At 44.9% G+C, this 69,554-nt stretch overlaps 4 protein-coding genes and 1 long non-coding RNA gene across 7 annotated transcripts in view; 1 reads left to right on the top strand and 4 right to left on the bottom strand.

Moving 5' to 3' along the window:
- KRT27 (keratin 27) overlaps positions 1-2,045 on the bottom strand; it is a 5,048-nt gene extending 3,003 nt beyond the window's left edge. Inside the window, exons 1-2 of the mRNA XM_062215870.1 lie at positions 1,644-2,045; positions 972-1,054 (exon numbers count right to left, since the gene is read on the bottom strand). Of these exons, the coding sequence (XP_062071854.1) occupies positions 972-1,054; positions 1,644-2,045 (485 nt within the window). The remainder of the gene's footprint in view (positions 1-971; positions 1,055-1,643) is intronic.
- Positions 2,046-11,421: 9,376 nt separating this feature from the next.
- Positions 11,422-19,445, bottom strand: LOC133776681 (keratin, type I cytoskeletal 28). Its single transcript, XM_062215845.1, has 8 exons — positions 19,011-19,445; positions 18,443-18,525; positions 17,809-17,965; positions 16,192-16,353; positions 15,989-16,114; positions 13,190-13,407; positions 11,860-11,915; positions 11,422-11,577 (listed from the first exon to the last, which is right to left on the bottom strand). The coding sequence occupies exons 1-8, from the start codon at positions 19,443-19,445 to the stop codon at positions 11,435-11,437; spliced, it is 1,380 nt and encodes a 459-aa protein (XP_062071829.1). The 3' UTR covers positions 11,422-11,434.
- Positions 19,446-26,939: 7,494 nt separating this feature from the next.
- On the bottom strand, positions 26,940-31,147 carry KRT10 (keratin 10). Of its 2 annotated transcripts, XM_062175756.1 has the most exons (8): positions 30,566-31,147; positions 29,730-29,812; positions 29,218-29,374; positions 28,968-29,129; positions 28,747-28,872; positions 28,297-28,514; positions 27,607-27,968; positions 26,940-27,311 (listed from the first exon to the last, which is right to left on the bottom strand). In XM_062175756.1, exons 1-8 carry the CDS (start codon positions 31,145-31,147, stop codon positions 27,205-27,207), a joined length of 1,797 nt encoding a protein of 598 aa, XP_062031740.1. In that variant the 3' UTR covers positions 26,940-27,204. The 2 variants fall into 2 exon arrangements, 1 of the variants encoding a protein (XP_062031740.1); XR_009864315.1 differs by lacking the exons at positions 28,297-28,514; positions 28,747-28,872; positions 28,968-29,129; ... (1 more) ...; positions 29,730-29,812; positions 30,566-31,147 and having other exon boundaries at positions 27,223-27,311; positions 27,627-27,717.
- Positions 27,949-50,543, top strand: LOC133747348 (uncharacterized). 2 transcript variants are annotated; one of them, XR_009864317.1, is made up of 3 exons: positions 27,949-28,079; positions 32,593-32,671; positions 50,235-50,543. It is a non-coding gene; the product is annotated as an uncharacterized LOC133747348 (long non-coding RNA). The 2 variants fall into 2 exon arrangements; XR_009864316.1 differs by lacking the exon at positions 50,235-50,543 and adding an exon at positions 41,316-41,606.
- Positions 50,544-63,826: 13,283 nt separating this feature from the next.
- Positions 63,827-68,628, bottom strand: KRT12 (keratin 12). Its single transcript, XM_062215972.1, has 8 exons — positions 68,086-68,628; positions 67,649-67,731; positions 67,144-67,300; positions 65,718-65,879; positions 65,489-65,614; positions 65,134-65,354; positions 64,403-64,473; positions 63,827-63,924 (listed from the first exon to the last, which is right to left on the bottom strand). Exons 1-8 carry the CDS (start codon positions 68,626-68,628, stop codon positions 63,827-63,829), a joined length of 1,461 nt encoding a protein of 486 aa, XP_062071956.1.
- Positions 68,629-69,554: the final 926 nt, after the last annotated feature.

The following is a 69,554-nucleotide window of genomic DNA, read 5'->3' as shown; positions in this document are numbered from 1 at the left end:
AAAAGAAAAAAATAATTATTTATTTCTTTGAAGGGGAGGTGTAGGGGAAATCTTCCACTCGTGGCTTCAATCCCACAATGCCTGCAGCAGTCAGGGTTAGACCAGGCCAATGCCAGGAGCTGGGAACTCTATCTCAGTTTCCCGTATGGGTGGAGGGACCCAACTACTTGAGTCATTGCCTGCTGCCTCCCAGGGTGCTCATTAGCAGGAAGCTGGAATTGGGAGCAGAGCCGATCTCAAACCCTGGCACTCTAATGAGATGCAGGCATCCCAGGCAGTGTGTCAACAACCAAGCACCATCCACCCTGCAAACTAAGCTCTGAGATAAAACTGTTCAGACCTCAGCTCCATCACCCACAGAATGCAATAAGCGCACTTCTTTGAAGCAAGAGAATGGAAACACTGAAAATGCTCTTTCATACAAGTTCAACATTCACTTGTGTTAGCCCTCAAATTTCCCAAGCAAAATATGTATTATTCTAAATATTCAAGTGGTTTAGAACAATTAATGAATAAACAAATGCAAAGAATGGAGCCCACCTCAAGCAGAGGATGGAAGATAAAAGAGGGGTTGGTGGCTGAGGCACCGATGGGCAAGCCGCCCCTTGAGATGCCTGCCTCCCATATTGGCTGGCCTGGTTCGAGTCCCAGCTACTCTGCTTCTGATCCAGCTTCCTGTAGTGCATCCTGGGAGGCAGCAGAAGACGGCTTGAGTATTTGAACCCAAGTACTTGCCACTCATGAAGGAGATGCAGGTGAGTTAATGGCATCTGGCTTTGGCCTGGGCCAGCCTGGCTGCTGTGGGCATTTGGAATGACAAACCAGTGGACGGAAGATGGCTCTCTCTCTCTCTCTCTCTCTCTCTCTCTCTCTCTCACCCTGCCTTTCAAAGAAACAAACAGATCTTTGAAAAAATAAAAAAGAGAAGAGGGCACTGCGTCGACAGCTTTGTCTGCGCCCGGTCCACTCACTTCAGCCGGAAGTCGTCGGCAGTGAGTCTCGCGTTGTCGTTTTGGAGGATCACACTGGCGTTGCTCGCAGTGGCAGAAATGATCTGGTAAGTGGAGAGTTAGGCAAGAGCGAGGAAACGTTTATTTCCTTGAACTAAAGATACCCAGCAAATGACGGTAATACTCCCAGCATTTGTCTCTAGTGACAAGACGACTTCTTTGAAAAATAGCAAGTGTCAAGGCCTCTTCTAATCCCCACCCCAGTCGTAAAAACTCTTTCTATGGGAAAACTTATAAATACATAGTTGGGCACATGGATGGGTTTGGATATTTTCATATTAGTAAAAGCATATATGCGCCCTAACACCACATGATGGGGTGGTCCATAGCCAAAGATGAACATTTTAATAGACATTCTTTTTACTTTCAAAAATGAACTACTGAAATTTAGAAGCTGAGAGCCAGGCCCTGTAGTTTGTGATAGCTTTTCCGAGGAGATTTCATAAAGGAATTCGAAGATATGCTGACTTGGGAGCAAAGATTTTTTGTTTCGGATATCCCCCATTTCTGAAATCCATTTCCATATGACATAGTTTCCAGGAACTTTGGGGAGACCCTCCCATGTTCCTGTGCATGCCTGTGGCTACATCCCCGCACTCATGGCGCCCACACTCAGAGCATCGCGCTTCTCACCTGGTTCCCGAGGTCCTCGATGATTGAGAAGTACCTGCTGTAGTCGTGATCCAGGCCACGGCACGAGCCAGGCCCGTACTGCTCATACCAGGCCTTGATCTTCTGCTCCAGCTCGGCGTTGGCCTCCTCCAGGGCGCGCACGTTGTCCAGGTAGGAGGCCAGGCGGTCGTTGAGGTTCTGCATGGTCACCTTCCCGTTGCCCGAGAGGAGGCCGTTTTCACTGCCCATGTAAGCCACGCAAGAAGCGCTTCCCCCACCCAGTCCTCCGCCATAGCCTCCCGCGGAGAAGCCGCTTCCAATGCCGGGCACACCGCACGCAGTTCCCGCGCCGGTCAGCCTCGCTGAGCCGGCGGCCCCGCAGGAGCCGAGGCGTCTGGATGCTGCAGAGAAGCGCAGGGACATGGCGTGCAGACTGGGGAGCAGGTGCGTGGCGCATGCACTGGCCGGCACCGCTCGCCCTTATATACACAGCGTGAGGGTGTTCCTCCGTGAACTTGGCTACTCATAGCAAAATGATGTTTGCCAGCTCATTCCGAATTAGCCATAATTGGATGATTTTAGTTTTAATGAACGTCTTCAACTTACTGGGTCCATTTTTGTAGGTAGTTACCTTGGGGTTATTTGTTATCTGTGGAACGGGACAGGTGGGGCAGTATCAAGATTATTATAGGGATGCATTTCTCACGTAGTAGGAGTAACCCTTCCTGTCTTCCAGCTTTCAGGAGTATACAATTCCTGTAGGGATAAAAAGGTGTACTAGACCAATCTCTCTTTCCCTTGCCCCAACCAACCATCGCGTGTGTTCTGCAGCCAGTGGACCTAAATCCTAGTCTTCACCATCTATAAGACCCATTGAAAATAAGTTCAAGGCCATGGGCCCAGGGTGCCCGGTACCCGTGGAAGGAGGCCAGGTCCTAAGTGAGAGCAGAAGCGTTGCGTGGAATCTTCTCTGGCGACAGGGAGGCTCCTCTGATCCTTGTCCGTGAAGACAACCGCTTCACGCTGACTGGTTTCCCTCGCCCACCACGTGCAGTGAGGGGGTCTGTTAAGCTCCCTGGGGCTCGACTTCCTCATCGGTAAAGAGGAGGGACTTGACGAGCCCCCCCCCCCCCCCCCGCCCCTGCCTGTGTCTAGGTTCCCCACATCACCGCGTTTCTGCCTCTCACAGTCAGCTTCTAGAATCTTCTCAGCATTCACTTCCTGCACTCTTCATCTCCTAGTCATTCGGGAAGGGGGGGGCCCAGCACGTTCCTGGAGTTCAGGTCTCTGCTCAGCCTGCAGCTCCCAGCCAGGCACTGTCTCTTGTATCTGTTCTCTGTACCTTCTTCGTTAGGTGTGGCTCTGACCACCTGAGTCTGGGTCTCAGACAACGGCTGTCTGAGAATTCTGGGTCGCTGGTGGCTGCCCCTTTTTATCCAGCCGTAGCTTCTGCTCCCTGCCTTTGGTCTTTGTTTATTGTGCCTGGCCTTGACATTCTTCCTGCCGTGGGTCTTACCTGGCTGAGCTGCATTCTTCTGTCCCCTTCCTCCCTGTTCTCGCATCTCTGTCATTGTTTATGTTCTTTCGGCCTGGCTTGTTTTCTCCTTAAAATTTAAAATTATAAGAAATCATTTGAGATCTTGAGTTTGCTGAGAATGATGGGCCTCACACTCAATTGAATAGGTTCAAATTGAAGTTGCCAAGAATATAAATTGTTGTGAATTTTCAGGAAAAGAAAGCCTGAAAAAGCTGTCAATTAAGAAATGACATTACTAAAGTATTACGATTTATTGTATAACTTAAAATTATGACACTAAAATCATTTTTTGTAGTTCTAAAGATATGTATATCATAATTACTTCTTTTTCTTTAAAAAAAAGATTTATTTATTTATTTGAAAGGCAGAGTTACAGAGGCAGAGAGAGAGAGAGAGAGAGAGAGAGGTCTTACATCGATGGTTCAATCCCCAAATGGCCGCAACAGCCAGAGTTGGGCCGATTCAAAGCCAGGAGCCTGAAGCTTCTTCAGGGTCTCCTATATGGGTTCAGGAGCCCAAGGACTTGGGCCATCTTCTACTGCTTTCCCAGGCAATACCAGAGAGTTGGATTGGAAGTGGAGCAGCCGGTACTCAAACCAGTGCCCATATGGGATGCAGGCAGTGCAGGTATGGCTTTGCCCACTATGCCATGATACCAGCCTCATGATTATTTCGATTACATGATATAAATAATATGAAATTTGAAAGTTATCTTTTTTTTTGACAGGCAGAGTGGATAGTGAGAGAGAGAGACAGAGAGAAAGGTCTTCCTTTTTGCCGTTGGTTCACCCTACAATGGCCGCTGCGGCTGGCGCATCGCACTGATCCAAAGCCAGGAGCCAAGTGCTTCTCCTGGTCTCCCATGCGGGTGCAGGGCCCAAGCACTTGGGCCATCCTCCACTGCACTTCCGGGCCACAGCAGAGAGCTGGACTGGAAGAGGGGCAACCGGGATAGAATCTGGCGCCCCAACCAGGACTAGAACCTGGTGTGCCGGCGCCGCAAGGTGGAGGATTAGCCTGTTAAGCCACGGCGCCGGCCGAAAGTTATCTTTTTCTATCTGTATTCTTTCCTGACTGTTGGAAAGGGACCCCACATTTTCCTTTTGCACTGGAGACCAAAAATTATGTAACCAGCCTTGCAGGTTGGGTCCTTCCCTGGGGACACTGAAGAATCCTAGAGATAAGACCTCTGGATACATACATTTGAGCATTCCTCAGAAGTAATCACCCAGAGTGAAATGCAGACAACCAGACAGTCTCTCTATATATATAAATATATATTTATAAATAATATATATATATATTTAGCTTTGCTCTTGAACATATTTCAAAGATCATCATACACTGAAAATGTCTGCAATAGGAAAGACAGAGACTCAATGAAACAAGCAACAAATAGCACCCAGGGAAATAGAAACAGCAAGGGAAGTTGAAGAAAAGTTAAAAAAAAAAAAAACCTACCTGGGGCTGGCATTGTGGCACAAGGGGTTAAGCCTCACCTGTGACAGTAGCATCCCATCTGAATTTTTGTTCAAGTCCCAGCTACTCTACTTCTGATCCGGCTCCTTGCTAATGCTCTTGGGAAAGCAGCAGAAGATGGCCAAAGTACTTGAACCCTTGATACCCACGTAGGAGACCCAGAGGAAGCAGTCTGGCCCAGCTCTTGCTGCTGCAACCATTTGGGGAGTGAACCAGTGGTGGGACTCTCTCTCTAACGCTGCTTTTCAAATACATACATACACACATAAATCTTTTAAAAAAAGATTTTATTTATTTATTTGAGAGGTAGCATTACAGACAGAGAGGAAGAGACAGAGAGAGGTCTTCCATTTGCTGGTTCACTCCCCACATGGCAGCAACAGCCAGGGGTGGGCCAATCTGAAGCCAGGAGCCAGGAGCTTCTTCCGGGTCTCTCCACATGGGTGCAGGGGCCCAAGCACTTGGGCCGTCTTCTACTGCTTTCCCAGGTCATAGCAGAGAGCTGGATCAGAAGAGGAGTAGCCAGAACACAAGTCAGCACCCATATGGGATGCTGGCTCTGCAGGCAGAGGCTTAGCCTACTGTGCCACAGCCTAAATAAACTATCTGTAACTATTACCCTTAGAAGGAATCAAAGTACTACATGTTTGAAATGTGGTTAGAATATTATTAAGATTGAACAGCAAATACAAGAGAGAGCTCTTGGAATTAAAAATTATCTTCTAAAAGAAAATTCAGCAGAAGATTTGGAAGATAAATTTTTAAAAATCTCTTCCAAAGTAGAACAAACTTAACAAAGAGAGATAAAAAGAAAATTTTGGAAACTTAGAGGTTTGATTCAAGAACAACAGTATGATGAGGAAATTATTTTGTTTTATAAAATATCACTTGAAACTAAAGGACCAGGCTGCTAAATTCCAAGACACCACCAAGAACTAGGCAAAATGCATGGCGTTGAACCACAGTGAGTCATGTCCAAGGCTATTTCAGAGGCTCATGGAGACAATAAGAAATAGCTACGCAGTGCGGGGGGTCCACCAGGTCTGGGAAGGAGGCCCCCAACATTCAGACCACAAATGAGGTCCCATCTGCAGTTCTGTGCTTTGAGGGTGGGGTGGAAGTTTCTGGACAGGAAAGGTCCTTGGCAATTTAATTCCCTTGTACACGTTGTCAGGAAGCCACGAACAGGAAAAACAAACACCAAGAAGGCACACGAGGTGCCCGTCCCGGGGGGCAGGCGTGTAGCCCAGATTGATGGGAGACTGGATGGCTTAACTGTGTAAGAAAGAGGCACGAGAGACTGATACACGGAAACCAGGCTCACAAAAAACTAGAAAAATATTGCTTGCACACACACTTGGTTCTTGTGGTGAATGTCCTGAACACCGATTCCGACTTTTCCACCTCACCAGCAGCAGACTCCCCTCCGGAGGGGACAGGCTCTGAGAGTGCGTCCCTTTAGGGAGGCTCTCAAGTCCAGCTTCGACACTCGGTCAGCTCTGCGTCCTACTCCTGAGGGTGGCCCTCAGCCAGAAACTCTCTCTGACTTGAGCGTGTTTGCGGGACTGCTCCAGCGCCTGGGCTTGCCCACCACTCGCAGTGCAGTGTGTGTGTGTGTGTGTGTGTGTGTCTGTGTTTTGAAATTTCTTTTTCTTATGACTTCCTTTATTTTCTTTAGGCTTAGCAATGTAATTAAGAGGACACGTGATTTGCCCAGCATTAGGATATTTAGTTATTTCTGTTTAAAGATTTACTTCTATATTTAAAAGACAGAAAGGCACAGAGAGAGGGAGAGAGAGAGAGAGAGGGAGAGTGAGCGAGCATTCTTTCATCTGCTGACTCATTTCCCAAATGACCTCGGCAGCCAGGGCTGGGCCAGGAGCCTGGAAGTCTATCCAGGTCACCCACTTGGGTAGCAGAGGCCCAAGCACTTGGGCCGTCTTCTGCTGCTCTCCCAGGTGTATTAACAGAGCTGGATCGGAAGTGGAGCTGCTGGTGTTGAAATCAGTGCTCCGGTATAAGATGCCAGCAGAGGCCTAACCTGATGCACTACATCTCTTCCCCATACGTTAGGATATTTTGTAGCAGAAGCACATTTTAAAGTGTCCGGTCTTGTTTACCTTCTGGATATGGAGGTATCAGAGTGCCTTTTTATTTTTAATTTTTTTTTTTAAGATTTATTTATTTGGGGCTGACGCTGTGGCGTAGCGGGTAAAGCCGCCACCTGCAGTGCTGGGATCCCATATGGGCGCCAGTTCGAGTCCCAGCTGCTCCACTTCCAATCCGGCTCTCTGCTATGGCCTGGGAAAGCAGTGGAAGATGGCCCAAGTCCTTGGGCCCCTGCACCCGCATGGAAGACCTGGAAGAAGCTCCTGGCTCCTGGCTTCAGATCGGCGCAGCTCTGGCTGTTGCGGTCAATTAGGGAGTGAATCAGCAAATGGAAGATCTCTCTCTCTGCCTCTTCTTCTCTTCTGTGTAACTCTGACTTTCAAATAAATAAACAAATCTCTCTGAGAGAAAGAGAGAGAGAGAGACAGAAAGTCTTCCATCCGCTAGTTCACTCCCCAGTTGGCCAAAATGGCCAGAGCTGCTCTGATCTGAAGCCAGGAGTCAGGACCTTCTTCTGGGTCTCCCACATGGGTGCAGGGGCCTACGGACTTGGCCCATCTTCTACTGCTTTTCCAGGCCAGAGCAGAGAGCTGGATCAGAAGAGCAGCAGCCGGGACTCAAACCGGTGCCCATATGGGATGCTGGCACTACAGGCGGCAGCTTTACCCGCTACGATACAATGCTGGCCCCCAGAGTGCCTTTTTAAAATCGAATTTTGTATCAGCTTCATGTGTACATTTTACAGTGAAAGCCCTGATACATTTTCTCGGTTATTTCAAAATGCAGTTTTACATTTTCTCAGCATAATGAATTTGCTTTAACAGCCAGCAAGTTCTTGTTCCCTGTCTACTCCCACACCAAGTGTTGCTTTCCATGCACGACCACTTAAAACTTTCAGCTGTTGGTTTCATCTGTGTCTTCCGATTTTCAAACTTCGGGCTTTACTAAACACTTCTTTGACTTATGAGCTTTAGACATGTATGTTGTCCTCTTAAAAGGAAGTTGAGATTGTGGCTTTTACCACTTTCCCCTTTCTTCCTAACATAGCCATGCCGCTATATTTAGTTCAATCAGTGTTCAGGGCGGTCTGCGCAAGAGACTGCGTGTGGCTGTACAAGCTCCTCCCCGGAAGCCAGCCCTGCTCGGCAGCAATGCTCACAACACACGGATTTTAGGGAACATGGTCTCCGTGCTAACCTCCTCCCGTGATAAGGGCACGGGTCTGCTCTCGGGCCTTCTGTTGCTGGATCTGAGTTAGAGTGCAGTGCTGCTACTGCTGTTGCTGTCTGATAATTGCGTATAGTCGTGGCTTTGCTTTATCATTGGAATTTACACACCTGCTCCCAATCTGGGAAACTCAGTCCAATAAATTCTAATATTTTCAGGTTGGTGTTGCCCACGGTGCCCAGGAGAAATCCTCCAGTCCTGGCCCTGCAGACTCCCCAACTGCAATCCCAACCAAGTGCAGACTGGTAACAAAGGAACACAGGAAGCAGTCCCACACATATAACTAAGAGTCAACACTGCTCACAGTCTCTGGCAAAGGCACAGGTGTCTTGTGCAGAACGGCCCCAGACTGTTTTATTGGTTTCTGTTACCATCTTGCAATTCGAACTGATTTTTATCTTTGAACTTGCATCTTGGAAGTGAATTCCAGTGGGACCCTGGGGCATGAGAGTGAGGAGTACGCGAGATGTGTTGGTCTGCACTTGCTCCTAACGGCCTCTGTGGCAGATGACTTGATAGGCCCAGGATGACAGGTGTCCAGCGAGACCCAAGCAATACAAAGGCAGTCAGTCTAGGAGTGAGCAGGCTGAGTCTCCGAAAGCCCCAACAAGCTAGGATGCCCATTCAAACCAGAGCTTGCTTTGAATGCAGGCACGTGGCACTGATGTTCAAAGAAACGTGACCGAGCAAGGAACCCTCTCGGGTACCTCCGCGTACTTCTTTCCTCTGTTAGCCAAGCTCCATGCTGAAAATCATGGCATGGAAAGATGAGGCAACTGTAATCCCTTTCTTTTCATTTTTCTTCTTATTCATCAGTGAAGTAAAGACAGAGAGGGCTGGCAGAATGTATGCACAGAAGACAGTGCAATTAAAAAGGTTTGTTGTGTGTGGTGTTTCCACTGTTTTGATAAGAACAAAATATACACATACCTATGAACTACAAAGCATGAATTGGGTAAATCCTATATGTTACTTCTTCTTATATTTGCACTTGAAACTGGCATTGCAAATTATAATAATGTGTGCAATAACTTTACTTAGAACTACATGATAGGGCCGGCGCTGTGGCACAGCGGGTTAATGCCCTGGTCTGAAGTGCTGGCATCCCAAATGGGCGCCGGTTCTAGTCCCGGCTGCTCCTCTTCCGATCCAGCTCTCTGCTGTGGCCTGGGATAGCAGTAGAAGATGGCCCAAGTCTTTGGGCCCCTGCACCCGCGTGGGAGACCCGGAAGAAGCTCCTGGCTCCTGGCTTCGGATCAGTGCAGCTCTGGCCGTTGTGGCCAATTGGAGAGTGAACCATTGAATAGAAGACTTCTCTCTCTGCCTCTCCTCTCTCTGTGTGTAATTCTGACTTTCAAATAAAAAAAAATAAATCTTTAAAAAAAAAAGAACTACATGAATTACCAAACATACAAATGCCCAGGACAAAACAAGAAACCGGGACAAGTGGGCAATGCAATAGGAGGAGAAAGAAAGTGTCACATTCTAGTGCCCTTAATGACACATTTTTCCTGATATGAGGACAAGGGACCCTGCATTTTTATTTTGATCTGAGTCCTGTAAATTCTTGTAGCTGGCTGCATACAAAGCACATCTGGGCAGTTATTTCCCCATGAATTTCCAGTGCTCACTTTATTTGATGGCTTTTGAAGATTTTGTCAATATTCCGTTCCTCACCACTTGTTTGAGCTCCCATGTGGCTGCTGGGTTGTTGGGTAGAACTCGTGGGAATCATGCCATTTGCTGGGGAAACACGAGAGCTGCTTTCCTTTCAGGCTATTGGATACTTCTGCATTAATTACATTAATAACTAATCAATATTTAGTCTTCACATCAATATATTTTGAACGAGAAAGGTAGAGGGACACAATAACCATAATGTTCCTCAACCTCATGAGTTTTCAACTTTTAGAACTTGTGTTGGTGAGTTACATCGGCCTGCCATGTATTTCTTATGGCCCGTGAGCCAAGAATAGTTTTTATTCTTTTTAAAAAACAATTTTTCACGTTACTTGAAAAGCAGACATACATTCTCTCTCTCTCTCTCTCTCTCTCTCTCTCTCTCTCTCTCTCCTCTCTTTCTCTATCTGTCTCATCTGGTCTGGAGAGAGATCTTCCACCTCTTGGTTCAATCCTCAAATGTCCAAATGCCAGAAGCCCAGAACTCAATCCGGCTCTCCCATGTGGGTGGCAGGGGCCTAAGTACTTGAGCCGTCACCTGCTGCACATTAGCAGGGAACTGAATGGGAAGTGGAGCTGGGACTCAATCAGCCACTCCAATGTGGGATGTGGGTGTCCCAAAGCAGTGTCTTAATCACTGAGCCAAATGCTCACTGCCACACTTTTAAATTGTTGAAAAAAGATAAAAAGAAGAACAGTATTTCTTGACACAGGAAGTTACTTGAAATTCACATTTTTGATGAATAATAAAGTTTTATTGGAACCCACTCATGCTCATTTCCATAGCTGCTTCCTGCTTCAAAGGCTGTATTGAATTCTTGAAATAGAGACCCTGTGGCTGGCAAAGTCTGAAATATTTACTATCTGGGCCTTCACAGAAGAAAGTTGGATCTTTGTCCTATAGAAAAAGAGCTTAACACGAGGCTCATGGCTGTGAGTCTTCCTGGAGCCTATGCTGTTTAGACGAAGAATGGCATGTGTCATGGGAAGTACCCAGACATCTGGAAGAGTTTGCCATAAGCCCTCGGGAAAATGCCAGAAGGGCGCCCTCTACTGGTGGGAATTTTCAGTCACAGAATTTCTGAACCTGCCCAGGCAGACATGGTGGGATTTACATTTAAATGTGATGTGGTGAGGCCGGCGCCGTGGCTTAACAGGCTAATCCTGCGCCTTGCGGCGCTGGCACACCGGGTTCTAGTCCCGGTCGGGGCACCGATCCTGTCCCGGTTGCCCCTCTTCCAGGCCAGCTCTCTGCTGTGGCCAGGGAGTGCAGTGGAGGATGGCCCAAGTGCTCGGGCCCTGCACCCCATGGGAGACCAGGAGAAGCACCTGGCTCCTGGCTTCAGAACAGCGCGGTGCGCCGGCCTCAGCGCGCCTACCGCGGCGGCCATTGGAGGGTGAACCAACGGCAAAAGGAAGACCTTTCTCTCTGTCTCCCTCTACTGTCCACTCTGCCTGTCAAAAAAAAAGATAAATAAATGTGATGTGGTGGTATTGACTACTACTTAAAACCAAACTGCAAGGCAACTGTTTCTCTATAAGTTGGACAAAAAGTAAATCACAAATAATGATTAGTCATCAGTGAACAGAAAGGAAGGCAATCCATTCTTTTTGTTTATTTGAAATGAAACACCCAACATCCTGTGAAAATTAAGAAACCAGGTATCATTGTCAAGTAACTTCTCTTGAGAGTAGAAAGTATGTTAAGTCTCCCTGATATCTAGAACAAGGCAGTCGTTCAATCTTCTTTCCCAAATTATCCTTTTCTCTAAAATGACAGCTAAAAAGGAACCCTCTGTTCTGCCTTGCCATTGGCTATTTTAGATGTCTTTTCTTCAATGGCGTGAATCCGTGAAGAAAGAACTTTGCCCCGCTGATCTATCTCTTCAACCACAGTCTTGACCAGTGTGGTTTTAGATACATCTAGAAATAAAACACATATGAACAAATATTTTCAACCTGAGAAATTACATGGCAATTAATTCCATTCCTGGATGTAACAGAATATATTATGCACATTTTTGGTGAAGGAATAAGTATAGATGTATAATAATAGTTTAGGGGGTAGTTTTATCTACTCACAATAATACTTTTCAAGCCAGATCCCTTTAGTTAAAACCATGTAAATATAGATACACCATAGTGTATGAGTGGCATTCATGAAAAAATATTTGTTGTGATAGAAATAGATTTAGACCTTATTACCTTTAGTTGAATTCCCTGAGCCTCCTAATCCAAAGCCCTTCGATATGGAGCATGAACTGTAATAAACAAATAAATGCAGTTTATTCTTTTACATTTCTGGTGACTCTTGCAGAAGAAATAGTCATTGAGTTGATGAACTCCAGTGAACTCTGCATGCCAAAACCAAATCTCAGTTCTCTGTGAGGGAAACCATTCAAGCTTGTGTGTGAAGAAGACGAAAGTAATCACGTGTAGTCTAGAAACAGGACATAAAAAACCTTGCTTCCAGGTGTTTTTTTTTTTGTTAATTTATTTGACAGGTAGAGTTATAGACAGTGAGAGAGAGAGAGAGAGACAGAGAGAGACAGAGAGAAAGGTCTTCCTTCCATTGCTTCACTCCCCAAATGGCCACTATGGCCGGTGCTGCACCGATCTGAAGCCAGGAGCCAGGTGCTTCTCCTGGTCTCCCATGTGGGTGCAGGGGCCCAAGCACTTGGACCATCCTCCACTGCCCTCCCGGGCCACAGCAGAGAGCTGGACTGGAAGAGGAGCAACCGGGACTAGAACCCAGCGCCCATGTGGGATGCCGGTGCCACAGGTGGAGGATTAACCAAGTGAGCCATGGCGCCGGCCCATGATCTGTTTTTAAATCACAGAATTTAAAATGTAAGGACAATGTACACAGAAATGTCCAGGGTCTTACATATTTCTGGATCCTGGAGCTTTGTACACAGCACATTGATTTGGGCAGCAGCGATGTCAGGAATGAACTGAGAACAGGGTGAGGTCTGGGGTGTGGGGGAGAGAATCCTGAGACCCCCCAGTGGTTAACAAGGACAAGAAATAGGAGCTTGTGCAGGGGGAACTACAGTCTTCCAGAGCAGGCGAGGAGCGTGCTGTGAGGTGCAGAATGAGGCAGTGATACCCCAGAGGCAAGAGATGGTTGGAATTTTCTGGAATGGGAATGAAAAAGGAATGGCTTGGAAGTCTGGAAGGCTAATGGGCAGTGCACAGTTAGAGTTTAAAAAATTTTTATGTAAGAAGGAGAGAGAAAGAGAGAGAGAGAATGAGCATTCCCACTCACTGGTTTACTCTCTAAATGCCTGCGATGGCTGAAGCTGGGCTGAGTTGGAACCAGAAGCCAGGATTCAATCCAGATTTCCTAACATGGGTTGCAAGAGACCAGACCACCTGAGCTGTAGCCACTGCCTCCCAGGTTCTGCAGTAGCAGGATGCTGGATCAGGGGCTGGAGCTGGGGACTGAACCCAGCTACTCCGACGTGGCACATAGGCTTCTTAACTGGCCATGGTTTCAGAGAGGTAGAGATGAGATGTCCCGCAGTTTACTCACTCTCCATCGCCATCGATCAGGCGGCAGTAGGTCTCGATCTCCTTCTCCAGGTGGACCTTCACGTCCAGCAGCTGCTCGTACTCAAGTTTCTGGCCCTCGGTCTCGGTTCTGACCTGGTGCAGCTGCTCCTCCAGGGCCCCGATCTGGGCCTGGATGTGCGCAAGCTGTGTGCAGTAGTTGCCCTCGGTCTCCGTCAGGGAGCACTCCAGGGAGTGTTTCTGGGGACATCAAACATCCGTGAGACCCTGCGGCGGGCTAGGCAGGCCAGGATTCCTCAGCAGCCAGGAGGCTTGCCGCCTAGCCAAGTTTTGGAGACCTGTGGGGGCTTGCCACGAGAAAACCGGAGGTGGAGGAGAAGGGCCAGAGGTTGGGTGGGGCCCAAACAGGCTGGACGACCTGACACGGGACAGATGCCCCCTTCCCACAAGATTTCTGACTGTTACACTGGACATTCACAACATTTAAGTAAGATTTCCAATTATGACCAATCTATGTATCTAGGGTGGTAAAAAGAAATCAATATGAGAAAATCCATCCTTCGACCTTGCCTATTTGTGTTGGGATAGCCTATTGTTCTATAATGTTCCTCTGCCATGGATCTACACTGTCACCATTCCAAGGCTTTTCATATTACTGTTTCTTTTTCTAATGCATTCTTGATTTTCTGTCCTTCACCAAGGCCTTTTATGAAGGTGCTCTGACGGAATGAATGTCTTGACGTGGGGTGGGATTTCAAGATGCGAGACAGTCATCAGAGGGGACAGGTCATTATTCTGACACGACTCTTATGACTCTTATACTTCCTTTCTTCTATGCTCCTAGTCTGTAATTTGTCTTGGCATGTGGTCTCTGCTTCAATTAAGGTAATTTTCCTCTCTCCCTTATCACAGAAAAATATGTCTGGGCAGTTATTACTTCTGATATCAGTTCTTATCTGAGTGTCCATCCGCATTTCCACTCTTTCATTTTCCTTTTCTTGTGTTGAGTGACTCGATCTTCCAGTGTGGGACACAACACATTTATTAAAACAAGATGCGAGCACCTGTCTCTTTCATTACATGCTCTGGAGTCACCGGGCCCACATTTACAGAGCCAATCCACTGCATTTTGAAACATTCTCCTTTTCCTGTGGTATTGCACTATGCTTTAAAATTGTTGACTGCTACATGTGCTATCTATTGGCTCATTCCAGGGTTGCAAAGAGGGACGTACAAAATATTCAGCCTAATAGGCAGATGTTGGGTGTCACGGGGCTGAGAACCACCAACTTAGACGAGTAGGCTGCCAGGTGCCTCGTGTGGGTAATGCAGACTTTCTAGAAGCATCTAGTGGCAGGTGATCTAGACGGTGGTGGGGAAGTTGAGGCCATCGGGCAGAAAGACTGCAGGGAGGTGTGTGTGCAGTGGTTCAGAACTTTGGTGTCTTACCAAAGAGGAAGGCGGACAGGGCGATCTTGGAAGTTTGCATACTACAGGGAGCAAATGTGGACAGTTACCTACAGAAACAACTCCCAGTTTACACATGACTTGGTCTAATGATGAGGAATTGAGCTTAGTGTTTGTCTTAAGAGGCTCTCAGACTTGAAAGTTCTATGCCACCATTATTCTGTATATAATTCAGCTACGTGGTGAGCAAAACGGGCTGATTTAGGGGTGGTTCATCTCACGACCCCAAACTACAGTTCCACGGGCTGCACAGAACCTACCCATAACATCATTGCTTCTACGTGAAAATGCTTTAGATTCTGATCTGGGAGCTCAGAACAGCGTTTCCTCCCACAAGGCTCGGCAATACAGAGGGATCTTTCTAGAGGGCTGCAGCAGCCTGGGCAGCTTCGACTGGGCTCCGGCTTTACAAAGAAGGGACAGGGGGAAGAGAGCGGGGCTCCAGGAGCCCAGAGGGGCAGGGAGGGTCCTGGGTACCAGCTAGCAGCAGGTGCTGGTTAAGCTGGGAGTCAGCCAGGGCTGACAACCCACTCTCCCGTCTAAATGCTGGACAGTAAGAACGACCTGCACATTCCTTGTGCAGCTAAATCAAGAGAGCTTTCCTATTGTCTTGAATCATCTTTCCTCTGTGCTACACTGCATTCATTTGTGTGATGGCCGCTCTCTGTGTTACAACCCGGTGTCCTGAGACAGCACAGAAGCTCTTGTGAGGACAGAGAACCCTGCATCTCCTGGGGACCGTAAGTCAGAATCAAGCTTTTTTGGTGCTTCTGGCTCATACCCTAAAAGGGAAGCTGGTTCTACTGGGAGGGTGGGGTGGGTGGAAAGGTTGTCTCCATGGCAACCTTTGAAACAACCCAGGATCCTCAAGACACTGAATTCCAGGCTCTCCTAAGGGGTGCCTCCTGTGGGATGGGACATGAGCCCATGTCAGGCTCAGGTGTGCACCCTCCTGTCCTCTGCCCGGTGACAAGCACACTACCGCTTTCGAGAGTGTCTCCATCAATATCTGGAGATGCTGGTGTGACACTAGCTCTGCCCTCAGCCTGTCACTGAGTTTTCAGGTGGAGCCGGGATGCTGCTCCTGGCTCTAGGTGAGCCACCATATGGAAGGAACGATGTGAAATGCTGGTTATTTTTATAAAGTGGGCCCAGGGCACCTGCCAGTAAGGGACTCCTCGGTGACACCGGGGAGGAAGACAGAGCTGGCTCTGCCTGGCCCTCTGGGTCTCTGGGGCTGTGGTGTGCGCTCCTCTGCTCTCGGCTAACCACCTGCCGGTAAAGCTGTGAAAGGGAAGGTGTCCCGTGGCCTCTTATGTACCACAGAGTCCAGGCCGGCCTGGCTCGCACCTACCGTGGCCAGGAGGGACTGCAGCTCGATCTCCAGCGTCTGCAGGGTGCGCTTCATCTCGGTCAGCTCGCTCCGGGCCGAGGTGGCCGCGCCTGCGTCGTCCGAGATCTGCTGCTGCAGGGTGGCACTCTGCAAGGCCCAGGCAAAGGTCAGGCGGCGGCCGCACCTGCCGGCGGGTGTGACGGGGCCCGGGGGGCTGACCTCACCTTCTCGTTGAACCAGGCCTCAGCGTCCCTGCGGTTGTGCTCGGCCAAGGCTTCGTACTCGGCGCGCATGTTGTTCAGCATCAGCGTGAGGTCCACGCCCGGCGCCGCGTTCATCTGCACGTCCACGTTGCCGCCGGCTGCGCACTGCAGCGCCTTCATCTCCTGCGGGTGGGACAAGCGCGCGTGACTTCTGTGGCCCTGGAGGCTCGCATGCGGTCTCAGGAGGGTTTGCAGGGGTGTGACTCCGGCTTCAAGCCTGCGATGGACCGCACCATCTTTTTAACTGGCGCGGTCAATCCCGAGCCACATCCATCACCTATTTGATTCGCAAAGTAACACAGCTCAGTCCTCCAAAGGGCTGGGACCAGAACGCTTTGGAATGGGAACTTGGTGCTCTGGCACCCGAGCGTCTGCTCTCCGAAGCTGTACGGGACAGCCTGTCTGCCTAGGGTAGGTCCCAGCAGGAATCATTAGCCTGTCTGACCCAGAGAATGGATTTCTGGAGAGACCAGGCATGTCAACGGCTTGAACGCAGTCCCGTTTCATTGCTACGACGTTGAAAGGAGTTGTAAGTGTGCTTTCTTTTCATGACCCCACACCTGTGACTGTCCAGGGTCTACCGGGAGCAAAAGATGTCCAGAACCCAAGGAGACCACCAGATGTTTCCTCCCCTACGTGGGGGTTTTGTGTAAGATGCCGTGTGCGAACGGAGTCTTGTGGCTATAGAGGTTTGAAAGCTAAGTTGCTTGAAGGTGCCCGGGGAATGGGCCCCAGGGAGCGTGGTAAGTGTGCTGTCCTCAGGGAGTGTTGAGGTGCGAGTGGCTTTTTGTCCCTACCCTCAGTGCTATCAAAGGGACCCTCCTTCCATGGTGCCTCTCTCAGGAGGCTGTGAGTTCTGCCCGATCCTTCCCCTTGGCCGGATGCTGCCAGCTGGGCTGCCCTCTCTTCTCTGGAGGTTTCTCTGGGCGACCTGGCTCTCCCACTGCTCTCGACTCTTCCCTTCTCTTGCTTCTTTTTTTTAATCTTAATTTTTACTTCCTCATTTCTCTGCTCTCATGTGTGGCATTTGAGCCATTTTAAACCAATAATGGGGCATTTTCTGTCTTAGGTGTTTTCTAAAGATACATCACCCATTGTTTTGGCGACATTTGCAGTTAGTTCATTTTTGGAGGAACTTTTTTTGGAAGGGAGTGAAGCTACTTGGCACGATGTGTCAAATAATGGGTTTCTTATCATGCAGGGTTCAGGATTAAAGTAAATCCAGGCTTGATAAATAGAGAAAAACACTGACATCAGAGAGGTCTTTTGTGTGAAGACTGACCTCAAGAGGCCTGTAGGAATGCAAGAAATAATCTCATGGACAGAGGACGGTTGTGTTGATGCGAAGGCGATGCATTGCTTCCCCAGTGCACAGCATATCGCAACAACTTACGAACAGGAAGTTCAGATCAAATGCTGACCGTCTGTGACCTCAGGGGATGGGATTATGAGGGCGAGTGGTGCCTGGCGTGAGCGGATGATTCAGTGAGCATGCGTTACTACTGTAAAAGTGCTCCCCCACCCAAGTATGTAAGACGTGCAGGATTGTGCTTTTACTGCAAGTGCAGCTTCTCCTACCTCTTCGTGGTTCTTCTTGAGATAGGTCATCTCCTCGCTCAGGGACTCAAACTGCAGCTCCTGGTCAGTCCTGCAGAGCGTCAGCTCGTCCAGCACCCGCCGCAGCCCGTTGATGTCGGCCTCCACGTTCTGGTGCAGGGCCAGCTCGTTCTCATACCTGGGGGGAGGGGCATTGAAATTCCAGAAAACGCAAACCTCCATTGCCACGCTGAAAATCAGACATTGAATTAGGACTCTAAAAAATTCTAAATGTGCGCAAAGGAAGCCCTCCCTATCACCCCCACTCAGTTCTATGCAGGATAATCAGCACTTATTTAATGACACAGATTCCAATAGCATATCATTGAAATACACAGATCCCATTTTTGAATTTGCCCTTTTTAGTTATTTCTTTTACTTAGCTGATAAATGTTGATTGAACATTTATTTTGTGCTTGGCAGTATTCTAGGTAGGCATAGATATTTCCCTTAAGAATGCAATCAATACATATAAATGGTGAGTGTAGTAATATAACAGATCCCTTGCTCCCCTCTATCTTCTAGGTCATAGTTTATTCGGCTTGGACACTTTATCTGATGAATTGTTGAGAGGCAGGGAACATTTTCTAGAGCAGAAGGAAATGCTGTCACTTACTTTAGCCGGAAATCGTCGGCGGCCAGTCTCGCGTTATCGATCTGCAGAATGATGTTAGCGTTTGCAGCAGTGGAAGAGATAACCTAGGATGAATCAGCAGAGAGGTCACCACGAGGAAGTTCACTCTCAGAACTCGGGATCTCAGGAAATTAAATACTCTCAGTATTTCAGGAAATTAGAAAGTGTCCTACAATGAAGCTTTTACATAAACTCTTACTTCATTATGTAACCCTTAAAATGTTAAAGGCTTCATTTAAAAAATTAGACATATGGGTTTTATTTATTCTCATATATCATATAGTATTCAGAATATAGTATTTTCTTATCTATGTATACATCCCCCAAATCAACAATGAAGCCAATAACCTTTTAACTACATTGAATTTCTTGAAACAATGTGCTTTTGTTTTAATAGCAGAATTATTTATGGGAATAAAGAATACATTTGAATGTATTCTTGACAAGTTGCATGTAACTGTCGTAAAGTATTTTCTGTTACAGTTCTGTCTTCTTGAGATACTTCTCAGTTTTATAATATCGGAATGGTTTCCAATTTGTGACTTCTTACCTTGCTCTTCAGATCCTCGATTGTTAGATGATATCGACTGTAGTCATGATCAAGTCCACGGCAAGATCCAGGGCCATATTTTTCATACCAGCCCTTGATTTTCCTCTCTAATTCGGCGTTGGCCTCCTCCAGGGCGCGCACGTTGTCCAGGTAGGAGGCCAGGCGGTCGTTGAGGTTCTGCATGGTCACCTTCTCGTTCCCGGAGAGGAGCCCTCCATCGTTTCCAGCAAAGCCAGCAAAAACAGTGTTTCCGATGGCACCACCCGGAGTGCTGCCCAGGCCCCCTCCCAAGGCAGACAGAAATCCACTTCCAGCTGCAGAGCCACCGCCTGCATTGCTGCCTGCAAAGCCAGCTCCTCCGCTGGGTGATCTGACAGATCCAGTGCCCGGCCTCAGGCATGTGTGCCGGGATCCACCAGAAAATCGGAGAGACATGGTGCTGTGCAAAATGTTCACCCTGCCTGTGGGTAGCTGTAGCATCAAAAGGGAAGAACGCTGGATCCTGGGCTGGTGGTTTCTTTGGGCTTTTATACGCAATTATCGGGGTGTTTCTACATGAGTTATGTGTGCCAAAAGAAAAATGGCACCACTTAAATTAGCATGAGATTATGTATAATTGAGTGATTTAAAAAAATAATTAATGTCTGACATCCCTGTGGGACATTTGTTATCTTGAATATAATGTGTTTTAAGTTCATTATTTTAACTTCTAATTTTGAGTGAGTAATCCTTTACTTTCATCTAGACCCTAGGAATATACCATCATTATGTGGTGCGGGATATTATCACGTTTTAAAAGTTAAGTAACATTGGGATACGGTATCATCAGCTAGAGCAGGGCCTCAATTACCACTAAGGAATACAAAGTACTATTAACTGCAGAAATAGACGTTTTGTAACAAAAAAATGTGTTACTTAAAATATATGCTCCTGGTAACCTCTTTGTTCTTACCATGGCTACAACATATATTTATTATCTTGGCTAATGACACAAATATTGACTTTTTTCTTTATTTAAAAGGTGTGGCTACTGTGGCTGGTTTCTATGCTAAATGCAGAAATGGACATGCTGCTATTATATAAATAAAAAATTGGATTACAGTATTTAAGATATCATTTGTCTGGCCCAGACAGATGCTAGATCGCGTTTAGCCTTCTGTGTTCATCTAAAGAGTCTGGAACGGGTTCTAAGTAAAAACCCGAGGGCAGCAGTGTCGGGTGGAGGAGACTGAAGACAAGGTTAGAGCCGCGGCCTGGGGGGAGGAGGATCGGGCAGCGGGAAGGGGGGTGGATGGAGCTGAGAGGGTTTGGAACTGACTGCCTAGCAGAGAAGAAAGGAGATGGGCAGGCTCTTAGATACTTGACTGCCGATGCCTGGACTTCATAGGAGCAGCTAAGCAGGAGGTGGAAGAGACTGAGTTTAGTTTTGGACCGATTGGATGGAGGAGCTGGTGGAATGTTGCGACTGAAGATGACTGACAGGAAGTGTGGATGTCCAGAACAGACACAACCAACTGGGGCACACTCGGCTAACCGTGACGAGGAGAACTGTTAGGGAGAATCCGGGTATTTCCCAGCATTGCAGGTGGAGGCTTAACCTGCTGCGCCACAGTGCTGGGTCCAGGAGAGCACATTTTTAAATATTCTCACTACACTCATAAATTGAGTATGTGAGGGAGTGCACATGTTGATTAGTTTTCTTTTGGTGTTTTACTATATATATATATATATATATATATATATATATATATATATATTTCAAAGGGTATTGTATATCCTAAATGCATGCTATTTTGTCGATTAAAAGATAGCAACAAAAACCAAATCTATTCTAGGGACTCCTGACGGTCGCTGGGTGCAGACCATGCTAGTCCCCGCCTTTCTATGTCCACCAGGGGGCAGAGCTCGTCTTCAAATCGATGTTGCGGCTCTGGCGCTGGGGGTGGAACCTCCTCAACTCCAGTTCTGAGGTCCACAGCTGGAAATGGTTAAACTCCTGGTGAGAAGCTCAGGCAATAGTCATCTTTTTCAAGTTCAAGAGCATGTTGAGTAGAAAGAGTGCCTTACCACGATGGAGTGCTTCACAGATTTCAGACATTTCTTGTATCTGATCTCATTTGAACCCTGCAATGAAGCTGGGAATTAGGGAGACAGCGGTTTCCTTTTCCCATTTAAAAATGAGGAGACTGAGGAAAAGGATGTTTAAGGACATACAGTGTGAAACTGGGAGAAGAAAGCCCAGAATGGCCCTTGTGACCCAGGATGATGGTCCTTTCAGGATCCACAAGGAGACTTCAAAAGTTTTTGGAAAATGGCAATTAAAAGGTAAGTTTATTCTGGTGCAAAAAAATTTTTAAAGTCTATGCATAATTTTTTCATAATATTAACTTTCTACGACATTACAAATATGTATTTGAGAGTGAGAGCGAGAGATTCCATTTTTTTTTTTGACAGGCAGAGTTAGTGAGAGAGAGAGAGAGAGAGAGAGAGAAGGGTCTTTCTTTTCCTTTGGTTCACCCCCCAAAAGGCCACTACGGCTGGCACGCTGTGCCGATCTGAAGCCAGAAGCCAGGCACTTCTGGTCTCCCATGTGGGTGCAGGGCCCAAGGACCTGGGCCGTCCTCCACTGATCTCCCGGGCCACAGCAGAGAGCTGGCCTGGAAGAGGAGCAACTGGGACAGAATCTGGCGCCCCAACTGGGACTAGAACCCAGTGTGCCACCGCTGCAGGCGGAGGATTAGCCAAGTGAGCCGCGGTGCCGGCCGAGAGATTCCACTCACTGGTTCATGCCCCAGATGCCAACAACAGCCAGATCTGGATCAGGCTGAAGTCAGGAGCCAGGAACTTAATCCAGGTCTCCCATACAGGTGAACGGTGCCCAACTACTTGAGCCACCATCTGCTGTCTCCCGGGGTCTGCCTTGGTGGAAGCTGGACTCAGGGGCTGGAGCCAGGAGCTGAGCCCAGTTGCTGGACGCAGGTGTCCTGACCGGCGTCTCAATCACTAGGCCAAATGCTTGTCCCTTCCATGAACTTTTTGAACACTCCTAGCACGAGTGTCCAGACCCAGCTCTATCAGCTGCTATTTACGAAGCTCTGGGCAAATCATTAAATATTTCTGAGCCCTGCAAACATCCTAGGTTGTTCTGAAGACAATTTCCACTGAGGTCTAAGAACTGTAAAGATCTCTGTGCACACAAGGTGCTGTCGTTCTTCTTAACAATGGAAGTGAAGATTTATTTGGAAGATTCTTATCACACAACACAGTATCCTGCACATAGAGTTAAGAATTTATATCTATTTTTATTACATACATAATCGAATATATAAATATATAATATTATATATATATAAATATATAACACTATATATGAATATATAACACTATATATGAATATATAGTCACTATATATGTGAATATATAGTGTTATATATTTATATATAATATGTATATAATTCTAGGCAGTATTTGTGAACATTAGAATCTAATAATTGCCTAAATGGCTTTACTACAATTAGAACAGAGTAGAAATTCCACTTTGATTGTTTCATTTCTCTCTTAACATAGCTGACAGAAATAAATGCTGGAAAGCACAGTGACCCTGCCCAGATGGGACATCTTGGCCTTTATCCTGCTTTTGGAGAAGATAATCAATTCCACTGACAGGTTACATTTAAGAAATAGTGAGATGATGGAAGTTTAATCTGAGCATGTGTAGATGCCCTATAGGCATTCCAGAAGGTACAGGTTGCTAGGAATAATTCCAGTTATGTAGGGAGAACTGTTGCATTTATAAACTCCCATAGCAACCCAGGCTCACTGCTGTGTAGTGCTTTCTTCTCTGTTGTCTGAGTAGTTGTTTTCAAAATTTTCAATATTTAAGGGCTCTTCAAAGGCAAGCATTGTGTTTCATTCATTATTTTATCCCCACTGCCTGGCACAGGAACTGACACAATTGAATGACCAATAAAATTTTTTTTTTTAAGATTTATTTTTTTTTAAGAGATGGAGTTACAGACAGACAGGGAGAGACAGAGAGGAAGGTCTTCTATCAGTTGGTTCACTCCCCAAATGACTGCAACAGCTGGAGCTGAGCTGATCTGAAGCCAGGAGCCAGGAGCTTCTTCCGGGTCTCCATGCAGTTGCAGAGTCCCAAGCACTTGGACCATCTTCCGCTGCTTTCCCAGGCCATAAGCAGAGAGCTGGATCAGAAGAGGAGCAACTGGGACACAAACTGGCACCCATATGGGACACAACCTGCTATGCCACAGCACCGGCCTCCCCAATAAATATTTTAATACATACTGTGGACCAAGGTTTGTGACTGGCCATGGGTTGACTTATATAATTCCAGTTATGAAGCCAGGCAAAAAGCAATGGATAGGTTTTTGGGAAAGTAGGTGATGGGAATGGGTGATGTGTATAGTGAGAACAGCATTCTCATTCCTTTTCCCAAAGAGCCCAGCAGGAAGATGGACTTCTGATTAGAGAAAGACCTTAGCAGAGAGGTCCCCAGGGAGCGTGGAAGGATGACAGAGCTGAGAGAGAAGAGACTCGATCGAGAGTCTGTCTGTTTCGTTTGGCTCGCCATCAAGCAGCAGTCATCAGTAGCAGTCGTCTACCGGCTCCCTTATCTCTTGCCCCCACCAGCCACCCAGTTGTCCAAACATTACTCATCCACGTTCACAAACGAAAACAAAATTCCAGAGACCCAGGAGGAGTAAAGGCTCTGTGCTACACACTTCTATCTTTTCTTTCTAATGACAAGTTACACAAGAACTGGTGTGATCAGACAGGCTCAGGTTCTGCAGCGTGTGACTCATGAGATAGGTTCATTACAACAGCCTACGATAAGGAAGTTAGTTGTCTGTAATGTTCCTTACTATAAAGAAAATTTCATGCTCTACAGTCCTCCGAGTGCAAGGTTTTTTTTTTTTTTTTTTAAGTCAAAGGTGGAAGGAGTAAGTTCCTGGTGTTATCCAGCATAGAAGAGAGACTATAGATCACAATAACCTAGTATGTGTTGTATGAACAAATAGAAGAAAGCATCTCCAAGCTCCCAGTCATAAAGTAATTACGAAGAAGGGGAAATGTTGATTTCCTGTTTTGATCAGTACATATTATATATATGTATTGAACTATCACATTGTAGCCCATGAACATGTAGCATTGTTAAAAAAATTTCAAAGTATGAGAAGTTGACCATATTTAACATACTAGAAAATAAACCCTAAATATTCACTGTTTATTAAAATTTTTTAAAAAGTCAGATTTATTGACATTAAATGTACACAAAGTAAAATTTACCTCTTCTTGGTGTACAGTTCTATTACTTCACTTCACCAAACAAATTTAGTTGTTGGGAACCAAGATGGAGCTATTTTCATCATTCCACAAAGTTCTTTTATGGTAAATACCCTCCCTTCACCTTCTGACAACCTCTGATCTATTTTCTAGCCCTTGACTTTGACTTTTCCTAGAATGCCCTATAGATGAGACACAGAATGCAGTCTTTGAGTGTGGCTTTTCCTTAGCAGAATGCTTTTGGATTTACCATGGGGTGTGCAGTAGTGACCCCTCTCCGCACTTCTTTGCTCTGTAGTTTCAGCTACCTCCAGTTGACTGAGTTCCAAAATTAAGTGGAAAATTCCAGAAATAAAGAATTCATGAGTTTTAAACTGTGCACTGTTTAGTGTGATGGGGTCATCCCTTTGTCCAGCATATTCATGCTTGTATACCACCTACCTGTTAGTTAGTAGCTGACTCAATGATGAGATCAACTACTGTGCCATCACAGTGCTTGTGTTGTTTTACTTAGTAATGACCCCAATTGCAAGAGTGGATATAGCATACAGAAGCTATAAAATTCTCCCTTTAAGTTAAAAAATGAAAGTTTATCCTAAATATGCATTATGGGAAAGAAACATTGTATATACAGGGTTTGGATCTATCCTTGGGTTCAGGCATTCAGTGGGGGTCTTGGACTGTATCCCCTGCAGATAAGGGGGAATACTGTGGTCATTTTTCTTACTATATAGACAATAAAGTGAAACTCTGAAGAGTTGAAGTAGTTGGTTTGAAAGTTATATAATTTTTAAGTATGTCAGGATCCTTAGTTCAGGAATCGTTGATTTTGAAGTAAATGCTTATTAAAATTGTAAGCTTTTTCTTTAATTCCTACTCTCAGGAGGCAATCTAGATGGGAAACATTGGATGTACTCGACGTAACCTTAACCCAGTTACTTGCCTGATAAAGGTGCCCAAATCAAGCTATTTCTCTGCTCCAAAGCAAAAATGTCAACCCACCATGGACACCAAAGTCAGTATACAATGGTTTAAGGCCTGTAGCAGCACGAGAGAACATTTTTGAGAAATAGGTATTTGCTGTATCATATAATTCCACAAGGGTGCCTGATGCATTTTGCCAGTCTCATTGGGCACTGTCCTGCTAAGCTGTAGGATTCCATTTCAATCTTAGAATGTATAAAATTGTATAAGAACTTTTATTAATAGCTACAACACTATGCAGTAAAAACAGTGACCTGTATTATTTTTAAAATAATTTTATGATTTCTTATAAATACCAATGTCCTTGTTAAAACAAAAAAAATCCTTTTAGACAGATTGTCTTTATTACTATAGGTATCAAGTCTAGCCAAGAAAGCAGTTGTCTGTCAAGGATAGAGCAGTTATTTCATCAGAGAGAATTTAATATACTTAATTGTTTAAGGAGGTATTGGAACAATAAGTAAGAAAGACAGGACCACTAAATATTCTGAGTTTTCAGGAATGATGGTTTGGTCACCACTCAACCAGACAATTTTGATCAGCCAAGATCCAAGAATGCATAGAAGCTTAACTGAACATAAAATTATTTCACAATGACATTTGTAGCGTCTTAACCAATGATACTGAATACAAAAACATATACTTCTTCAGACTAGAGTGGCCATCTCAGCTTATAAGCAATACAACAGTTCCGAGGGACTTGAATATTTTATAATAAATACTTTAAAATAACATTTCTGAATAGCGGCCAGTACAGTACTGTATACACAGTAGGAGCTCAGAGTCCTTACCCAGCAACACCTGTTTTAGGACTTAACAGCATGGCATGCTGGGACTCCAACGGTGGATCTCAGAAGACAAGCCTCCAAAAAGGGTGGTGAACACGAGTACTCACAGAAGAAGCATTAACAAAAGTGGAGAGCCTCCAGACAGTGGCAATCTTTTGTACAAGTAGGCTATGGAGCCTTGGCTATGGAGAAGTCCATCCCCTTTGCAATAGGACTCAAATCATCATTTTGGGGTAAACAGGGTAGGGTCCACCCAGCAGAGGGAGCCCAAAGCAGAAATCAGGATCAGAGTTCAGGACCTGGGCAAAATTGGAATCCAAATCAAGGACACTGAGGAAGGCTGCAACTTGGTGGACACGGGTAATCCAGGAATCCACTAGGCAATACAAGGTAGTCTGACAGGCACAGCCTTCCCTCGCCTATTACCTTCTAGCAGGGTTCTAAGTGATGGGTTCTTACTGGCCAAGGGTATAACTGGGTTGACCCTAAAGTACTTGGTTTCAGCACTAGTCGCTGGGCAGGGCTGGTGAAGAGAGACCTACAGGGTCCCCTTTGCTCATCTTACCAATGATCTGATTGAAATCAAGTAATGTTGTTGGGGGTGATATGATTTCCATTGGTCGGTAGGTGTTGAAACTTCCAATTAATTTGGGGAAACTTTTTTGAATTATTTCAAAACTTCCAGGATAGAAATAATTTAAATCCAGAGAGCCCAAAACATTCTACATATTGTGTATCTTTAAGCAAGTGTAGGATCCAGGGACTCATGGACTTTTTCTACTCAGTGAGATGGATGGCACTGGCCTGAACAAACCCACAGGATTCAGTAAACATGAATTCTGACAAGTTTGGATAGTTTGCATCAGTAAGAAAGTTTATTGAAATTCATTAGTCAATGAGAACAGAAAGCTTTTCTTTTTTCCATTAAAGAATACTTTCTGGTAAAGGGAAAAGAAGAAATACAGAAATCACAAAACACCTCGCAGACATCTTATTTTCCAGGAGTGAACCTGCTTCCACAGGCCGTTAGGACTGCAGCGCGGGCTCGGAGCCTCTGGTTCCCATGCACCCACATATAACGGCCTGTGCGCAGGGAGACTCCTTCATCTCCATGCAGCTTAGTAGTAGTGTTTCTTGGTTTCTGATTCAACCATGGATGAAAGGACTCTCCCATCAGGTGTCACTTCTTCAATAATTGTCTTGATTACTCTGGTTTTGCTAGTATCTGTGAATGATGAAAAGTTAACATTTAAAAGAAGCAATTTCTGGGCTCCTTAACAGACAAATCTTTTTAAAGGGAAGAAAATCCAACTTTTCCACGTCGTTAAAAAAAAAAAATCCAACGTTTCAGCTATGGCATTTAGACCCAAGCCCCTTTTCCTTTAAGGCTAGCGTCAAAAATAGTAAAAAAAAAAAAAAAAAGTAAATGAAAGCCTGTCTAAAATTTTCATTTCCTAAACAGTTCTAGAACTTTAAACGCAACAAAACCGTCGCAGAAAGTCAAAACTTATTCTGATTACCCCAGCTAGTTTCTGCTGACCTTGGTCCCTTAGACGAGGACTCTCCAGCGGACCCGGAAGAGGACTTGAAGCCTCCACCTCCGCTCTGGCCTCCGCCGGAGCTGCCGCCTCCGTAGCCGCCGCCGCCGGAACTTCCGCCGTGGCCACCGCCGCTGGAACTTCCGCCGCCGTAGCCGCCGCCGCTGGAACTTCCGCCGCCGTAGCCGCCGCCTCCGGAACTTCCGCCGCCGTAGCTGCCGCCGTGGCCGCCGCCGGAACTTCCGCCGCCGTAGCTGCCGCCGTGGCCGCCGCCGGAACTTCCGCCGTAGCCGCCGCCGGAACTTCCGCCGCCGCGCCCGCCGCCGTAGGATCCGCCTCCGGAGCTAGACGGGCAGAAGGGCAGAGTTACCTCTCCCGTAGAGCCACGGTGGGCAGCGTTATTGTTGTTTTAGGAAGTAAGCAGAACACGTTTTGAGAAAATCCAGCCCTGCCAAGTATGTATTTTAAAGTCCACCTCTTGTGCACACAACCCTGTCACCCTGGGGCCACAATAATGAGAAAATGAGATTGGCGGTCCATGCCCCTTTCTGGCCTCTGTCCCCTTCCTCCGCTCCCCTTGCTCTCATCTTCCGACCCCGCCCCGGGGTTGCCTCAGAAGCCTTGCTCTCCGGAATACTGGGTGCAGGCGGCTGGGGGCACGCTCCGGCGTACCTTCCCTCTCCCTCTAGCAGGCTGCGGTAGGTCTGGATTTCATTCTCCAGTCGGATCTTAATGTCGAGGAGTTGCTGGTACTCGGCGTTCTGGCACTCGGTTTCGGCCCGGATCTGCTGCAGCTGTTCCTCCAGAGAGGAGATCTGGCCCTGGATCTGTGAGAGCTGCACGCAGTAGCGCCCTTCTGTTTCTGCCAGGGAGGCTTCCAGCGACTGTTTCTGAAAAGGGACATTTGGTGCGGGTTAGCGGCCTAGCAGTCGTTTGGTAAGACTTCATCTAGGAGGAGAGAGTGAGCAGAGTTTGCGTTTTATGACAGCGTTGCGACTTTCAGGAGAACAGGACTTTGCCTCCGCTAACACGGTTGGGTTTTATTTCTGCTCTCTTACCCCCGACCCTGCCTGAGTAGGAAACTTTGATAAGGTTAAAGCCATTCCAAGAGAGGTAACCTACCAGGGCCAGTTGGGACTGTAGTTCGATTTCCAGACCTTGGACAGTGCGTCTCAATTCAGTAATTTCAGATTTGTGGCTGGACATTTGTTCGATGTTGTTATCAATTTCTGTGGTCAGTTCCTTGCTCTAAAGAATGAAAAATGGGGGAAGAGATCAGAAAATTCGGAGATGGCAAAAGCCCCCCCAGAGTGAGCTTCACCGTGAGTGATGTCTTAGCTTACCTTCTCGTTGAACCAGGCTTCTGCGTCTTTGCGGTTCTGTTCAGCAAGTTGTTCGTATTGGCTTCGCATGTTATTCAGAAGTTCGGTCAGATCCACACCTGGGGCAGCATTCATTTCCACATTTACATCACCAGTGGACACATTCTGAAGGTCTTTCATTTCCTAGTTGAGGAGCAAAAAGATTTAATGACTGCACCATGACCACAACGAAGCCTGTCATTGATGGGGGGAAGTGTAACTTTTGCGTCACCTCCTCGTGGTTCTTCTTCAGGTAGGCCAGCTCTTCAGTCAGGCTCTCGATCTGCATCTCCAGGTCGGCCTTGGTCAGGGTCAGCTCGTCCAGCACCCTGCGCAGCCCGTTGATGTCGGCCTCCACGCTCTGGCGCAGGGCAACCTCGTTCTCATACCTGAAACAAGCATTGTACGAGCACTGGATATAAGGGAGGTGTACCTGGGCAGAGGCTGTTTGAAAAGCAAGTAGAGAATTGAGTTCATGTCATGGGAACATTCATCATCTACTGATTCATGTGGGAATATGAGTGACTTAATGCAAGAAAGCCTAGCAGTTAGTTCAAGACTGTTTCTTTCTTTTAAAGTTGCCAAAAGATTATTATTGAAACTGAAAATTCCTCAGAAAACTCCAGTGCTATTTTACTTTGAATTCAAAAAGAGGCAAAGGCTAGTAACTATGAGCATCCCAAGTCATTGTTAACAATGGATGCCTCCATTGTGAAGATATTGTAGCCCATTCATGGAGCTTACTTCATCCTGAAGTCATCAGCGGCCAGCCTGGCGTTATCAATCTGAAGCAGGACATTGGCGTTGTCAGTTGTCAGGGTGAGGATCTGGAAGGAGAGGCACAGAGACCAGTGCAGACGGTGGCATAGATGAACTGCATTTTTATGTTCTCTTGCAAAATCTTGGGGGGAATTTTCAATTTTAAACATGAAATAGTGCAGACTTTACCCACATGCTGAAATTTTAATAATTTGTTCTCTTGACGTTTCTATACTCTTCTATTTCTGTGTCATTCCTTTCTGAAGGCTAAGTGGAATGATATACATGTATTCCTACATGTGTGTGCCCTCCTCTTTATACTGAGAGTTCTGTGTATTTCAGCTAAGCTTTGATTGACTCACACGCATGCTTGTTTAACTTGTAAATAGTTGTAAGTAACTATACTCTGAACTGGTACCCACAATCCCTGTGGGCAAACAATATCCCATTCCCATACTGGAGCATTCATGTTTCTTGCTGTGGTAGTGCTGAGTATGGCTTGTTTGTTATCCATCTGAATAATAGGTTCTTTTGATTCCTCTAGTAATTCCTTCAGTTCATGCAGTTCTAAATGATCTAGCATACTTTATAAACTTACTCTATGCTCATTAAAACCCAAACATTTCTCAGTAACCTGCATCCTATAAGATAAACAACACATGTGTTGGAGGAAGATTGCTATGACCACAGCTTCATAAACGCTTACCTTTTATGAGACTGGGTTAGTTTTTGGAAGCAAAAAAGTAACATAGGCAAGCACAGTGAACATCCCTCCACACAGCTGTGAATAGATTTAAAGTTGGGTTTAAAAATGCCCTTACCTGATTTTTCAGTTCTTCAATGGTTTGGTAGTACTTGCTGTAGTCACGGGGCTCTCGCTGGCTTGAGTTGCCATGCTTTTCATACCACTCCTTGATTTTACCCTCCAGCTCATAATTTGATTCTTCCAGAGCCCGAACCTTGTCCAAGTAGGAAGCCAGGCGGTCATTCAGATTTTGCATGGTCACTTTCTCATTTCCGGAGAGAAGGCCACCATCTCCTCCAAAGCCACCACCAAAGCCACCTCCAAAGCCACCTCCACCAAAGCCGCCCCCACCATAGCTGCCGCCTCCGAAGCTGCCGCCTCCGAAGCTGCTTCCGCCATAGCCCCCACCAAAGCTGCTGCTTCCATAGCCTCCACCAAAGCTACTTCCACCAAAACCTCCTCCATAGCCACCAGATGAGCCTCCAAAGCAACCACCGCTAGAGCTCCCACGGCTGAAAGAGCCCCCACTGAACCCCCCTGAGCCAAATCCTCCACCAAGGGAGCCTTTGCTGCTTGAAATCCTGAGGGATGATCCCCCTCCGCCGCCTCCGCTGCGGGAGGAGGAGTACTGCTTGTGTGAGCTGTATCGGACAGACATGGTGATGCTGCTAGCTCAGGGAGCGCCTGCCACCAAGGACAGTGACAAGCCTTTATATACTGAGAGGGCGTGTCCCACGAGTGTTCGGGTTTGCTTACTTGGATGGTTTTCGTTTTGTCAACTTAGCATCTTTGGCTTATGATTGCATAAATTATCTCCAGTAACAACCAATACCAATATGTATGCTTTTGAATTTGCCCTAGAAACAAACAGCAGATTTGCTGTGTTGAAATTGAAAATGGGTGGAGTTCAGGTGAGCATGTATTTCCTTATGCTGTCCACCTTATGGAGAATATGAGCAATTGTTTAAATCCAATTTTTTTCAGCACTAATTCAGGTTGCACAGAGTAAGAAGTTTAGAACAAAAAATTAGCTAAAAATTGTGGTTAAAATAAGATTTTTTAAATGCATGTTTAAACAGTTTGAATTTATCCAGACAACAAATAGCATAAAACCTACCAGAAACACACTATAATAGGTATCTTATAGAAAGCCATAAGCAGCCAAAAAGAAAAGAACAAGCATGCTAAGCAGTTTCATTAATGATCAAAACTTGCCACATTTGAAAAGTCTGAAAAACACAGTTCAGAAAATTGTGTGTGAATATATGTGTTGAGACATGTTGTTAATATTTTAACTAATTGGGAGAATGAGAAAATGATGACATTTGGTCTAGGAAATTGGAAGTGAGTAGTAATTGATGAATCTTCTGATTTAGGGATGCAGTATTTTTAACATAAAAAAAAATCTGAAGTCATGAAGTTATCCTGGGTTGTTTTTACTTTAAGAGTCTTCATAGTTAGGGTTTATGTGTAAACTGCAATGTAGAAATGGTTCGCATGAGATACGCAGAAAAAAACCTGTAGCACTTTACACTGAGTTCTGACTGACTACAAAGGGAGAATCTATACTATGATTACAAATAAAAATTTAACTGCAGAAATATAAATCCAGATGAGGAATGATACCTGCTTCAAATGTGTGATCTAGCCTGTGCACATATGTTACAAAACTAGATTCTGCTTTTCAATTTAAAAACAAGTTTCCTTGGATATACTGTGCAGTGTGTCTAGCGAAGTATTTAATACATGATATAAAACTGTTTTATAACCACCCATAGGCTATGCATTGCTATTGTTTTTATATGTATGTATATGGGTATATTTGCATATGTATATTCCCACATAGTTTACAATTATGCTTTTTGTGATACTGTGACTTTAAAATCTCTGGAAGAGGTTTCTGAGGTAGAGATGGTGGATATTATCTGTAATTTTCAGGACAGAAGGCTGAAACTGAAAGAGGTTGTGATTTTTTCTAAGGTTGTTTCTATAGGTGGTTGAATTATGATTATAACATTGGAACTTAATTTCTGGCATTTGGCTTTCTCCTGCATACCAATGTATATGTTTATATTCTCTGCTGTGGTGGATTTTGTCTTGTAGAACTGAATACCTGTAATTCCTACCATGAACTTCTCCTTATGAGGGAAAAATAATTTGAAAGAATGAAACTACTGAAAAGGTAAGGCTTTGACACCCATTCTTCATTAGTAATTGCTTTTTCAAATTAAGTTCATAGCTGCACACCCAGTTTGATAATGATTGAAGTAGCGTCTGCAGGGAGAAGGAATGTGACGGAGAGCAGTGAGGATGGGTGGGTTGGGAAGTGGAGGTTCCCATCCAGCACACTGCAGCTCCTCTGACCTGTTAGCGCATGCAAGTGGGGCAGCAGCTGAAAGGAAAAAAGGAAGCTCAGCCATGGGAACTGATCCTTGATGAAGATAACACACAGAGCAGGAAAGCTACGATAAATCAAGATGTTAAAAAAGAGAGTCCAGTAAAGTTTAGAGAGGATGTTGAAGTCTTGATTGTTAATGAAAGTTCCTCAGAAAAAAAATTTTAATTAGGGATTTTGATCAATTTTATGTGTCATCATCACAAATTTTAGATCTGAGCTGGTTAGTTTTTCCTTAGTATTAGCCTTTAACTTTTTTCCAGCGTAAAATATGAAAATTGCAATCTAGTTTCAGTTAGCTAACAAGTGGTATAACAAGATGTCTGTTGTCATATGAAGTCAAGGAACGTGTGAAAGGAAAACTTTGGGTAAGAATATAGGGGAACAAATGAGGTGCGGAGGGCATTCTAATGCTGTGACATTTAACTGAAGCTACTTTCAGTGTACCAAACATTGCTGTTAACTGTGTACGTTAGAAATGGATTTGCCTTTATTCATACTATCATTTGTTGAAATCAGTCTTTGGCATGAGTGAAATTCCAGAAGTGCCGTGTGATAGCTCTAACAGCTACATTGTCTGAAAACTGTAGTCTTGGCACCATTTGCACTTGTTTGCCATAATCTACCATAGCTATTCCTTCATTGTGCTCAGTTGTCACTTAGTCTCTAAAGTACATTGGCAGATGCTTAAAAGGTAGAAAAATGATTGCAATTCGGTTCCTCTCCTTAAGGATCTTATCAGTTACTAAAATCCGAGGAGACAGCTGTGAATGGGAGAGCATGGTGGGAGTGGGGCGTGGGGAGAGGGAGTCAGCGTCTCCTGGGTATCTGCTGTGTTATAGATGGCTCACTTCCCTCCAATCCTCCCCCAGATTCTAGGTATTATTTACCTCATTTCATATCAGAAAAAACTAAGCCTTAAGTAGCTTTGGGAATTTGCCCAGAGAAGCATAACAAGTTTGGGCTAGAGCCTGGTTTTGAGTCAAGTGATGTATGAAGATGATGGTTTTTGTGACACTGAACTGGCACTGCAAGGCTAATGGGCATGGGGTCACGTTAGCATGGGGCCACCTGCCAGAACTTCATGGTACAGGTGGAATTAAAGCTGATTCTTGTGAAGGGTGGATAGGGTTTTCCCGTGTGTGCAATAGCAGAGGGAGAGAAAACCCTTTGGGAAGAGAGGACTGTGAAAATGCCAAGAAGGTGGAGACTCTAAATGGAGCAGTTTGGCTGGAACAGATCGTCCGTGTGTGCTAATCTGTTCACTGCTCCAGCAGGCATTTGTGACCTGGATTTGCATAGCTGACTAACAGATAATTCCTGCTCCTCAAGGAGTTTACAGCCCATTTGGAAGAGGGATTATAATGCAGGGAGCTCTAGGCCACATTCGAGGCATGAATGTGCTGCTGCGGGAGTGAGGGGTTTAGCCTTCCAGTGAGAGAGTGTGCATGGGGTGTGAGAGCAAAGGGAAGGAGTAGTGAGGTCAAGTTTTGAGTAGAAGGCGAGTCTGGGGGCCAGTGCTGTGGCACAGTGGGTTAAAGCCCTGGCCTGAAACACCGGCATCCCATATGGGTGCCAGTTCTAGTCCCGGTTGCTCCTCTTCTGATCCAGCTCTCTGCTCTGGCTTGGGATAGTAGTAGAAGAGGGCCCAAGAACTTGGGCCCCTGCACCTGTGTGGGAGACCCAGAAGAAGCTCCTGGCTCCTGGCTTCGGATTGGCGCAGCTCTGGCCGTTGCGGCCATCTGGGGAGTGAACCAGCGGGTGGAAGACCTCTGTCTCTGTCTCTGCCTCTCTGTAACTCTGTCTTTCAAAATAAATAATAAAGTAAATCTTTAAAAAAAAGGTGAGTCTGATGTAAGATGTGTGAATTTCAGGTGACTCCAACGCATTCATGTAAAAATATCTTTGAGTAGTTAGTCATAGGACTGCAGTCAAGGAGAGGGGTCTGAACAGCAGACTTGGGGTGATTAGCATCCTTAAGGGAAGGAATTTAGGGAGAAATGAGAAGTCCTAAGCCTGAACTTGTGGGAGCAGCCACGTTAGGTCTGGGAGAAGAAGTAGAGGTAGAGACTAATACTGAGAAGGAGAACACCTAGGACCAGGGTGGGGAAACCCGGGGAAGGTTGGAAGCACTGACTTCCTTCCAGGGGCAGGTGTGAGAGAGCAGTGGTGGCGCAGTGCGCGTACAGACCCAGTCCTGGAACAGGTGCTGCACCCATGGTCTTTTCTTTCCCTGTAGTCCCGTTTGTCAGTTTCTTCTCTAATTGCTTCTGGATTTTGACTTACAGGTAGGACAGGTACAGGTGCTGTTGTCAAGGGATTAATTTTGTTGGTGCTCAGTAAGCATGTCGAATGAGCTTATTTATTTATTTATTTTTAAAAAGATTTATTTATTTATTTGAAAGTCATAGAGAGGCAGAGAGGCAGAGAGAGAGAGAGAGAGAGAGAGAGAGAGAGAGAGGTCTTCCATTCACTGATTGACTCTCCAGTTGACCACAATGGCTAGAGCTGTGCCGATCCGAAACCAGGAGCCAGGAGCTTCTTCTGGGTCTCCCACATGAGTGCAGGGGCCCAAGGACTTGGGCCATCTTCCACTGCTTTCCCAGGCCATAGCAGAGAGCTGGATCGGAAGTGGAACATCTGGGTCTCAAACCAGCACCCATATGGGATGCTGGCACTACAGGCGGTGGCTTTAACTGCTACGCCACAGTGCCGGCCCTGTCGATTGAGCTTTGTTATCAGCTTGACCTGTCTCCCTGTTGGGTTAAGATCTCTCCCGTTTCTCCCATATTTTGCTTCTAATGAAACTCTCATCTGGGAGTTTCTGGATGAAAAGTCTTGTTTTTTAAAAGATTTATTTATCTGTATTTGAAAGGCAGAGTTACTTGGAGGGAGGGAGGGAGGGAGAAAGGGAAGGAGGGAAGGAAAGATAGAGAGAGAAAGAGAGAGAGAGAGAGAGAGAATATCTTCCATATACTGGTTCACTTGCAGATGGCCACAATGACCAGGGCGGAGCTAGGTTGAAACCAGGAGCCTGGAACTCCATTTGGGTTTCCTATGTCTATGGCAGGGGTCCGAGTATTTGGGCCATCCTTCGCTGCTTTCCCAGGTGCATTAGCAGGCAGCTGGATCAGAAGTGGAGCAACTGGTCATGAACTGGTGCTCATATGGGATGCTGACACGCAGAGAGCCAGATTTACCTGCTATACCACAATGGCAGCCCCTCTAATAAAACATTCTGTTTGTAGAGGATGAAACCTGATGTCTCAAGATGGCAAAGTCAATGAATTAGATGTTTAGAATTTGCTATTATGTATTTCCTTTTGAATGTGCTGTGACTTTGTGCAAACTGTATAATGTGCCTCTATGATTCTGAACCACAGAGCCAAAACAAGGTGGAAGCATGTACAGTTGTTTAATGGGCTTGGTGCCCTTTTCCCAGACATTGGTATGGCCCATGTCTTCTCATTGGTGAACTTGAGAATTCAGGGATCTGAGGTCTGTAGACACTCACATGTTGTACAGATTTTCTGGGACTATACTGTGGTATGCAAAGTGCTGAATGGTTTTGAATGTAGGATAGCAGAGTGATGAAGTAAGGGGGTTCTGGCGTCAGACTGCGTGGGGTATAATGCAGGTCCCACCACTTCTAAGCTGAGTGGATTTGTTTGTTTCCTCCTTTGTAAAGTAGGAATGCTAATTTGTGATGGCAGCCAGAGTTAATAAATATAGGCATTTAGAACAGTGGCTTGCAGAGGTAGAATGAGCATTTAGTAAACATTTCTGTTCAGAGCCTGACCCACTGTTCAGTCCACCATAGGCCTGCACAGTGTGAATGGTGGAGAGGCCAGGGTGAGAAGCTGGAACACGACCAGCGAGGAGAAGGCATTCAGCCTGACAGCCGTGTGGTAGATCACGCTGTTCACTTTTCTCTGCTTGACAGATGCTTTCGCTTTTAACTTCATTCTTTTCCTTACTGCCTACGCCCACCCAGTCACCAGTGTGGCCACTTTTTCTTGGTCCTATCTGATGTATCTGTTTCTGTCTAACCTCACTGCAAACACCCTGGTCCGGCTTTCACCACTTCTCTCAGGGATTACTTCACTCGTTTCTGAGGGGGTTTTCCTGGCTCATCACTCCGCCCGGTCAGATTGGCGCTCTTCACTGTGGTGTGACTAATGTTCCTGAAGTGGGATTGTCATCACTTCATCCGCACTCTCAAGTCCCTTCTGGCTGGATTAAGTCTTTTCCATAATCTCTCCCTACTCTGCCTGCCCAGCCTCACGCTCCTTGAGGGCAGTAAGGGTGGTGGGGTGGGAGGAGGGCTGCATTTTCCTCACAGAGTACATGGCCATGGGCAGTGCACCCAGACCTTCTGGGTCTTAGTTTAATGCCCTATAATATATGCATAATAGTAATATTGAATATTAAAACACATTTAAGAATAATAATAGCATATGATCTGATAGAAAACAATGTGTTAGCATTTTCTTGAAAGGTTCTTAATTACAAGCAGGCCTTTCTTTGTACTCTTGACTGAGGCACTGTGCTTTGCTCCATATTTGAGGCCTCTGTTGTTCTTGGCTTGGAATGGCTTTCTTGCACTTAGGTGCTCATTCAGATCATTCTACCGCGCTCCAAACTGTAGGCTTAAATGCCGTCTCCTTCATGAGGCTATTCATCTAGTTCATGGCCATCTCTTTGTCCCCATTCCCAAGTTGTACATCAGGTATTTTATATTAACATATACCGGCTTCCACATTGTTGCTCCCAATGAGATAAGTTATTTAAGTCATATAAAGAGGTGCCCGATACTTTTGCTGAACCTAATAGATTTTTGTTCTCAAAATGTTTTACTATTCCCACATTCCTTTCTTTGCCTGTATTTTGTTTTCTAACTCTGACATCATATGTTTTGATAATAGTACGTATTAAAAATTCAAATAAGTGCTTGTTGAAGACAACTAATTTAATTTTGCTTTAAAGGGAATTCTACCTCTTTAGATTTGAGAATATTTTGTAAGAAAGATAAGAAAGATAAGAAACCCGAGGGGCTTTAAGTATATAAAAATATATACCTTACAATAGGTATCCTTTACATATATTAAGAAAACATTCAAACTGTCACATTTTATTCTTCACTGACTTTTTTTGGCACGGATCTGCTGAGATGATCTTGATAAATTCCTGAAATGTATCTGTAGTTCTATTCTGAAAGCTGACATTTTTTTTGTGTTAAAAGATTGACAATTCTAGTTGTTTTTCTGGTATCTAGCCACTGAGCACAGTATAATTTAAGGTTATAAGTTATTTGATTTAGCCTTTACATTTCTTTAGTGTATCATGGATTTCTTCTTTTTGATCAAGTTCACATCATTCTCTTTTTTTTTGACAGGCAGAGTTAGTGAGAGAGAGAGAGACATAGAGAAAGGTCTTCCTTTTTCTGTTGGTTCACCCCCCAAGTGGCCGCTATGGCTGGCGCATTGTGGCCGGCGCGCTGTGCTGATCTGAAGCTAGGAGCCAGGTGCTTCCTCCTGGTCTCCCATGTGGGTGCAGGGCCCAAGGACCTGGGCTATCCTCCACTGCACTCCCGGGCCACAGCAGAGAGCTGGACTTGAAGAGGAGCAGCCGGGACAGAATCCAGCGCCCCTACTGGGACTGGAACCTGGGGTGTCAGCGCTGCAGGTGGAGGATTAGCCTAGTGAGCCACGGCGCCGGCCAAGTTCACATCATTCTGTGAAAGACAGTTGCTCAGTATGAGTTTACTGTGTTAGCACAAATGTCTGTTGACACAGGACAGAATAGAGACACTTAATATCCCTTTTAGTCTTCTTGAAAGATAGTGAAGCAGAAAGTATAAAATACATGAGCCAACCTCCATACATCCCAATCCTAAAATATTGAAAGTGAACCCTGGGCCAGCGCCGTGGCTCACTTGGCTAATCCTCCGCCTGCGGCACCAGCATCCCATATGGGCACCGGGTTCTAGTCCCAGTTGGAGTGCTGAATTCTGTCCCGGTTGCTCCTCTTCCAGGCCAGCTCTCTGCTGTGGCCTGGGAGTGCAGTGGAGGATGGCCCAAGTGCTTGGGCCCTGCACCCCATGGGAGACCAGGAGAAGCACCTAGCTCCTGCCTTTGGATCAGCACGGTGCACCAGCCGCAGCGCGCTGGCCACGGCAGCCATTGGAGGGTGAACCAACGGCAAAGGAAGACCTTTCTCTCTGTCTCTCTCTCTCACTGTCCACTCTGCCTGTCCAAAAAAAAAAAAAAAAAGAAAGAAAAGAAAAGGTATGAGAAGTTACATTTCTCTCTTAATTTTATTGTTTAGAGATTTACAAAATATTTGACTTAAAGAAATCAAACAACTAGTCTGTTTCATAATAAATAGAACTCTTCTGTCGATCATTTTTCTGGGGGAATTGGTAAGAATGCAGAGGAGGGGCCAGCGATGTGGCTCAGCAGGTTAAGCTGCCATCTGCAGTGCCAGCATCCCATAAAGGCAATGGTTCCAGTCTCAACTGCACCACTTCAATCTAGCTCCCTGCTAATGGTCTGGAAAAGCAGTGGAAGATGGCTCTAGTGCTTGGGCCAGTGCATGTACATGGGAGACCTGAATGAAGCTCCTGGTTCCTGGCTTTGAGCTGGCCCAGCCCTGGCTATTGTAATTATTTGGGGAATGAACCAGTGGGTGGAAGATCTCTCTCTCTCTCTCTCTCTCTCTCTCTCTCTCTCTCTGTAACTCTTTCTTTCAAATAAATAAAAAGTCTTTAAAAAAGAAGGAATGACATAGGAATAAATTTAAATAATAACTTAGATGTAACACACAATAGCAACAGAGACAATTTACTATATTCCGTCTGTGGCCTCCCTCTTCAAGGCTGAAGATTGATGACACCCAAAGAACATTTTGTTTCTTGGATTAAACCTGTTAAGCAGATGTTCAGATAATATTTGCAAAGTCAGTCCTAGGATGACTAGATTTTATAGAGCTTGGTGAGATTTCTGTCTTGTAGGCCCTGTGCTAAGCACTTTACCTGCATTTTTGTGTCATCCTGACAGCAACTTTATGAGGTAGATTTAATTCTAACTAAAAGGTTAAGTAACTGGCCCTAAATTATTCAATAAAGAGACTCTGCTGGGATTTGAACACAGATCTGTTTTCAGAGGTTTTGCTTTACCATGATGAGGCAGTCTTAAAATTCTTGAAGTGCCCTAAAATTGTGTTTTCCAGGGTCATGACTTAGAAAGTCAGCAAGTACATAAGAGATTTTATTTCCTTGTCACTCTGGACAAGTCTTCCTTATTGCTATTGCGTTTGTGATGAATACGTACACTAATCTGAAAAGAAGGAGAAGCAGTGGGATAAGATGTCGTGCTTCTGCGGAGGTCAGACTTGTAGGTCCTGTCTGTCCCCTGTCTAGACTTCACCTTGACTTTCTGAGGGCTTTCCTGCCTGGTTTCTGGAGGTTCCTGCCTCTGTCCTGGGCTCAGACCAGTCATTGAAGTAACAAATCACAGTCATTAGCTGCCAAGCGTAATTACTGCTTTTATAATGCTAGCTGTTCCTGCTGGAGCTAACATACATTATGGAGATTAATTCCTTTTCTTTAGGTTCTTGCTGTAGGCTCTGGGGAACACTTGGTGTGTGTCTTAGTTCCGTAGTCAGCTACGTCATGGAGGGGCTCTGTTGCTTTGGAATTATTTTCCAACTTCCATAAGTTCAAAAGCTATTAAAGTTTTTTGATGTCAGTCACAAACATTTCCCCTATTGGTCATTTTGGCTAAAATGTGTGGAGCTAGGTGGAAATTTTGAATCTTTTTTTTTAATATTTATTTATTTATTTGAAAGGCAGCGATAGAGAGACAGAGAGAGAGACAGAGAGAGACACAGAGAGATTTTCCATCCACTGGTTTACTCCCCAAACAGCTGCCATGGCCGGAGCTGGGCTAGGTCAAAGCCAGAGCCTGGAGCCTCTTCCTGGTCTCCCACATGGGTGCAGAGGCCCAAGCACTTGGGCCGTCTTTTGCTGCTTTACCACGCCATAAGCAGAGAGCTGGATTGGAAGTGGGGCAACTGGGCCTTGAACTAGCACCTGTATGGGATGCTGGCATTCAAGGTGGAGGCTTAACCTTCTATACCACAGTGCCGGCCCCAAAATTTTGAATCTTAAAGATAAGATGAATTAATAGATTAATAGAGCTGTAAGATATTAAATATTATTTATTTTTTAAATAAAATATCCCAGGATGAAGACCCTCCACTGCCAAAATTGGGGTTAATTGTATTGCTGTACCCATCACGCTGATAGCCATCAAGGTGCTCTTAAGAACAGCAGGGACAATAGGAGCTCTCACTGCCTTTCATACTAACATTGATTCAGCATTTATCTGGGTCAGACACTGTGTTAAGGCCTTTATGTTTGTTTTCTCAGGCAACCCACTGAACAACCCTGTTCTCAGCCCCTGTGTACGAGAAATAACTGGAAGCTTAGAGTGGTTACGTATTGTACACAAGTTGATGGCCCAAGTCCTTGGGCCCCTTTACCCATGTGGGAGACCTGGAAGAAGCTCCTGGCTCCTGGCTTCGGCTTGGCACAGCTCCGGCCATTGCGCCAAGAGGGGAGTGAACCAGCAGGTGGAAGATCTGTCTCTCTCCCTCTCTGCTTCTCCTTCTCTCTCTGTGTAACTCTTTCAAATAAATAAATAAATCTTTTAAAAAAATTACGGACCAATATAAGAGTCCTGCACATTTTGTCAAATGTTTTCCTATCCGTGATTTATTTGCTCTTTACTATCACTGGGAGAGGGCAATTTTGTTTTCCAGTCTGTTAACTTTACCTGTGTTTTAGAAAAGAGTGTCCTCTAGTGACACCCACCACTGCCGTTCTCTTCACCAGTACTGACATCCTGAAACTTCTGGCTCACCTCGTGCATTCTTGCCCCTTACGGTTCTCTCTGAGGTAGATCAGCTCCTCCGGCTGGCTTTCCTCCCGGAACGCTCATCGGTTTTGTTCAGCGGCGGTTCACCCAAGACACTGGGGAGCCCCTTGCTGTCGGCCTCCAGGGCAGCTTCCCCGTGGTAGCTGAACAAAGCGCCATCAGAGGAACATGTCAAGACCTGAGTTAAAATTGTACCTCTGGCACCACCTGGAGCGAATGACCTACGAACCTAAGTTTGCTCTTCTTTAGGGTGGGTGTACTGTGAAGATCAAGTGAGGCTGGCACTGCGGCTCACTAGGCTAATCCTCCGCCTGTGGCGGTTTCAATTCTGCATAGCTTCCTTGTTATTACTTGAAAGAGGGCCACAATCATCAGAAGTACCAGAATTTCCAAGGGTCTCATTTGGTCTGGCCCTCATGCTACTGCATCCCCTGTCATTGGTGGGTCTGCCCTCAGCACCACCGACTCCACCAGGGGGCTTCGCACCAATCTCCTGCATTCTCGCTGAGCCCCCACCAGGACATAGCTTCCCTCTAAGGCCACAGCAGACCCACAGCCACTTCCTGCAGGCTGCGCTATCCAAACCCAGAGGAGCAAGCTGTGGCATGGAAGTGGAGCAGGGATCTAAAGTCAAAGTATAGCCCCAGAGCTGATACAGGAGAGGCCATTGAAGAACTTTTGTATCTGTGTCTGTGTGAAGTTACATCATCTTTAATGAGCTGTTTTTAAAGTGTGGGTTTTTTTTTTTTTTTAACTTAATCTCTTTGTCCCTTATTTGAGTGATTGATGAGCCGCATGTGCTCAGGTGTTGCTGCATCAGAGTGTTGAGTACATGTGACAGAAGCCAGGTATATGAAGGAAAAACAGAGAAGGCCGTCATTTCTTGGCTGTCTTTTGAGCCATGATGAATGAGCATGTGTGGTTGTAGACTGCAGGCGTTCCTCTAACAGAGGTCTTTGTTTCTATCTGATCCTGTGGTATGTCGTCTTCATGAGCCAGTTTAGGTCTCCCTTTCCTTCCATGAAATTTTCTGAACCAGCTCCTAGCCCTGTTCCAAGGAGTCTGTGTGGAGTAAGGCATACACTGTAGAGTTTAACCAAACTTTGATTGAGTCCTGGTCTTACTGTTGTGTAAGTCCTGGCCAGTCCGGATAGAATGACTTATCTTCTCAGTTTCCTCATTCCAAAAGATGTTTGGAGTACCAGTGAGAAATAAGTACTAGTTCCCTGCACATAGTAGGCACCAAGTGCTTGTTCTCTCCTTTTCCCTCTCCTCTGCCTCCTTCCCCACTCTAGCCCACAGTGGTGTCTGAAACTCAGAACTTTAATTACGTCACACACTCATTCAAGAAACACTTCTTGAGTGCTTAGTCGGTGCCAGGCAGTCCTATGGGACCATTATGGGCCCTGGTTTTAGACAACGGTCACGTGTGCTTCTTGATCCAAATTCCTCCTAAGCTCAGTATCTGAGTAGGGGTTGATTCTGGATATCTGGGCACTGCTGGAACTGGACAGGGCATGTTAGGACAAAGTTGGGATGTTCTTACAGTTTGTCATTGGTATCTCAACCTCTATGTTCTCTCCCGTTTGTTGTTTTATGTTGAAATTTCTCTCTACTTCTGAAGCCATGGACTTTCCTTTGTTTCAACTCCTTTCTTATGTCTAAGGAAAAGATACAATGTTGTTCATTTGGAGTAGTAGAAAGATAGTCTTATTCCATGTATGTCATTTTAGGAACTTAGGCATTTGTATTTTGAACTTTTTCTTTAATTGTGACATGAGAGATTGTTACCTGTGATAGGAATTTCAGTTCTTGATAAGAAAGAGGAGAGAAAGTAGTTGGGGCAGAAGTCTGCTAAAATCATGTTTTGCCTGCTTACAAGGTCAGCCTGCCTTCAACACAAATGTCATTTAGTCTTGTTAGAAATACATTTGGGAGCCTGAGGCACCGGCATCCCATATGGGCGTCGGTTCGAGACCTGGCTGCTCCAGTTCTGATCCAGCTCTCTGCTGTGGCCTGGGAAGGCAGTGGAAGATGGCCCAAGTCCTTGTGCCCCTGCACCCGTGTGGGAGACCTGGAGGAGGTTCCTGGCTCCTGGGTTCAGATTGGCGCAGCTCCGGCCGTTGCAGACAATTTGGGGAGTGAGCCAGCAGATGGAAGACTTGATCTCTCTCTGCCTATTCTCTCTCTGTGTAACTCTGACTTTCAAATAAATAAATCTTAAAAAAAAAAAAAAAAAGAAATTCACATGGAAGAGAAGACTGAAGAGAAGGCTTGGATTTTCTTACTTTTATCCCCTCTGTACTTTATTTTATTTTTTTAAAGATTATTTATTTATTTATTTATTTGACAGGTAGAGTTACAGACAGTGAGAGAGAGAGAGAGACAAAGAGAAAGGTCTTCCTTCCATTGATTCACTCCCCAAATGGCTGCAATGGCCGGAGCTGTGCTGATCTGAAGCCAGGAGCCAGGTGCTTCTTCCTGGTCTCCCATGCAGGTGCAGGGGCCCAAGCACTTGGGCCATCCTCCACTGCCCTCCCAGACCACAGCAGAGATCTGGACTGGAAGAGGAACAACCGGGACTAGAACCAGGCGCCCATATGGGATTCCAGCACCACAGGTGGAGGATTAACCTAGTGCGCCACCGTGCCGGCCCTCCCCTCTGTACTTTAAAAAAACAGATGTTTTGCAGCTCCTGTCCCCAGTTCTTGGGGTTTTGTTCTTAGAGTCAGCCATGAATTTCAGGAAGTTGCCTCTTCTTCAGTCTTCTCTCTGCCATTTCTTCATCTTTTATCTCCCAGTCTATCCTAAGCATCCAAAGTGCCTTCCAGTGAAAGCTCTGGCTTTCATTATATTTTTCCAGTGGAGACCCCATCAAGAAACGGGAGAGGGAGGAGAGGTATTTGGGGTATTTATTCCCCTGACTCCCTCTATAGCTTGGCCATGTCCTTTCATTGAAAGCCACAGTTGCTCTCAGAGTGGCCCTTCTCCTGATTTTCCCTGAGTTACTTTCCTTTGTCTCTTGAAACAAAGGGCACGGGAGTGGGGTGGGGTGGGTTGTGGGGTGTGGGTGGATGGGTGATAGTATCTACATGTTCTGGTGTTTTCATTCTTTACAAAAAAGTTTAAATGTATTTTTATTTGAAATGGTGGGGGGAGAGATAGAGAGAGAGAGAGAATCTAGTCCATTTGCTGGTTTACTCTCCAAATGCCTGCAATAGTTGGGAGCTGTTCTAGGCCAAAGCCAGAAGCCAGGAACTCAATCTATTCCCCTATATGGGCAGCAGAGACACAGGTACTTGATCTGTCACAGCTGCTTTCCAGGGTGTGCATTAACAGAAAGCTGCAATCAGATGTGGAGCCAGGACTTGAACCCAAGCACTGTGAGATGGGATGCAGGTGTCCCAGGTAGTGTCTTAGCCACTGCCACATGCTATGCCACCCAGCCTCCCCCTCCATGGTGGTTTCTCTACACCATACCCACATTTTTGTAAATAATCCTTTATTAAACTCTCCTTGTCCTAATTTGAGTATGCCAGTTGTTTTCTGCTTGGACTCCACAGAGGTTAATAGGACAATGAATAATTGTACCACCATGAAATAAAGTTAAATAAATGTTTATCAAAGTGTAATGTCCAGGTAGAGACAACAGCTTGTTCTTGTTTCTTTTCTAACAGTGTAGTTGCTGATAGCCAATGTGGAAAGGCAGGGTATGTATAAAGGGTAGAAAAAAATGGAAGATGCAGTTAAGTGACTGTTCCAGGAGGAGTCAGGTGGGCTTCATGGTTTAGCTAGTTACGATAGTCAGAGACAGACTCCGGTTGCATTAAAGAAGGGAATTTACTGGAAGGATCTTAGTGGCTTCTAGAAGGAAGGTAAGGGTTAGGAGATGTGCTGGAGCAGGGGTGCTCTGGAGGGCTTGTTGGCAGAAATCACAACAAAAGCCCCACATTCAATATGACCTCCACTGCATGTTCCACCCTCTTGGTCTCTTTTTTCAAGTACCAGTGTCCCGATTGGCTGAGTCTAAGTGGTGGGAGGGGCTACTGTCTCTCATCAGTACTGTAGGCAATGAAGACTCTCCTGAAAGGGAGTGCAGGTACATTCTGCTTCATATGCTCTTCTCTGGATAGTTGAGATGGTAACACCTTCATCACCTTGTGCAAACACTGTAACATAGGTGTAGGTGTATTTTAATAATTTAGGCAAAGGAATAGATCTTAATAATCTGAACTCCCTTCTCATTCTTCTCTCAGTTCCCTCTCATGATCAGGTGAAACAATCATTATGTTCATTTTATGCTCTGTTAATTGCTGCTGCTTCTGATACAGCACTCTAGTGGTTTAAATTGTTGATATGTAGAACTTTCACGTCTTAGAGCTGGAAGGGAGGAGATAGTTTTCTCCAGTTACCTTGTCATAAACAGGAGTAAGTGAAGGTCACAAGAGGTGGATGTGAATTTCCCAAGTCCACTCCTAACCAAGTTGAGACATTGATGTAGTGCTTGTGGCTGTGTTGGTGTTTGAGATCTTTTCAGAGATAGACGCGGGCCAATAGGGTAAGCGGGTCGTTGAGTCAGTGCCTTTCAGCGTAATTGAGGCCAGAAACAATGTTCTCAGAAGAGACTGATCCCTCCCAGCAGAGGACACGAGACTTCTACAAAAGTGGATGGGAAAGGATGTCACTTTCCTCTGTGCCCTTCATCTTCTGCATCTGCCTCTGTTAGTCTACTGACTGCATTTTTATATCACTTTTATTTACCTGGGGAAAATTTTCAAATTACACACAGATAACACCCCTCCCTGAGATTCCGAACTTGTCCCCTTTCACTGTGAAGCACCACAGCAAGTAAATTATTGCTATTGAGAATACTTTGTGTCCTTTAGCTGCTTTGGGAAGAAAAATTATATTGAGCACCATTAATAGGCAATATGGAGCTGCCGATTGCCTTTGAGAGAAGTACTGCTCTCGGAAGATTAACATGATGTAAGTGTTCTCATTGGTTTGGGAGAGACTGGGAGCTAGGTCAATGCTTAGTTTCTAGGTATGCTATTATGGACATACAAAAATACCTATTGGAAGAATGGTAATTATCACATGATTATTGGTTGAAGTGCACAAGACCAAGAGAGTGGTGGCCTACTGGCAAAATAGAAAGGAGAAAGAATGGTCTTAAAATGAAGCTCTAAATTATTTCTCAGAAATGATGGTGATGTATCCCCATGGACAGCCCTTTGCTTCAGTTCTTTTTGAGTCTAATGGTGTGAGTTTCACAGGAGGAAAATGCTCCTGGGTGCATGTTATGTTTGCTGTGTGGGAACTTCCTAAACTTCTTTCAGTCCCCTCAAGAGGACTGCTCACCACTGCAGTTATGGTAGGAGGAAAGGGAACAGCTCAGAGGGGATCAGGTAATTGAATACAATGAGATCTAATCCTCTTTGGCAGACTTATGTCTTGAGACTGCAGAAACCAGCTCACCCCTTTCCTTCTCACCCCCTCAGCTGATGAAAGGAACGATAATGGGGAAGTAGGTGGAAACAATCATTAGGTTATAAGAGGTAACAGGAGTTAAGTAACAGTGGATAATAGATTCTTCCCCTAAAGAGCCACTCCCATGTGCAGAGGTGGGGCTGCCCTTGCTTAGTGTGAGTTGAGGGTGTTTCCCTCATCTTTGGAGAGGAATCAAGGAACCAGAACCTACCAGCATTTCCATCATTGAGCTTGTAGCTTTGTTCTGCTCTCTTTCTACTGCCCTGCTCCACACCCCGAGCTGTCCTGTGCTCTGAGTTTGCCCCCTGGTACCCCAAAGCCACATCCCTGTTGCGTCTGTCCTCCCTTGACAGGCTACAGTTCCCCATTTTCTCCTCCTTCCCTACTGAAACCTGGCTGCCTGTTGTGGGAACAGGTATTAGGAGGCTGACTATCTGGTTGGTCTAATTCAGCCCAAAGGGTGACTTACTGACAAAGGTGGGTTCTCATCTTAGAAAGAGGAACCTTTGATAGTAAACTAGGTGGACTGGAGGGAAATTGGAGGCTGGGAGATGCAATAGGAGGACTTGTAAGAGTGTGAGGGAGAGGACGAACAATGAGAACCGCAAGAAAATAGCAGTAGAGTGGTCAGATGGGGAAGATGGAAGATAGAATTGGTGGCATTTGACTATTGGCTGGTTGCAGGTTGATTGGGAGGGGGGAGACTAAGGAGGGAGGTTTCTAGACTTGGACTTTGGTGAATGCCATTAACTGATAGGTGGATGCAGAGAGCAGGTTTTGAAGGAAAGATAATACATTCAGGGTAGGGAAGATTGGAGTTGAGGCACCTGTCAGTGTGCAGGTATAGATATATTATAGGCAACTGCAGTGTGGGTTTAGGATGAGAGAGAGAGAGAGAGAGAGAGAGAGAGAGAGAGAGAGAGAGAGAGATTGTGACTAGTTTTGAAAGTTACTGGCAAAGAGAAGCCATGAGATTTTGCCCAAATGGGTAGCAAGTATGACCAAGGATAAAGCCATGAGGAACTGCATCATTGGAGGAGAAGCAGAAGAGCTTGAGAGGTAACACTCAAAGAAAGAACCAGGAGACAGACATAAAGAGTGAATAAACAGTGAAACAGAGGTTTGGGGAAAACTCAGGAAATCACGGCCTGGATTTATTATCCTCGTAGGGTTTCCAGAAGGAGATTCTTCCAGGTCTTGAATTTTTAATTAAAAATTTAACACACATATAAAAATTGTACATATTTTATGCAGTATTCTGATATTTCATTACAAATATACATTGTATCATGTCCAACCAGAGAAAATGTATTTATCCTTTCAAGCACTTAACAGTTCTTTGTAGCAAACGTATCCAAAATGCCATCTCCTAATTTAGTGAAGAGATATACAGAAAAGCAACATTATCTATGGGCACCCTACTGTGCTGTAGAACCCCAGCACTTGTTACTCCTTTACGTTTCAAATTCTGTAGGGAGACCATGGAAAATGCGGGCTGGAAGCAATATGCCCATGATACTGCCACCAGATCTGGGAGCAAGAATTTTCTGGACAATTTGGTGCACAGAAGCCAGGCCATCTGTCACAGGAGAAGGAACGAGTGGAGACAGAATGAAGTCTTCTGTGTCTTGCGTTGCTATAGCAGGCCTAAGTGGACATAAAAGACAAATGAGTGATGAGGAGAGGGAGACAAAGGGAGAACGAAATGTGAGTGTAGAAAACACTCAAAAAGAGAAGCAAGTTGAATCTTGGAGCTCTTTAGAGATGTTTAGGAAGTGTGTTCTCTGGGAAACAAAGAAAAGAACATGTAAGGAGCCAAGAAGTGACATAGGACCTGGAAGGAGAGAGAAATCAGAAGTAATTGTGACCTAAGAAACAGTGAACCCTCAGTCAAGTGATGTTGGAAACCACTTGTTTGATGAACAATTTAAATTTTGGGCTGGCGCTGTGGTATAGCCTGTAAAGCCGCCGCCTACATGTGGGCCCATATGGACACCAGTTTGAGTCCTGGCTGCTCCACTTCCAATCCAGCTCTCTCTTATGGCCTGGGAAAACAGTGGAGGATGGCCCAAGGCCTTGGGCCCCTGCACCCATATGGGAGACCTTGAAGAAGCTCCTGGCTCCCGGCTTCAGATTGGCGCAGCTCCAGTCATTGCAGCCAGTTGGGAAGTGAACCAGCGGATGGAAGACCTCTCTCTCTCTCTCTCTGTAACTCTTTCAAATAAATAAATCTTAAAAAAAAAAATCATCACAGGGAATTTATATAGAACAGATAGATACATGTATCTTTTTTTAAAAAAAAGATATATTTATTTGAAAGGCAGAGTTATAGAGAGGCAGACCCAGAGAGAGAGAGAGAGAGAGAGAGAGAGAGAGAAAATCTTCCATCTGCTGGTTCACTCCCTAAATGGCTGCAATGGTAGGAGCTGGGTTGATCTGAAGCTAGAAGCTAGGAGCTAGTGGAGTAGTCGGGACTCAAACTGTAGGTGGCGGCTTTACCTGCTATACCACAGCACTGGCCCCACATGATATCTTTTTAAAAAATGAAAGGAACTTCACATTTTTAAGTCACTGTAGCAGATGTTTAGGGAAGTGTGTGCTAAGGAAAGTAACCTTGGACTGGCACTGTGGCGTAGCAGGTAAAGCCCTCGCCTATGATGAACCATCCCATATGGGCGGTGGTTCAAGTCTTGGCTCTACACTTTTGATCCTTCTCTCTGCTAATGATCCTGGGGTAACAGCAGAGGATGGCCCAAGTGCTTGTGTCCCTCCACCGACATGGGAGAACTGGAAGAAGCTCCTGGCTCCTGGCTGCAGCTTGGCCCAGCTCTGGTCATTGTGGCCATTTGGGGAGTGAACCCGTGGATGGAAGACTCTTTCTCTCTCTCTCTCAAATAAATAAAGTAATTTTTTTTTTAAAGGAAAGTAACCTTGGGGCCAGCGCTGTGGCACAGCGAGTTAATGGCTTGTCCTGGAGTGCCAGCATCCCATATGGGCGCCGGTTCTAGTCCTGGCTGCTCTACTTCCAATCCAGCTCTCTGCTATGTCCTGGGAAAGCAGTAGAAGATGGCCCAAGGCCTTGGGCCCCTATACCTGCATGGGAGACCAGGAAGAAGCTCCTGGCTCCTGGCTTCAGATCGGCGCAGATCCGGCAGCTGCAGCCATCTGGGGAGTAAACCATCGGATGGAAGACCTCTCTCTTCTCTCTGCCTCTCCTCTCTCTGTGTAATTCTGACTTTCAAATAAATAAATAAATCTTTTAAAAAAGGAAAGTAACCTTGAATGTGTGAAAAGATCTGTTCCTCACTGTTAGCTGGCGTTCTGATTTATCCATCATTATTGTGTGAATACAATAATTTTAAATCTGTCATCAGGTGTTGAGTTACCTCTGGGTGTAATAGAGTCCAGTTCCTGGGCTTGCAGGGCTGAGAGGAACAGTCTAGATCATGCTGAGTTTTCTGAAGTAATTTTTGCTTAAATTTTAAATATTTATTTATTTGAAAGGTAGAGCATCAGAGAAAGGTTGAGGGGAGAGAGTGAGGCAGAGTGAGAAATATATCCTGTGCTGCTGGTTCATTCCCCAATGCCTGCAACCGCAAGGACTGGGCCAGGCCAAAGTCAGGAAGTAGGAACTTAATCTTGGTTTCCCACAAGGGTAATGGGGATGGAACTACTTGAGCCATCACCTGCGGCCTCCCAAAGTGCACACTAGAAGGAAAGTGGAATCAGAAACAGAGTAGGAACTCAAATCCACTCACTCTGATAAGGAATGTAGGCAACCTAAGTGGTGTCTTAACCACGACATCCTAGTCTGTCCTCTGTATTATAAAAATCCCTCTTGATAATTGGCCATCGTCTTGCCTTTTGGTTGCTTCATAATGTATTCCTATACTGTCTGTTACAGCTTTTAAGAATAGTATCATAAGCATGACCTCCAAAAGTTAGTTGTAAATTGATTTACTCACTGTTCCCGCTCAGGATCTGATGATAAAGAATAGTTTTAGGGCATGTGTAGAGAAAACTAACATAAGGTGTTCTTGCTGCCACTCTCTTGTTCTATACACATGGCAGACATTACTAATTGATAATGATGCACTCCTGTTGAACCTAGACTGACAGGCACATTATTCTTTATAACGTTAATCCAGGGATTTACACCTAGTTTCCTAGATTGGATCCAAGTTAAAGGATTACAGTCCATTCAACTTTTCCATATATAGCCTGGTTTTCACTTCCATTATCATGTGATGGGCTTTTACTTGGATCACTTCTACATCTGTTGTATTAATCTGATCTCTTTTATTTGTTTCTAGCATTAGCTCTAGGAGTATTTTATTAGAAATGCATGCTGTTTTATCCCATTGCATCAATCTCTAGGGTACTACTACTTCCAAAGTTAAATATTTAACACAGAATTTCTTGTTTTCTTAACTAAAGTTGTGGGAATTATTTAAATTTAATAGTTAATATTAATAACATCAGCCCCCCCCCCCCCCAATCACCAGTTTCAGGGTGGCTCCAGAGTCTTGAACACATTTGTAATGGAAACTGTTCTTCTCACTCTTGGGGTTCATCCTCTTGGGTGTGGAGACAAGGCTTGTCACTGAGGCATTTCTGATTGTGGCATTGATCAACTAGTTGGCTCCTAAGCTGTAATTATCCTCCCCTTTCAATTAAAATCTCATTTCTTTATTGCAACATGTAGTTATTGCAAAATCTAGCCTTGAATATTGGATTTTTGTTTCCCTCTAAAGAAACTTTCCCTGACTATCCATATTTTTTCTTCTGGGTTGTTCATCTGACAAGTATTGCATTATCCCACTGCTGAGTAGGATATTCTTCCTAACAAAAATTGATTAGTGGGCACTTTATGATGCTGTTGGCTTTCTTTTCCTTTCATTTGCTGTAGTTTACAACACCATGTATTGTCAGCCCCAAATTTTAGAACTTGAGGCATACCCATGCAATAGCACAACTGGTTCTAAAATAAAAAATTAAAAGAACATTTGCTTTTATTTTAAATTGGGCCAAATGAGAGGCTTAATTAACAGTGTTCATCAAATTTCAGCCAGTCTTTTCCCTGAAAATTTCAAGCATGTGAAAACAATGTATGAACCTAATGTGGTATTTCTAAGCATTGTTCCAGCCAGCATGAACGCATGTCCTGCCAGATGCTGTATTAAGCACCGGGGATTTGTTTCTGGATAGCCCTGCCTTCAAGGAATCAGACTCAGAAATCCTCCTAAAAAGAATATGTATCTGTCACAGTCAAGGAACTTAGGAGTTGTTAGGTTGTGGGAAAACATTCCAGAGGAGATGCTCTCTGCTCCTTTTCTGGCCTGTCCACTCTCACCTAGCACTCTGTTGACATTTTATATACTCTTCACAGTTCTAATCAGGTGCTGCTTCTGCCCTAAGAGTGGTCCTTCTATCCAGCCCTACATAATTCTCTCTCGCTCTCTTCCAAACTTCTTTGGTATAGCATCTGTGTTTTCTCTCCCAGGCAGGTCATTTTATAGCTCAAGGTAAAGTTATCTGTGTGCTTGCCACATCTGCTCAGAGAAGCTTAGTAAATGCTGGTTTGACTGAAGGCACAGTGTATTAGAGCACCTTTGTTGAGTAAAGGGGAACAAGTTCTGTTTTGATCCAGTTTGCCAGGAGTTATGTTTTCAAAGGCATTTTTTTTCCATGCAAAACCAGTGTTCTATCTGTTGCTTTAAGATAACTCAGTTATATTTCATAGTTAGTTGATTGTCTACATACAAAGCACACTAGAATGATGAATTAGGGATCCCAAGGTTGCTTTTGTAAGTGAATAGCTATGGACACATTTCTTTTTTCCTTAAAAAAACAAAACAAAACAAAACAAAAAAAAACACTACATAGAAACCAAGTTAATCTATTTTGTGAAAACAACTTCTAGTGTCCTTTAGTTGTATGGGAAAAAGTCCTCAGGTTAATTTCCTTAAAAAAAAAAAAAAGAAGCATCACAAATTAAAAGATTACTTGTTGAAACTCAAGATCATTTTCTAGTGAGTCACTAGATATTGAGCAATGTGATTTGTATCAATACATCTTGTGAAGTTGCCAAATTAAAAGTTTGTTTTAGATAAAAAAATTTTGTGTCCCTATAGAATGCCATATACCTTGAGAGAGTTCTGCAAATATTAATTGAATTCAACAAATATGTTAGTGAAATGCACACAAGTTATTAGTGTTTTTTAAGTTCCTGTTAGTTAAACTTCTTTATTAATTTTTAAGGAGAAGAAAGTAAGTGGAATTCATTTCCATATGATTCAAGTGTATTTAGAAGAAAGTAACCAAAACAAATAGATGCAGATGAAATATATTCAAGGCATCCTCTTACCACCTCCTCTGTAATGGACTGCTTGGTCACTATGCCTTGATCAGCTAGGGTTTGTTCATTCAGTCTTAAATAATGAATGATGGAAAATTCAGAGTTAATAAGTAAGTAGAAAAATAGCTGATAAATGTTCCAAGAAAATAGGAGAAGAAATATATTAACACCATTGAAAATGTTTATTGAGTGCCAGTTTTTTCCCCAAATGTTTATTGAATGCTTTTAGTGTGGTATCCCATACTAAGTACTGGAACTTCCCAGAAAATAGTACATGCATTGTTCCAGCCTTCATTAAGGGAATAGTCTACCCCTAAAGTTCATGGAATGATGGAATTAAAAGATAAGTTAATTTGGTGCAAAATATTTTTGAAACCCATGCATACAAAGGATCCTCAAAAAGTTCATGGAAATGCACAACATACAAAAAACGTGTGCATGGATTTCAAAATGCTTTTTGTACCCAAATAAACTTACTTTTTTATATAAAAAAGATTTATTTATTTGTTTATTTGAGAGGCAGAGTTACAGGCAGAGAGGGAGAGACACAGAGAGAAAGGTCTTCCATTTGCTGGTTCACTACCCAAATGGCAGTGATGGCTGAAGTTGAGCAGATCCAAAGCCAGGAGCCAGGAGCTTCTTCCTGGTCTCCCACGTAGGTGCAGGGGCCATGCACTTGGGCCATCTTCCACTGCTTTCCCAGGTCAATAGCAGAGAGCTGGATTGAAAGAGAAGCAGCAGGGACACAAGCTGGTGCCCATATGGGATGCCGGCACCACAAGTGGAGGTTAGCCTAGTACGCCATAGTACTGGCCCTTCATAAACTTACTTTTTAGATCCATTTTCTATGTCCTTTTTGAAGTACTCTGGTATATTCAACAAATCTCGATCATCTCCTGTGCACTGCTCTTGATTCCAGGACTACAGCAGAGGACAAAACAGACGGTCTCAGCCCTGAGAGAGCTTACTTTGGGAGAAGCAAATATTACTTCAATAGTTTTACAAATAAATGTACAACTCAAACTTGTGCTAAGAGCTTTGAAGGAAAACTAGAGTTCCCTATGAAGACATAGACTAGGAGAACCTGAACTGGTTAAAGGGGGGATGGGGAAGGAGGCGAAGGCTATTCAAGGCTGCTCAGGGGAGATGATACTTGAGTTAAGACCTGACTGTGAGTAGGAGCTAGCTCAGCCCAAATGGGAGAAGAAGCCTGTTCCAGGCAAAGGGGAGTCTGTGAGAAGGTGCTGGCTAGGAAGGAGCAGGGTGTTAGGACTGACCTGACCATAGTAATCACTTCCCCGTGTAGACCGTTGGCCAGTAGGGTTGTTGAAGGAAGAAGAGAAGGAAGCACCCAATTTGAATAAGGAGAGAGGGGCCCAGCTGGACGTTGCTGGATTGTGGTCTTGATTTCAAGGAAATTGGAAGCCTTCCAAGGGCTTAAACCCATGGGTGGTAGGCCCAGTTCTGTGTGGAGAGGATTGGAAGGTGGTCAACCAGCTAGGACATGATGAGTAGTGGCTTGGAGGAGAGTGGTGGTGGAGGTGGAGGTGGAGGTGGATATCACAGATATTTAGGAGGCATAATACCAAATGTGGCCAGGATGTGCTTAGAGTATTTGTTGGGTTAATGAATGAATAAACCTACAGTTTCAGGAGACGTGGAGCTTGACCTAGTTAAAAATGTACAGTTGAAAATATTGGAGGAATACTTTTTTTTGGATTCTTTAGCTTAAGTTCTATTTTTTTTTTTTTTGATGGGCAGAGTTAGAGAAAAAGGTCTTCCTTCCATTGGTTCACCCCTCAAATGGCTGTTATGGCCGGCGCGCTGCGCTGATCCGAAGCCAGGAGCCAGGTGCTTCCTCCTGGTCTCCCATGCGGGTGCAGGGCCCAAGCACTTGGGCCATCCTCCACTGCACTCCCGGGCCACAGCAGAGAGCTGGCCTGGAAGAGGGGCAACTGGGACAGAATCCGGCGCCCTGACCGGGACTAGAACCTGGGGTGCTGGCGCTGCAGGCGGAGGATTAGCCTAGTGAGCCGCGGCACTGGCCTTAAGTTCCATTTGACTGAAATGTAAAACTGTTATTTGTTGATTTTCCCCAACAAATCAAGCATTAATCCTGCAAAGATTTATGATTCAGAAACAAATTATCAGGATGATAGAAGGTATTTAGATCTATGTGTATATTGTGTTTTATGACACTTATTACACATTCCAGAACATAGTTTTATAGCATTAAGTTTTTGGAGTGCCAATTGGAATTTGGAAAATGTAACTAAAAAATCTCCTTCTGCATAAACCAACAAGTAATTGTGTAACCTGCTGCTTTGGCTTTGTGTCTTGGGAAATAAGGTATTACACAGGTTGTCCTTGAACTCTTCAGAAAGCGACTCTGTCCTGCAACTGTTCACTGTGACAGATAATCATGATCATGATCATGATGACTGCATCCATTTGGGTCTCCTCCCTGCTGAGACCTACCTTCCCCTCCAGCGAGTTCTCATCCTCCCACTGGCCGGCATTCAGTGCTCTGCACTCACAACACCTTCCAGAGTCAGGGCGGGGCGGGGCAGGAGAGGCTGCCCCTGAAGTCTCTAGGGGGCACCTGAGCCCAGTCATCCAGCTTCACATACCCGCTGTGGGAGTTTCCCTACCTCCAGCCCTGGCATAATGAGGAGGGGAAACTTGACTTCATTGTTCCCCTTTATCTAGAACACCACTGATGAAGTTTGGATCTAATTCTAAGTTTTTGTTCCAAGATGGATTATCTCTGCATGGGAGGCTGATTGTGTATGTTTGTTTTTTTAAAAACAATAATAAAATTTATCTTGCTATTTATCAGCCTACTCAGTGACTTACTGGATAAGATAGGAAAGTTTAATATTAAAATTACTTGGCACATAGGGTTGTTTAAAATGAGTGTCCAGTGAAAATGTAAAGCACTACAGAAGTGCTTTGATATAATTTAAAATATAACAAAATATATGTTATAACTTTAAAAATGTGCCTCAAAATTATCTAACAGTGTGAGTTGCTTTCTTTAAAAATAATAAAAATCAGTGAGGAAATGTCATATCTTCCCCTAAAACGTGCACCCTCCCCTTATGCTGTTGTCAGATAATCAGTACATACTGTGTGTGGGACAGTGACACTTAACGCTCATCAAAAATGATGACTTACTCTATTTACACCAATTCAATAAAGAAAAAGAGTACCAAACTTTATCATGTTTTGCATTTTCTTCATAAAAGCTGAGGTTGTGTTCAATAGATGATGTACAGACTTACATATAGTTGGTGCTAAATGAATTTGCTGAATGAACAATGCACAGTAAATGTGTATATTTAAACCTAGTGACTGGACATTGTTTAGAAAGATAAAAATTACACTTTGCCTAGTTTAAAAGGTTGTGTTTGTAGTTCTGTTTGGTTAAAATGTGAAATTGTAGCCATAGGTGATTTTTGAAAAATTCCATGGTACTCGCATGAAATATTTCAAGATGGATACACTTTTCTCAGAGACTTTGTGTGTATGTGACTTTAGGAGGACAATAACTGAGTGCAAGGCGGGAATTAAAATGAACACATTCTAGCCACTCAAGGTCATTGTGTCTTGTGTGTGTTCTCCTTCATGAATCCCAAGTGCTAGGCTAATGTCATTGTAAGTGATGTTATTGTAGTTTTGTAAAAGGTGAGTCATCTGAGATTGAGTAACTTGTTTTGAGTAAAATAATGACTCACTGAGCAAAGCCTGAAGTATCATCCAGTTTCTACACTTTGAATCCCATTGATCTCTTAGACTTTTTAAATTCATTCGGTTTACCTAAGCTCTACTTCTTAAATTGTATTATTTTCCTCATGAGTTTGAAGAAAAATTACATTTCACTAAGAATGTGTGTATAGCAAAACATTAACAATGACATCTTTTAACAACTAAAATTCATAATCAATTACACTTTTCTGAAAGGTTTGATGCATTCTATAAAGCTTAGATACTTATTCTGAATTTTGCAGTCTGTTGCATGTGTTAAAAGTATTGTGTTTATCCATAATTTTGCTATTAGTTACTCTCTGCTAGTTAAAAAACAAACAATTAGGGCAGGTATTTGGTGTAATGGTTAAGATGCTGCTTGTATCCCATATTGGAGTGCTTGGGTTTAAGTCTCGGCTCCATTTCTGATTCCAGATTCTGCTAGTGCACACTCTGGGAGACAGTAGGTGATCCCTGCCACTCATATAGGAGGCCCAGGTCGAGTTCTTGGCTCCTGGCTTTGGCATGACCCAACCCTGGCTGTTGTGGGCATTTGAGGGCAGGAACTAGTGGATGTTAGTTCTCTCTATTTCTCTTTCTGACTTTGTTTTTCTTTCTTTCTTTCTTTTTTTTTTTTAAAGATTTATTTTATTTATTTGAAAGAGTTACAGAGAGAGGTAGAGACAGAGAGCTCTTCCATCCGTTGATTCACTCCCCAGATGGCCACAACAGCTGGAGCTGCGCCAATCCGAAGCCAGGAGCCAGGAGCTTCTTCAGGGTCTCCCAAAATTGATGTAGGGCCCAAGTTTTCTACTGCTATCCCAGGCCATAGCAGAGAGCTGGTTCAGAAGAAGAGCAGCTGGGTCTAGAACTGGTGCCCATATGGGATGCTGGTGCTTCAGTCCAGGGCTTTAACCTGCTGTGCCACAGTGCTGGCAGTGCTGGCCCCCTCTCTTTCTGACTTTGAAAAGTAAAACCTAAAATTGTGGATGATAGTCCTCGAGGGTGCTAAGGTTTTCCTCAGTCTATTTGATGTTCTGGATGTGTACTTGTTGAATAGACCCCTTCAATCTGAGCAGCCACATTAATATTAGTGTTTTATAGTCCTAAAGTGCTTGTGGCTTACAAGACTCCATCATACAAATTGGATTATTCAGTGCTCACAACAAGCTGTGATATAGGGAGGACAACAATTATTCGCCCTCTTCCCACGTGTCATTTGAGGAAGTTCGATCCCTTAGCAGTCAGCTCAGGAGAAAACTCAGATGACATGTCTCTTTTCAAAATTGGGCTTGTGTGGGAGTATGCTTGAAGGCAAGGAAAAGAATGTTTGGAGGAAATATGCAGATTAGCTCATTTCTTCAGTTGTAGAGACACTGGTTGCTTTCTATAATAATAACAGCTGACATTTAGTGAGTGCTTCCGCTGTGCCATGTGTCAACTGAATTATTGAATCAGAACCATAGTGCAAGGTCAGCATTATTTTGCCCTAATTTTAAGGACCAGAGAACTGAAAAACAGAGGCTTAAATAAAAACACCAGCAAGTAGCGGAACTGAAACCCAAGCTCAGTCAGCGTGCCTCTGAATCCGTGTGCTGCTTATTTTCCCTTGATTGAAAGGTGAAAGAGGAGAGATCTTCCATCCCTGCGTTCACTCTTCAAATGCCTGCAGTAGGCTGGGTCAAGGCTCTGTTATGCCTCTTCCCAGTTGACTAGTTAATCCCTATTTCTCCACCTCTTTCATCCTAGGCGACCGCTTATCTGTTTTCTGTCACTATGTTTACATGAGATTTGTTTACAATTTCATGTGAATGGAGTCATACAGTGTTTTTTTGGTGGCTTGTTTCTTTAGCTCAGCATAATGGTTTTGAAATTTATCCACAGTGCCTCAGTCACTAATTCTGTATTTACTGTTGGCAGGTTGTATTCTATAGCATGGATTTGGCACAGTTTGTTCGCCAGTGATTCAACAGTGATTCAGTTATAAAATTATTTTTTAAATGTTTTTATTTATTTATTTGAGAGGTAGAGTTACAGACAGAGAGAGGGAGACAGAGAGGTCTTCCATCTGCTGGTTCATTCCTCAAATGGCCTCAATGGCTGGAGCTGGGCAGATCAGAAGCCAGGAGCCAGGGGGCTTCTTCCAGGTCTCCCATGTGGGTGTAGAGGCCTAAGTACTTGGGCCATATTCTGCTGCTTTCCCAGACCATAAGCAGAGAGCTGGATTGGAAGAGAAGCAGCTGAGACTCAAACTGGTACCTATATGTGTACTTAGAGACTTAGCCTACTATGCCACAGTGCCAGCCCCTAAAATTAATTTTTTTTATAAATAGGTTTTTGAATATTGTAGCTATAACTTTTATAAAAAGCTGTAGTGGTGAAGAGAATGCATTCAGTTAGTATATTTTTCAGTTTGATTTTGAGCTTATGATACTAATATTTAGCAATGACATGCGAATCCTAGATTCAATTCCAAGATTTAAGATGCAACCATATAGAAAGCCATTTTCATATATATTAATAGATTTTTAATTTTTTATTTGATATTTGTGTTTTTTAGAGACTGTAATTTAGATTTACTGATACTCAAAACTCTAAATAACTGTTTTATACCTTATAGAACTTTCTGGAAAGAAATGATTAAATAATACAGTTTTAAGTAATTAAACTGCTACTTTAAAAAATGTTTCTTTCCCCTCTTATTTTCTTTTATAAAAAAAGACTTGCTGGTGTTGAGTATATCTCATGTAGCTTGAACAAGCTGCGTTAGTTTTTTAACTTTCATGTCTTAAAGTTCCAGCAGGTGGCGTTCTTACAAAGACTAAAAAAGTACTGCTTTGATATTCTGTGGTGGTTTTTCCAGGTGGCTCCTTTCCTGCTGTGATCTATTTGCAAGCCCATTGATCTTGGATAATTAAAATTTATTTTTCCTGATTATCATATAGGTTGTTTTTAAAGATTTTAAAAAATATTCTTCAAACCCCTTGCTAAGCCCCAAGAGATTACTACAGCAGTTCAGTATAACCTGTAGTTCCCAGAATTTTCTCTAATTTATACACACAAAAAATGATGGCTGAGATTTTATCAGAAAGGAGCTGTTATTTGGGATTTGCTGGCTGTACCATAAAATCTCAGCCATTGGAGCCTCCGTGGGAAATTTTGTGAAATCACTGATTCTTTTCAGGTAGTTTCCCCCCAAGGTGTAACCCTGCAGGCAGCTGCTTTCGCCTGAACCGCAGAGCTGTCATGCTTTTGTGACCTGTCCTTGGAAGGCACACCTGCCCCTTCCTCTGTAGGTCGGCTCTCTACCTGCTGTGGGACGGGGCCCCATGAGGGCCGCTGGTGGAAAACCCCTCCCTGCTTTGGTCTCATGCCATTCAGACGGAGCTGTGGGGGAAGCAGGTGTGACTGAACGCAGCAGATGCTTGTAGGCACTTTTGAGCACCAGGGAAGTGGCATCTTTTATTACTCAGGGCCATGGACCTTGTTCAGGAAGAGGCCTTGGTCACTTCTCCGGGCCTGAATGGTAATGTTCTCCTTGGACGAGTGCTGGAGGGCCAGAGCCAGACAGGAAGAGCTGAACTTGCAGTTATGTGAGGTGAGGAGGACCTGAAATCACCCCGAAATTGACAGGAAGGATGACTTCCGAAAGCTGCGACTGAAACAAGGCTGCTGAAAATGGCATCCTAGCCGCCCAGGGCTTCTGTGCTCACATCTGGAATTCCTCCAGGCTTGCTCAGCCTCTCTTCTTAACTGGTCCTTGCTCCTTCCCCTGGTTTCTTCATCATTCCATTTTGGTTTCATATAGTAAAAAAATTTTTTTTAAAGATTTATTTATTTATTTGAAAGTCAGAGTTACAGAGAGAGGAGAGGCAGAGAGAGAGAGAGAGAGAGAGAGAGAGGTCTTCCATCCGATGGTTCACTCCCCAGTTGGCCACAATGACCGGAGCTCAGCTGATCCGAAGCCAGGAGCTTCTTCCGGGTCTCCCATGCGGGTGCAGGGGCCCAAGGACTTGGGCCATCTTTTACTGCTTTCCCAGGCCTTATCAGAGAGCTGGATCGGAAGTGGAGCAGCTGGGACTAGAACTGGCGCCCATATGGAATGCTGGCGCTTCAGGCCAGGGCGTTAACCTGCTGTGCCACAGCATCAGCCCAGTAAAAAATTAATTAATTATTATTATTATTAGAAAGAGCTAGAGAGAGAGAGAGAGAATCTCCCATCTACACTCCCAGATGGCCACAATGGCTGGGCTGGGTCAGGCTTAAATCAGGAACCAGGATCTTCTTCCAGGTCTCCCACATGGGTGCAGGGGCCCAAGCACTTGGGTCATCTTTTGCTGCTTTCCCAGGCACATTAGCAGGGAGCTGGATCAGAAGTGGGGCAGCTGGGTCTCAAAATGGTACCCACGTGGGATGCTGGCGTTACATGTAGTAGCTTTATCAGCTATGCCACAATGTGGGTCCTCATAATGAATCTTGACTACTTTCTAGGTGCCAGTTCTTTTCAGGGTCTTAATACTTTATGTATATTACCTTGTTTGTTTATTATTATTTTAAAATTTTGTTTGAAAGGAAGAGAGAGGGAGACAGACAGACAGAAAGTTCCTGTCCACTGATTCACTCCCAAATGCTTGTGTAGCTAGGGCTTGGTCAAATCAAAACTGGGAGCCAGAAACTCAATCTGTCACATGGGTGACAGGGAACCAAGTACTTAGGTCATCACCTGTTGCCTCCCAGGGTGTATGTTAGCAGGAAAATGGAATCAGGATACAGAATCAGGACTCAAACCCAGGCCTCCCATGTGTGAGATGGTTATCCCAAGCAGCATCTTAACCTCTAGGCCAAATGCCTGCCCCTTTTGCCTGACTTATTTTTCACAAAACCCACCCCATGAAGCATGTACTATTACCACTATCATGTCCACTTTAAAGATCAGGAAACTGAGGCACATAGAAGTTATTTTACTTGCTATTAAGTAGTAAAGCTGGCCGGTGCTGTGGCTCAATAGGCTAATCCTCCGCCTGCGGCACTGGCACAGCGGGTTCTAGTCCCGGTCGGGGCGCCAGATTCTGTCCCGGTTGCCCCTCTTCCAGGCCAGCTCTCTGCTGTGGCCCGGAAGTGCAGTGGAGGATGGCCCAAGTGCTTGGGCCCTGCACCTACATGGGAGACCAGGAGAAGCACCTGGATCCTGGCTTTGGATCAGCACGGTGTGCCGGCTGCAGTGCGCTGGCTGCAGTGTGCCAGCCGCAGCGGCCATTGGAGGGTGAACCAATGGAAAAGGAAGACCTTTCTCTCTGTCTCTCTCTCTCTCTCACTGTCCACTCTGCCTGTCAAAAAAAAAAAAAAAAAAAAGTAATAAAGCCAGGATCTGAGGCCAGTCTGGCTTCAGAGCCCAAGCTCTTAATGGTTAAATCCTGCTCTTGTTTTCCTTTTGGGGTTCTGAATATGTCAGCTTGGATTGAAACACTGTCTGCCTTCTGCCTCACCCCAGAATTGATTTCTGGATCTGGCACATCCTCATGGAAACCTGACCCTGGGTCTCCCTGCTACCAGAGGGAGAAAGGAGGACAGGCACTGTTGGTTCACACCCCTGTCTTTACGTGAACTTGCCCTGTCCCTGTTCTCCCTCATCTGCCTGGTTGTTTTCTGTGTGGACATTCACTTGCTCCTGTTAACATTCACTTCTTCCTCCAGCTGTCCTTGAAACCTCTGTTTGACCTGTCTCCTTGCATTGCCCTTCCTGGGAGCTCCTCAGAGCCAGGACCACATCTTATGTATCACTGAGTTATCTCCAACATTGTACACTGTAGGGGCCCAGTGAGTCTCCTGACTGTGTCAAAGAAGCTAGAACATTGAATGGGACAGCTGTTGGCCCCTGTTGGGGACAATGTAATTTTGCTGCAACCTTGATGGGCTGACATAGAAAGGACAGGAGACCTCGGAGAAAACTTACCCAACCCCAAGGCCTGACATCTTTGTCCCAGTGTTTGTGGACATGACTTTGAGGTCTCTATGCCCTTGGCTTTGTTGTTAGAATCAAGAAGGCAAACATTTCATATTATTACCGTTCCTCTTTTATTAAAATTGGTGATTTTAAAACAGTACTACTTGATCAAAGCTCTGTGATTAAAAATCTATTTCCAGGCCACCAGAAGAAAGTCCCTTGAAGACTACACCAAGTTCAGAAAGAAGTAATTTTGGTTTGTTATAAAGACCAAGATGACCACGATGACTTAGAATTGGATGTTGTTTCCCAGGAGCAAAAAGGACTCATTGTGAATAGGGAATCAAAAGGAAATAAAACAGATAAAAATAGTGACTGAACTAAAATACTGTCTTAAAAGAACAATTTCTCTTTCTAAATTTCTCATTTCTAAGAAAATGACCATCAGCAGATCTTGTGAAGTTTTACATTAGTTCTTGGATTTCCTGAACTTGGGATGACACCACCTCACCATTCACCACCTCCTGCACGATTGTCTTGATTTTTCGGGTTTTGGATGGGTCTAAAGATAAAAATGGATTAAAGAGGGCAAAAATTAGTGTTTCAAGTATCTATCCAAAATTAGTTCTTCTTTAAAGTAAGCTTCTAAGTAACAGATTGGCTGACACAATCCATCACTTTTAAACTTTCAAAAGTGACTTTTACATTATAAACAAAAAAGGTTTTATCCAGTGACAATGATGCATTCACTGTTGTCTTTCTTGTGCATAATGAAAACATTTTTCTTTTTATGCATTTAAAGTGGCTATGTAGCTCATGATTCCTGCTTGTAGAGTAGGTTTCCACCTCTCCTGGGCTTGCCAAAAGTTTCACTACAGAACAGACTGCCCATTTGGCTGCAGATAAACATGAATGTTTTTACCTTGACTCAAAATATAAATTTACTTTGAATTTAAATTATACTGTGATGTTTAGCGATATCTTACAGTGTTAATCACTGCTGCATGTGAGTCTCACTTGAGCGATTCTTAACTTCATACCTTTAGAGGAATCAATTGACTGTGCTTGAGATCTGGAGCCTGTCATAGCTGAACTCTCATCCAAGCCATCACTGTAAAGAAAACAGGACAGGTGAGGTCCAGTAGTGCATGCTAGAATAAGAAGAAATTGGGAAAATTCGCCAGGTGAGCCCTGGATTAGAGAGATACACAGAACTATGACCAAGTAAAGCATTCCAGATGTCCTGTTTCAGAGGCTTGGATGCTGTGCCCTGGGAAATGTCAGTGGGTGCAATGCTCCTTAGCTTTCAGATCCTGTGTAATGCAGGCTCTCAGAGTAAAGCTACCTGGCCACTGATGGGAGATCTGCTCTCAGGCACGAAATTTCCCCGTTTACGATCGTGAGTTCTTCGCCCAGGGCAGAATACTGTTACTTTAGGAAAATTTGCTGCAATGGGTCTGAGGTGATTTGGATGGCTACTATTTGAGGTGGCGTTCTTAGCACTGGTCATCGATATCAGAAATTGGATGGGTGATTTTTCTAATACATGGAATTGCATGTTTACCATATGCCTCTGTCTCCAGGGCCTTTGTTCATGGCAGCATTATTATTAAGTAAGATGATTAGTGAGAGCGCATTGCATGAGTATTTGATAAATGCCAGGTGCATCTTTACTAGATTTGTTGTTTTCTGCTCATTAAAGGACCCTTTCTTTATTGCCCCCCAAAATTGGCATCTTGTGTCCCCCTGTCCAATATCACCCGTTATTCACCCTTGGGCCTCCCCATCCAGCAGGCGGCGGTAGGTCTCTATCTCCAGCTCCAGGCGGGCCTTGACGTTCAGCAGCCGCTGGTAGTCCATGTTCTGGCGCTCGGTGTCGGAGCGCACCTGTTGCAGCTGCGCCTCCAGGTCACCAACGAGCTGCTGCACCTGGGACAGCTGGCCACAGTAGTCGCCTTCGGTTTCGGCCAAGGAGTCCTCCAGGGATTTCTTCTGCACATAGGAAGGAAACCATACAGTGGTAAGGATGGCACGGGGGGAGAGGGACTGGAAAGAGGAGGGCACGGTTTGGATACAGAGTTTCCTTCGGAGGTTGGAATGATGTGTGCTCAGTGGTGTGAGCATACCATAGCAAGCTGGGACTGGAGCTCGATCTCCAGGTTCTGAAGTGCGCGCCGCAGGTCGGTGACCTCGCTCTTGCTGGACTGAAGCTGCTCCGTGTTGGTGCTGATCTCCTTCCTGAGCTCCCCGCTCTGCAGAGGCACAGAGGGCCAAGGGGATGCGAGTGAGGCCGCTAGCTAGCAGGTCAAGTCATTCTGTGAGTGTTTGGCAACCTCTTGCTTTAGTTTGTGTTACCTTTTCAATGAACCAGGCTTCCGCGTCCTTCCGGTTCTGCTCGGCGATGGCTTCGTACTGTGCCCTCATGTCGTTGAGGAGCCTGGTGAGGTCCACGCCCGGTGCGGCATCCATTTCCACGCTGACCTCACCTGGGCCACCTGCCCGACAGCTTTGTAGCTCCTGGGGATAGCAGGTAAGGGAGAGAGCCCACGATGACTTTTGTGATCCTGGTAGCTTTTGCCTTGGTGGGCCTCCTCCTCCACAAATAAACACTAAAAATAGTTTTGCATGCCTGCCTTGTGGCATAGCGGATTAGGCTGCCTGTGGCGCCCCCCAGCATCCCATATGGGGCTGGTTTGAGTCCCAGCTGCTCCACTTCTAATCCAGCTCCCTGCTAATGTGCCTAGGAAAGCAGCGGATGATGGCCCAAATACTTGGACCTCTGTACCCATGTGGGAGACCTGGAAGAAGTTCCAGGCTCCTGGCTTTGGCCTGGTCCATCCTTGGCCTGCTGTGGCCATTTGGGGAGTACGCCAGTGGATAGAAGATTTCTCTTTCTTTCTGTGTCTTTCTTCTCTCTGTAACCTTGACTTTCAAATAAAAAAAATATGTTTTTGACTGCTTTGGTATGGACACAACTATATGAATACAACATAGTAAAATATTTAAACCTAAAATTGCACGTTTTTTTCTTCTGATTTCAAAAGGGCTTAGGGCATTTTTCTTGGCCTTTACAGTTGCCACAGGCCCTAGGTGCTGTGCCTGCATGTCTGACAGATGCATTGGTTCTGCTGCTGGGGTCTGTGGCCTTTGCAGGGAGGGGAGGCCTGGTGTAGTTACTGGGAGAATTCAGCTACCGCTGCCAAACGCAGGGCTGCACACAGCACCTGGGCATGCGCACTGTCACCGAAAACCGTGGAAGCTGATTGCAGTGTGCATCCTACCCGCCTGGGATGTACACGGTGGCACATCAGAGTTCTGTGTGTGGGGAACACTGGGTAGAAGTGGCGTCTCACACACGTTCAACTTCCTATGTCACTGCCACACGTCTGTTTTTAACTTTAAAAGCATTATATTAAAAAAAAAAATCCTAAATCAGGACAATGAATATTCTCATTGTTGTAACCACATGATGAAAATGACAAAATCACACAGGGCTCTTAATTTGTTATACACACACACACAGAAACCACCCCCCATACACACAGAAGAAAATCTAGCACACACACAGAGAGAAAACTGCACACAGAAAAACACAGAGAGAGAGAGAGAGAGAGAGAGAGAGAGAGAGAGAGCAAACCACACACACACACACACACACACAGAAATCCAAAACAAATGACCATTTTAACCAGGGAGATAATGTATCCTCTGTATCTAACTCTAGACTTGGACATTTGAAACTGTAGGGTTTTGAGTGTGGGAGAGGAAGACAACTTCTGACCTCCTCGTGGTTCTTCTTCATGTAGGCCAGCTCCTCAGTCAGGCTCTCGATCTGCGCCTCCAGGTCGGCTCTGGCCAGGGTCAGCTCGTCCAGCACCCTGCGCAGCCCGTTGATGTCGGCCTCCACCGTCTGGCGCAGGGCAGCCTCATTCTCAAACCTGAGGAACAAGTGCGACACGGTTTAGGGAATCCACACAGCTCTCTGAATGTTTTGATCCATTCATTTTGATTCATTGACAATAGGTTTAGGACCCTGGGGGAATTCCATTGCATCTTCTGATGATAGCACGTGACCACCATGGGGCTCTGTGACCCCAGGTCTAAGCAGCTTGTAGGTAATGGGAATTGTGCTTGATTCTCTAGAAAGTCTTGTATAAATAAACCCTGCATGTAGGGAGCATGTGAACTTCAGAAAATTTAAAATATCCACTCAGGGAAAGCAGGAAAATGGGACAGAAGCAGAAGTTTGGGGGACATGTTCACTGTCATTGATGTGTTCCACTCACTTCATTCTGAAGTCGTCGGCAGCCAGTCTTGCGTTGTCGATCTGCAAGATGAGCTGGGCATTTCCAATGCTGGCAGAAATGATCTGGTCAAAGAGGTGGAGACACACAAAACTGAGCCCTCAGCTGCCAGTATTATACAGCTAGGTTTTCAACGTGAAGCTCAGAATGGTGAAGTTAAATGCTCTGTTAAGAATTTAAGACAGTTTCATTTTCTAAGAAAATATGTATATACAACAATATTGGAAAATTAAAAAATTTTCTTTTCTTACAAAAAGGCAAAAGACATACACTTTATAGTAGATGATAAAAAGGGACTAAACATCCTAAGATGAGAAGAATGCTCCAAAAAACCCCACTAAGTTGTAGGTGATCATCACTGTAAAAAATTGTAATAGTAGAAGAGAGAAAGAATCCCCCACCCCAAAGCACACTCTCACCTTATTTCTGAGGTCTTCGATCAGTGGGTGATACTTGCTGTAGTCATGCTGCGGCCCGCAGTCTCCATGCCCGTGGCCACGTGCTTCATACCACTCCCGAATTTTGTTTTCGAGCTCAGCATTAGCGTCTTCTAGAGCTCGAACCTTGTCCAGGTAGGAAGCTAATCTATCATTAAGATTTTGCATGGTTTCTTTCTCAGATCCAGAAAGGAGGCCCCCATCATTGCCAGAGGGGAGATACAGAGAGCCGCCCCCAGAGCTTCCCCCAAATCCCATCCCGAGCCCGGCAAAGCCACCTCCCAGGCACCCCCCGTAGCCAGAGCCCAGTCCTCCTGTGAAGAAGGAGCTTCCAGAGCCACCGCCAAAGCCAGCGCTAGGACCAAACATGGAAGCAGCGGAGAAACCTCCCCCACAGCTCGCCCCAAAGCCAAAGCCAAAGCCACTTCCCACACTGGAAGCGGACATGCCCCTTGGTCTGCCTGCCACCCCGCTCTGGGTAGACAGACGCCGGGACAGTGCAGAGGTGCGCACTGAGAGTGACATGGTGACACCTGGGGGGAGGCGGTGTGGGTGAGCCAGGAAGGCTTGCTTTTTATAGGCTGTGAGATGGGTGTTGCCTTGAAGAGTTCATGCTCTCCTTTCACACTAAGGTGTCTCCCCCCCACTTTTTTTTTTTTTTTTGGCCATCTCAGCAAGTAAGTGATTGATGTATAATGAAAATTCATTGATACAGAAATAATCGAGCAGTCATTTCCATTAAATATTTGTTATTCAAAAAAAGAAAGCTGGGCGGAGTAGAGCGAGGTTGTCATAAGGAATCTTCCATTTCTAGATTGTTCTCTGTATTGTCAGTACTGGAGAGAGCGATGGGTGATTATTGAATGGCTAAGTTCACAAATGCTTCTCCCTAAACTGTAAGCTCTGTAAAGTTCTTCATGCATCTTTCCTGTGCGTTTCCTTTAGAAACCCCAAGGCAAACCATCAAATACAGTTTGCAGTGGAAGATAGTTTCAGAAGCGGTTGTGAAATGCACAGACAGAAGGGGCATGTTCCAGGTTGATACTGGACTACGAGTTTTCAGGATTTTAAGACCTTGTCATTAGGATGTTGAGTGGCTTCTTTTTCCTGATCCAGAAAAGAACATCTCTTAGACACTGACAGGTGCTGTTTTTGAGGAGAATATTATAGTCGTCTCAGCAATTTTACCTTTGCATTAGAACTAACCTTCTTTGTAAACTCTGTGAAACCAGGGGCCTTGTCTGACTGTTCAGTGCTTTGTACCGAGTACTTTTGAAGTTTATTCCTTTAACCAATGGTGCCTGCAATGGTTGCTCCATAAGCGAGTTGGTTGGTTGATGGATTGTGTGAAAAGTTTGGTTCTTGGAGTGGATGTTTAGGCGAGTGGTGAAGATACCCATTCCCTGTATCAGGGCATGAGGGGTGTATTCCTGGCTCTTTCTGCTAACGCA

The sequence above is a fragment of the Lepus europaeus genome, chromosome 18 (assembly GCF_033115175.1).
Source record: "Lepus europaeus isolate LE1 chromosome 18, mLepTim1.pri, whole genome shotgun sequence".
Lineage (NCBI taxonomy): Eukaryota > Metazoa > Chordata > Mammalia > Lagomorpha > Leporidae > Lepus > Lepus europaeus.
The sequence above is the reverse complement of the archived record's forward strand: the minus strand, read 5'-3'. Positions and strand labels throughout refer to the sequence as shown.

Bases quoted from the DNA above. Each gene is read 5' to 3' on its own strand.
- LOC133776681 (XM_062215845.1), bottom strand. From the start codon at position 19,445: ATGTCTCTCCGATTTTCTGGTGGATCCCGGCACACATGCCTGAGGCCG. The intron at 17,966-18,442 runs GTAAGTGACAGC...CCCTCCCCCCAG, and splicing joins GCCGACGATTTCCGGCTAAA to GTATGAGAACGAGCTGGCCC. The intron at 16,115-16,191 runs GTGAGGTCAGCC...TGGGCCTTGCAG, and splicing joins AGGCCTGGTTCAACGAGAAG to AGTGCCACCCTGCAGCAGCA.
- KRT10 (XM_062175756.1), bottom strand. From the start codon at position 31,147: ATGTCTGTCCGATACAGCTCACACAAGCAGTACTCCTCCTCCCGCAGC. The intron at 28,873-28,967 runs GTAAGCTAAGAC...TTCATTCTTTAG, and splicing joins AAGCCTGGTTCAACGAGAAG to AGCAAGGAACTGACCACAGA. The intron at 27,312-27,606 runs GTAATCAGAATA...CATCATTCACAG, and splicing joins GTCAGCAGAAACTAGCTGGG to ATACTAGCAAAACCAGAGTA.
- KRT12 (XM_062215972.1), bottom strand. From the start codon at position 68,628: ATGTCACTCTCAGTGCGCACCTCTGCACTGTCCCGGCGTCTGTCTACC. The intron at 67,301-67,648 runs GTGAGTGGAACA...CTTGTTCCTCAG, and splicing joins GCCGACGACTTCAGAATGAA to GTTTGAGAATGAGGCTGCCC. The intron at 65,355-65,488 runs GTATGCTCACAC...TCCTATGTGCAG, and splicing joins TCCAGTCCCAGCTTGCTATG to AAGAAATCCCTGGAGGACTC.